The sequence below is a fragment of the Nuphar pumila genome, chromosome 5 (assembly GCF_984573655.1).
Source record: "Nuphar pumila chromosome 5, dmNupPumi1.hap1.1, whole genome shotgun sequence".
Lineage (NCBI taxonomy): Eukaryota > Viridiplantae > Streptophyta > Magnoliopsida > Nymphaeales > Nymphaeaceae > Nuphar > Nuphar pumila.
This window is the reverse complement of record NC_143253.1, coordinates 129850851-129911798: the sequence shown is the minus strand read 5'-3', so window position 1 is coordinate 129911798 and position 60948 is coordinate 129850851. Positions and strand designations below refer to the sequence as shown.

Here is a 60948-nt window from a genome sequence, read left to right as displayed (position 1 = left end):
GAGATTCCACGGAGACGGATTCCGGTGACGGAACTGGGGGTGGTTTTCCGACGCGGTTTCGTAGGCGGAGATTCCGGGGATATAGTGGGGGAATTATGCGACGCCACGACCCTGACAAGCGCCTCTCCTTTTAAGCCCTTTTTTTTTTTTTTTAAAGAGAGGTATCTTATCGTTATTAATCTTTTTTTCCTCCTTGTTATGTGTTTGCTTTTGTTTGTGGTTTTTTACCGAATCTTTGATTCCTTCCTCCTTTCCCCTTTCGTTAAAATCCCACTCCTGGGCCGGTGCAATCTGGGTGTTTGAGAGAGAGAGAGAGAGAGAGAGAGAGAGAGAGAGAGAGAGAGAGAGAGAGAATGGGGTCTCCTTTGGAGTTGAATTTGGATTACAAGCCTCCGGCGAGGAAGGAGAACGCGGGGTTATTGAGGGAGGAGTTTGTGGGGAGAGACGAAGGGTTGGAGGAGCGTCTGAGGTGCTTGGAAGAAGAAAGGAAGAAGATTTATGCGTTCAAACGGGAGCTTCCCTTGTGTATGCAACTCGTTAACGAAGGTGGTGTCTCTTTTTCCTTTTCGGTTTTTTTCGTTTAAGGGGTGTGATGTTTTTTTTTTTTTTCTGATTTGTTTTTATCCATAGCTATCGAGAATGTGAAGCAGCAGATGAGGCAACAATGCAGGATGAGCCGTCCGGCTCTGGAGGAATTCATACCCATGAAGAAATTGCCGACGGAGGAAGAGGGGAAGGGAGATGGGTTCTTGAAGGAGGAGAAGGATTACATGGATAAGATGAATTGGATGAGTTCGGTTCAATTGTGGAGCGACAACCACGTTGATTCCGATGCGAGAAATGAGGTAGCCTTCTTTAAAAATGTTTTTTTTTTCTCATTTTTCCTTCAGTTTTATTCGAGAGGATCGATTAATCTTCTAATTTTTTCTTTTATGATGGGTGTTGCAGAGGATGGAAGAAGAGTCGGTCCCATCTGAAAATTCTCAGTTGTTCTCCGTTAATCAGAGCAGAGGCGCCTTCCTTCACTTCAAAGGAACCTCTGGTTTTCCCGGGGCGCCCAAAGAGGAGAAGGAGGTCTCCGCCGATCTGTCCTTATCTACCGAATCCAAACCAAATTGCAGAGCTCAGTCATCCTCTCCTGTTGAATCCGGTACACAATCACAGCCCCAAAGAAAGTCCAGACGATGCTGGTCCCCGGAGTTGCACAGGCGCTTCGTCAATTCGCTCCAGCAATTAGGCGGTGCTCAAGGTAAATCCTAATTCCCAAGATTCAGCCTGAAGTCGCATCGGCTCTCATGTTCTCTTTTTACTGCAAAAAACCGATAGCTTAAAACTTTAAGGGTCACATCGATTAAAAGTTATAACCGCAAAATTATTTGTTTCAGTAGCGACGCCAAAACAAATAAGAGAATTGATGAAGGTGGACGGGCTGACAAACGATGAAGTGAAAAGTCATTTGCAGGTGAGTTCTTCAATTTGTTTCTTTGCTTTCACTCGAGTTTTTATTTTTAAGAAGAAGATTTTTAAAGATTTACATCAATTGGTATCAGAAATATAGATTGCACACCAAAAGAACAAACGTCCGTGCGCAGTTGTCGTCTGGAGGCCAAAAACCAACTCAACTGGTCCTGTTGGGCGGAATCTGGGTGCCCCATGAATACTCTACCCAAGGAAGCCAGGCCCTGAAGCAGAGCCCTGCTCAATCCGCATCCCCTCAAGGCCCACTCCAGTTCGCCGGCAACCAGAGGGTGAGCAACGATAGCAGGAACGACGATGATGATAATGACGATGACGACGACGATGAGGAGACTAAATCCGAGAGCTATAGTTGGAAGGGACACCTTCAGAGATCGGTTTCGGAGGAAGCAACGGAGTGATCGTGATCGTGATCGTTCTCGTTCTCGTTCTCTTCTTTTTCCTTTTTTTTTTTTTTTCCTACGGGAGAGATTGTGAAGAGAGATACAGTACATGAGAGAGAGAGAGAGATGAAACGAAGGAGATAGAATCGGATGATCGATCGGTCCAGGTTTGCAGATACATATAGATCTTCGATCTGTCGGTTCGCTTCTTTTTTTGGTTTTACCCTCTTCAATTTTCGAGTTGTTGGTGAGGTTTTCTGTATCATCTGTTGAGCATATGAAACGAAGAAAAGATAAATAAGCTTTCTTCTTGCTCTTTATTCTCAAGAGATCGATCGAAATTGGGGTTTTGGCGAGAAGAAACGTATACTCATCCTGATAGTCGAGAAGCATTGCTGGATTTTCTTTTTCGGAGTTGTAATTCCCGGATTTTCCTTTTTTTTTATGAAAGATTTCTTGGTTTGCAAACTCAGATCTGACGATCTGCGAGAATTCCGATCGTTTTATTTTTTTCGTTCGTCTTCGTTTTTGACCGTCGATCTTTCTGGAATCTAAGGTCGGAAGCGCGGGGTCTTGGCCGCTTGTGTTGTGAAAGAGAAGAAGAGGACGCAGCTTTTCGTGGGCGTTCGAGGGAATGGTTGTCCTTTGCTTGCGGTCGTGGCCACGAGAGAATGGTTCGAACCGTTGATTTTTCGGAAGGGACGGCTGAGATTTAGGGGGGGCGGTTGGCCGCCTCGTCGCGTACAGTTCTCCGCATCTCCAGTTTGGTTTAAGGAATATTCGGGTCTTGGTTGTTCTTTTTTTAAAATTTACCGCACTCGTTTTTTTTTTAAGTTCTGAGTCATATTCAAATGATTGTTAAAGTTTAATCCTAATTAATAACGTGAAACGACTAGGTTAACCTTATAAAAACAACTAAAGCATATTTTAATATCGACGTCTTGACTTCGTTGGAGTAAACTGCTGCCCTCACTCGCGAGCTCATCGGTGTAAAGAAAACCCCAGTTCCTCTTTGTCTACCAACGGGCACTCCACTTGTCTGGCCGGAGCAGTTAGTGCATGTCACCTTGTGTTGGGACGTTGCAAGTAGGGATGGCAGTGGACTGGGGGAAAGCGGGGCCCCGCCTCGCCCCGTTTGGACCGGGGATGGAGGGCATGAAACGGGGATGGAGGCAAATTACGTCCAACTTTCTGGATTTTCTAAATTTGTAAAATGCTAGAAGCTCTAATAAATTCAGGATTTTGGGGACTCTGGTTGGTTCCGGCTGCAGGTGTCACGGGCTAAAACCCTAAACCCCTCTTCCCGCATCATGCACCAAGCCAAATCCCATATCGTGGCACACTACAAGGCTCTCTCGTGACTTCGTGTTCCACAAGACTAGTCAAGTTTGTGTAAGGTGGGTTTGAGATCAGATTTAGATTAGAAGATTTAATAGGACTGACGTGCACGCTTATTTTGAAAAATTCAAGATAAGAAAATTCCTTGATTGGAATTGGATACTTGTGTCATTCAACTGGACTAGTGGTTCTTGTAACGAATCCATGGCTAACTTTTCCCCCTTTCCATTTAAAGTGTGGAGAGTACGTACCTTTGTTGCCTTTGCCTCAAAGTTAAGGAATGAATGAACTCATGTTCATGTCACAAAGACACGGGTATGGTCTGACACGCAACGCTAGTATGATGTGCGAATTCAAAAAATTTGCAATAAAGGACACATGGACATGAATTTTTTTATTTTTAGTAAAAAATTTATTTTTGATATTTTAATGAATAAAAATGCATTTTTTAGTAAACTGTTACTTAAGAAATAATACAAAATTATTAAAGTTTAAAATCCTTACGTGTTTGTACATGTGCTGTTGTGTCCGAGCATGCGACTAAGATGGCAAGTCACTGTGACATAAGAACGAGCAAGTCTCTCGGATGTGACCAACTGGGCCCCTGCTTGTCTGGTAGGAGCAGTTTGTGGGACGTTGCAAGTTCAAACCCCGGTTGTATAACTAGGAAGATCTGCCTAACCCCAGCTTTCTCTATGGAAAAAAAGTCTCTCGGATGTAAGAATGAACACAAAATGGCATGTCCTCCACTTTGGGGTGTTGAGGAAGAATGGGTACCTACCTTCGTTTTTTTTTTTTTTTGATATGCAAGCTGGCGATAACCAGAGCCCCAAGGGGTTTGGCATAGTGGGATGGGGCCTAGGCCACTAGCTGGATGGTTTAGGTTCAAATCCCACTGCCATCAACCCCCTGCGGCGACTCCTGGGGGTGAGGGGTAAGCTACGGTTGAAGTGACCGTAGGTTGACAAGCTTAGTCCAGCGCAGCCAGGTCTCTTACTCCAGGGGTGGTTTCTCCGTACTTTTGAAAAAGAAGAAGCTGGTAATAACCCCAGTGGAATTCATTATGATAATGTGACCTAACCATCTAGCCTCATTGTTTCCTGCCTCTTGGCCTTTTGCCTTTTGCATGAAGCGGCTGCTCCTACTACTCAAACTTGCATTTTGATACTTTAGCATTGCGTAAATAGTAGCCATCATCATATTCACAAGAATATGGCTCATAATGCAACGCATTCTAAGTCCCCCGTTCCACAGTACACAGACTTAGTTTAATTATTCATCTAACACTTTGTCCTTTGGGGACTTGATCGAGTTATGGCTTAAAGATAAGCCGAGTTAGGCAATGTGTACATATTTTGAGGACTAAGGGCATTATTGAAAGTGAAAAAGATGTAGTAAAAGTGATACAAAATTAAAAATCCTTACAGTTTTTCCGACCTTTCCAAACAAGAGAAATTTTTTCTCTGAAAGAGTTTTTCTAAAAAGCACACTTTTTCATAGGAAACATTCCTTCCATTGAGGGAGGTGGAATAGTGTATACTACCAAGAGAAAAGGGTGCACTACAAGAAAATAAGGTTTTACTGGTGCAATAGCTGCGCCAATAGATGCACTGGTAAAAGCCTCACCGGTAAAGGTTTTAGTGACGCAATTTACATTCGTCAGTGAATATTTTTCACTGGCACAAAAGTAGCGCCAGTAAAAGTGACAAATATAGCCTAAAGGCAAATACCTTTACTGACGCTAATTTAGTGCCAGTAAAATAAAAAATAGAAAAAAAAATAGCGCTCACCTTGCCCTGAGGCGTACACCTTAGGGTTCATGAACTCCATACTAGAAGCTTTTAACAGACATTAATGCAGAGTTCAAGAATACAGGAAGAGCAGACTTGCAGACAACAGATTTATATAATAAATCCTTCATAAAACCAGTTCTAGTATTGTCATGGATAGTTGAAATTTTGTGCCTAAATCTATATCATTCAGGAAAAAATGTGCCACGAACTTGCATAGACTATGCCATAAGGAAGGATCTAATGCATACACAAAGGAGAGAAAGTCGGTGTATAACATAATATCATAGTTCCAAAAGTAGGTTTCATAACACAGAAGCCAATCAGAGTATATCTGAAGAGAGAGGTAATAGCCCACCTTATTCTCCTCCAAGTGAACTTGCCTCAACCTTTTGTAGTAGCATAATTCATATGACCATCAACCTTCTGGTTGAACACAGGGAAATTATGAGAACCAAAACTCTGCTGACCAATGACCATGCGAGCATGTGTAGCTTCAAAACAAAATAGCCACGTAAAACACGTATATGAACAACAATTAATGCATTTCTTCTATTTATTCCATCTTGGAAGGAAACAAAAACAGATGCCCAATGACTAGTTTCTTCATTGAAAAACACCTATAATCCAAGATCTTGAGCAAAAAGATAAAAGCATCCATGTGAGAGACAAGGATAATAAAAGCACATAATGATCAACACATATTTGAGCCTTGTTTTAGTGATTCTGTTCCATCACCAAGCAGCCATACATATTAGATCAAACAACAAACAATTATAAGCCTAAACAACAAGCTTAAGTAATCAAAAGGAATGCACTCTAGACCAACAACAGATCTCATAGAAGAAAGGTAGAAAATAGGACTTGACAATCTGTTGAAATGCTCTTTGAGAAACGTTGAATCAACAACTAAAAATCCAAAAACTGAACTTGGTGTGAAATTTGATATCACAAAACTATTGTGCCAATCCACATTTCCAAAATAATTTGCTCCAGTTAAAAAATCTTACAGATTACTTAACCATGATGGTGGTTAAAATATTGGTACTTTTCATGTGCATCTCGATGCATAGGCTAATGTCGTTATTATTGCCTTGTGTACAACAGGTTTCAAAATTGTCACAACCTTGTAACAAAACTCAAAATTAGAAAAGCTATCTGAAAAGGCTTCCTACAGTACCATGCTAAATTGCTAATGCAATCCCTGCAGAATGCATCACAAGCCATTGCTTGCATTTCATGGTTGCACCTAATAACAGAGACAAGCACAAACAATTCCAAATACTCAAAATAGCTTCACTCAGAAAACAAGTTAAAACAAACTTATCTTTTTTGAAGGATTATAGACTTGGAAGAAGGCAGTTAGAGGCGATATGAAGGATTATAAAATGACTGAAGTAATTGATAAAAAATCAATAGCACATGATGAGATAAAAAATTGCTGACAGAGATCCACTTGAGTTTAGAAAGCCCAGATAGAGGGGTATGTAGTTTCCTAATAAGAATAATTGTGGTCTCTCAATGAGGATAATAAAAAACCAATTAATGCTGCATGAAAGAATTTGACAATAAATGAAACTCAGGGAAAAGGTTTCTGATTTTTTGTTGGAGTACAATCAGGAATCCCTCATGCCATTGAAAGGAGGCAGTATGTCTAATGGCATGTTCTGTCAAATTTAAAGCTGCTTTATCCCTTTAAACATTAAGAACCTATACCATTCAATATTAAACCATTTGAAATTCTGCAAAACATATGCCAAGTAAAAATAAAAAATAAAAAATAGAACTAAAAATCAAATTTGTACCTTTTGCATCAAAGAGGGGTTTCAACTCACTTTTGGGAACTCCATATGCCAAGTAAGCCTACAACAAGCCCAAAAAATAAAAAATAGAACAAGAACTAAAATCGAGTTGCCAAATCATAGACAGTTCACATCAAACTCTAACACAGTTATCAGAACAGAAAAGTTTTATTCATGTGTCTTGGATATGCAACTTACACTTCTCCTCACATTAATCTTCACCCAATCTACACTAGGCCCAATATCAACAACTGTTGTGTCCATCCTGTAGCATTTACGACCAGATATCTGGGTCAGTCTAGATGAGACATCGCTAGCAAACATAAAATTAGCAATTTTCCAAAAAAAGAATTCCTTGCAAGAATTTTGGCTGTCATGACCAGAAAAGAAAATAAGTCAACATAAATAACTATAAAGCTCGAAATCATCTGCTATACAATCTATGGTAACTTTCATTAAGATCAAACTATCAATTTCCTGTGAAACAGAAAAAAATAAGGAAGGTACCCTCTGCTAAAAATAGAAATCACGGGATAGGGACAAGGAGAGCGACAGGCTTTCGACATCAATCGGCTTCTCAGCAGAAGGAGAAATGAGCGCGATGGTGGCTCGCAGGCCATAGGGACAAGGGGTTTCTAGCTTTCTCGAAAGAAGGGTGGAGCGAGAGGAATTTCGCATCAATCGGCTCTACGGAGACAGCAAGAGAGCTTCCGGAGCGTCGATCATCTCCACTTCCACAGCAGCGAACACACACACACACACACACCGAGAGAGAGAGAGAGAGAGAGAGAGAGAGAGAGAGAGAGAGAGAGAGAGAGAGAGAGAGAGAGAGAGAGAGAGAGAGAGAGAGATGTTGGATCGTTTTTCAGATCACGCAGTTTCACAATCATCATCATGATATAAAACATGATATAAATCATAATATGCAGCAAAATACAAATCATGATTAACAGTAGATCGAAACAGAAACAAAACAGGGAGCAGGCATGTCGGGTTCCGCAGTACACAAAAATCCAGACAACAACACATGAACAACCAGATGCATAGAACACAATAAGAACAACGAAAGCATGTTAATACTGTGTAAAAGGCTAAGGCGTACGAAAGTACTTCCCTTAGAGAAGATTTGGCCCCAAATACAGTGCAAATAGGGTTCGGCGTCCTTTCCCTAGGATACAATAGCCTCGACGATTAGAACGGTGCACTCCGATGGATCGTCCTTCGAAGACAGCCTCTACGAACCGAAGTTGCAAAAAAATCCCTTTTCGGAATAACTCAGGAGAGAGAGAGCAACAGGAAAAGAGAAAACCGCAGAGCCTTTCTTCAGAAATCTGAGCTTCTCGCCTCTGTTTGGTCTTGATTGGATATGGCCCTAAAGGGCCAATTACCAGAGCCTGAAACCATCTCGGCACGGCGGGCGGGCGCGCACGCGTGTGGTAGTCATCCCAACCTCTTGTTCTTAGGAAGTGTAAGAGTTTACATGTAGGTTATAAAGCCTACAACGAACTCAAACACCGTCAATATGAGACTATTCCACGTCATCAAAACCAAACTTTTTCCAAAAAGAAAAAACAGCCTACGTTTCTTCTTATGATTTCTCTCTCCCCTCCCTTCTTACACCTAACAAGAGAGAGAGGCTCTTCCCTGCTCCTGGACCCAGTGGACAGGGTGCCTTCGATAACACAAATGAGATAGACAGGCAGGTTAGAAACAAACTTAGTTGCATGAGAACCAACAATAAGGAAACCACTTGCAAACCAACTCTAAAGGGGCATCATGTCATGATACATAGACCCTGAGTAAATAAGAATTTCTGTCCTTTTTTTTTTTCTTTTATCTTCATCAGATTGGAAATTGAAAAATACATACAAAAGTACACACAAAAATACGTGAACAAAAATATATAAAAAACACAAAAGCCCACACAAACAAAACATAGCATGCCAAAATTCCACACAAAAAATGCTAGCATGAAAATGTATTTGCTGGTTTTGGATTATCCAAACTGCCTATCCCAGGGGACATACAAGTGTCCACAGTAGCCATAAGGACAGCAGGACACCTAGACACAGAATGTGCCAAAATCGTCATTTTCTGTTCCTTTTTCTTCTTTCATCTTTATCATATTGCATTTAATTATTTGCTCAGGTCATCCAGTACCCTCGTTTTCATTTTCTTCCTAAGTACCATTCAAAGAAAAAAAAAGCATTCAAAGAAGAAGCTAGAAGAAGAAGAACGTCACCAATACCCTCGTTTTCATTTTTTCCCTAAATATCATACAAAAGAAAAAAAAAATCAAAGAAGAAGAAGAATTCATTTTTTCCTTAAATACCACACAAAATTAGAAAAACATTCAAAGAAGAAGAAGAACGTCACCAGTACCCTTGTTTTAATTTTTTCCCTAAATACCACTCAGAAAAAAAAGCATTCAAAGATGATGAAGAAGAAGGTCATCCAGTACCCTCGTTTTTTTCATTTTTTCGTAAAGGCCATTCAAACATTCAAAGAAAAAAACGCATCCAAAGAAGAAGAAGACGCCAAACACACACACACACACACACACACACACACACACATATATATATATATATATATATATATATATATATATATATATATATATATATATATAGAGAGAGAGAGAGAGAGAGAGAGAGAGAGAGAGAGAGTCCATCTGATATCTAAGGCTGGAATCCCCTTTGCCTCCAGGGCTCCACCCGAAAGCCCTTTTTCTGCTGCAATCTCCCCCAAAAATCTCCGCCAGAGTTGATGTATTCCACGGCCACACACCACACACAGAGAGAGAGAGAGAGGCACTTTCTCCCGTTACCTACGGATGCACTGGAGAAGGGGTTGATGACGATCAGGGCCTCTGGCACGCGTCTCACAAGTCGACGACGATCAGGGACTTCGACATCTCTCAGGTCGAAACAGATTTGAGGAAGGTTTCGAAAAACAAAAAGGAAGCATTTATTTCCCTCGGAATGCCTTTTTGTTACCGTAAAATATTTCATTTTCTGGCGCAGGAAACCAGTCAAAACGAATGTATTTCTGATGCAGTGTTGAGTTGCGCCAGAAAAGATTGTTTTCACTGAGGCTGGGCTTCCCTGCACCAGTGAAAATCCTTTTCTTTGACGTTAGGCTACGCGCCAGCAAAACAAACTCACCACCCATCTCACCCCACCCCTACGATGATTTTTTCACTATCCATCACCACCATCTATCTCACCACTACCACTCCCACTCCACCTCCCGAAAAATGGCACCTGAGAAGCACTACTCACGATAATTTTTCACCACCACCTCCTCTCTTTCATTTTTTTTTTAAGAAAAACGCAAGAAAGTCTTTGGGAAAAAATATTGCATAGTGACTAGGGCTGAGAAACAAGCCAAGCACTCATGTTCGCCTTGCGAGCTCGTTCAAACTCATAAAAAATGCTTAGCAAGCCTAACATCAAGCCCAGCTCATATAAGCTTGTTAAATAACAATACTTTAGATAAATTTTTACATTATATAATGATACACAAGAACAAATGATTGAAGTATTTGGTTTGCAAGCAATAGGTTTAGAGTCCCAAAGGGGGGTTGGCGTAGTGGGGTGGGGCCTTGGTCGCAGTCAAGGTTCGATTCTCATAGGTGTCGCCCTTCTGCGCAAGCTAATTTGTAGCATAGGCCTCGGAGGCAGGGGTCCTAACCTCAGAGTTTTACGCTGCCTGAACAACAATAGTAAATATGGCAGGCTGAGCTAGCAGGATCAGGTGTTCATGCAGAGTGCAGTTTATTCGGGTTATAAATTCCAAAAAAAAAGGCAATAGGTTTAAAGATAAAATCTTACTGCTTCCAACTCTGAAATAATGTATTTTGTTTTTAACCCTATTACCCGTAGCCCTGGAACAATGTATTTTTTCTGTAAATAAGCCAGCCCAAACTCGGCTCTTGACAAGAATGAGACAGGCTTAAACACTTCAATATCAACTCTTTTGGCTATTTTACCTGGCCTAGTAGCAACACTAATTTACAGATGGATCATGCAGGTTAGGTTCGTTTTAAGTAGGGATTGATCTTTGCAAATGTCGACATTGGGATTGGAACCCTCAGTACGAATAGCTCGTAGAACAGATCAGCAATCTGTAGTTTTATTCCACAGCTCTCTCCAAATTGCAAAAAATAAACCTGACATGGCTAGGTAGCGATTAAGCTATGTAAGCTTATAATCTTCTTAGGGTTGCGTCAATGGCTGACCTTTTGAGGCCTTGGATCAACCAAAAATGACCAAGCCACCAAGCTTCTTCTTTTAGTCCATACAGAAGCGTAGCCACAATGGAGGCCATTTCCTTTCTGCGTGCAAAATTCAAGGTATGCATGGAAGTGCTAAATTTTTTTCTTAGAAACTTTGAATATTCATATCATATGAAAAGCATGGGATGTACCCACATGAAAATTTTCAACAATATCTCTGCATATTCTTCGAGAAATTTTTCACATGTAGAGATAATAAAGTTGTACAAAAATTGGAATTTTTGCAAATGAAAAATTTTCTCTTGTTTGGAAGCACATGAAAAGATTTTGATTTTTTCATTTTAGTGAAGAATTATCATATTTTTTCCTGCAGAATCCAAGTCAGGGTTGAAGACTGTAGGCCCGAACCCGGGTCCCAACCCCTCTTGCCAAAAAAGAAATGCTTGTTAGTGTCAAGTTTAGCCCAAATGGGCCACATTTTGCACTATGAAGGCATACCACATGCAAGTAAAGTTAGGGATAGGCAATAATATGGGTAGGGACTTTTGACCCCATATATATATATATATATATATATATATATATATATATAGGGAAATGAAAACCCTCACAAACCTCTTCAATGGAAATGTGGTGGTGTTTTTATTTTCAAAATTCTGACCATACAGATGTGTTCAACATGATTGATTTACTATAAATCGATACTTGGATCCTGAATTTTGGATAGAAAAAATGGTATTTGGAGCCTCAAAAATTTATAAAAATTGTACGCCATTGATTTTGAAACTTATAAAAACCTATCCATGCATCGGAATAAAATGCTCTAAGAACTGATTCCTATAAAAACAAGCATATAGATCACATATGTACAGTCAAAATTTTGAAAAAATACCACAAATCCAATAAAAAGTCCATTGGTGAGGTTTTAATTCCTATATATAAATGAGAGAGAGAGAGATGGGGGGAGGGGGACCATCTAACAAAAGAATGATCCAAGTCCAAAATATATAACTGATGATGATTGGCAGTGTTCCTTCTCTAATGATTGGGTTTTTTTAATCGATCAGACTTTACATATTGAATTTTTGTCATTTATTTAGTAAATGACATGTTTTAGATTATTAAATTTCTATATTTAGTTGTCTTCGAAAGTGATAAAAAATCAACTCCCATAGTACTTTGCATCGTAAAGTTTAAACATATTGTGAGCTGCTGAATTTTCACGTTACTAAAAATGTTTCTAGATTTTTTTGTGTAAAGCATATTATACTAAATAAATTATAAAGAACAAATACAAAATGTCGGATCAATGCAAATACAAAATGTCGGATCAATGAAACAATCAAATATTGGAGAAGGAAAGATGTTCGAACATTATTAGTTGTAGATTTTAGATTTTTCTTTGGTTGTACAGTTCCCTTTCCATATATATGTGTGTGTGAGTAGTTTAAAGTATTTTTGCTTAATTGAAACTTATAGTGTGTTCATGATTTCTTTAGTAAAAATCATGCTAGACACCTTAATTTTGATCAAGTTGTTTTATGTCAGTGTTTTCATCATATTTCAAAGTTGATCTAATTCAATTTCATTTTTAACCTTTAAAACAACATCATCAAAGTTTTTGCCTAAAAGATGAATTAAATTAAAAGGTTTTAGTTTTAAAAGAGGCTAAAGAGTAGATCAATATGATACTCCAATCAAAAGTTTTGAAAAAAACAAGGCCACTTATTCACTAAAAATCTTGTTTTTTAAGTAAGATCCACTTTAAGTGAGGTTTTGACAACAAAAATGATCAAATTTAGTTTTCTGCTCAAAAGATGAAGAAAAGTTTAAGATGTTAACTTTCTAACACATCAAAATGTGCCTTGATATATGTAAAACCTATAAATTTTGAGAGTTTTAAATAAATAAAATAAACACCTTTATGATTGAGTTAAAAGTTTGTTTTTATCTTTTAAATTTTGTTTATTGATTAATTACATGTTCATTACTCATTTCTGACCAATAAGGATATAATTGGTATTTATAAAATAAATTTGGGCAACTAAGTATTAAAAATATTTAATTTATACTTAGATATATGTATTTGACTTGATAAAACAATAATTTATTAGAGTTAGAATAATTCATTTTGTTTTATCAAGTTTAGGATTTTGTTTAGTAAAAAAATGGATTCCTAGTATGGATTTGAAATCCATATGGGTTTGGACTAAATGGGTCCACCAAAGCAAATTGAGATATTTAAAGGATTTTTAAATATTAAATTTTTTATATGAACTATTTATATTTTTTATTATTTTAATAAGGAGGTGAAAAATACATCTTTGTATATGGGTTTTTGTTTTGTATATTAAACCCGATTTAGGGTTTGGGACCAAATCGGACCCAAACCATACCCAAATTGGATCCGGTTTGGGAGAGGCGCACACCAAGCTTAAAGAGAGGATGGGTGGAGCCCACTAGGGCACCCAACCCCCTCTATTTTCTTTCTTTCTCAATCCCAATAGTCGACACCCCTTTCACTCTCTTCTTCTTTTGGATTTTGTAGAGAGAGACTTATCTCTCTTCTTCCTTCACCCTAGCCAACCACTCCATTGGGATTCACACCATTTTTTTGGGGGGATTTGCACCACTCACAAGTTATTGGATCTTCTAGGGATTGATGCCCTAAGTAAGCTATTGATACTCCCCGAAAATTTTAACCTCCAAAAAACCCTCGGAGCTTGATGTGGGGAAGTGGCGGAAGACGGGGCGGTCAGCGGGCGGTGGGTGACCCACACACGGGTCAAGTGCTGAGGGCGCAGGCGGACCTGCGGATGACAATGCGCCGCGTCAGGCCCGTGGATGAAGAGAGGTTGTGCGGGCCTGAAGGCGTGCAAGGAAGGTGAGATGCGGCAGAGGAGGCCGCGCGCGAAGGGCACGGCGGGTGGCGCGCGCGCAGCCCGCAGGGCGTGACAGCAGCGGTCGCGCGTGAAGCGCACGGCGTGTGGCGCGAGGGCGTGACAGGGGCGACCGCGCGGCACTGTGGCTCGCGGGGCGACAGGGGCGGCCACGCGCGGCGTTGGATCACGCAGGGCGACAGGGACGGCCGCGCGTGGAGCGCGCGGCGTTGAGGCACGCTTGGTGCGGTAGGGGCGGCCGCGCAGGGAGCGCGCGGCGTTGAGACACACTTGATGCGCGAGGCATGTCAGAAGCGGCCGCGCGTTGGGCGCGAGGCACGGCAGGAGCGGCCGCGCGTTGGGCGCGCGGCGTGGTGCGTGCAAGTGCGACCAGGGCGTCCGCGCGTGAGGCGCGCGGGGATGCGATAGGGGCTACCGCGCGTGGAGCGCGGGGCCTTGGGTGCGTGCGAAGCCCGCAGGTAAGACATCAGCGGCCGCGCGTGAAGCGCGCGACGTTGTGGCGCGCGAGGGCGACCGCGCGGGGAGCCGCGCGGTGCTGTGGTGCGCGAGGCGACAGGGGCGGCTGCGCGCGTAGCGCGCGGCGCTGTGGTGCGCGGGCGAGAGGGGCGGCCGCGCGTGGGGCGAGCGGCGTTGGGCGTGTGCGCAGCCCGCAGGTGAGACAGCAGTGGCCGCGCGTGAAGCGCGCGGCATTGTGGCGCGCGGGGGCGACCGCGCGGGGAGCCGCGCGGCGTTGTGGCGCGCGAGGGAGATCGGGCGGGGAGTCGCGCGGTGCTGTGGCGCGCGGGGCGACTGGGGAGGCCGCGCGTGGAGCGTGCGGCGTTGAGGCATGCGGTGCGGTGTTGATGGTGGGGTGGAGCGCCACGCAGCTAAGGCATGCGCGGCAACTTGCGGTGTGGAGAAGGGGCTGCGGGAAGGAGCAGGTGCACGATGCCGTGGCCTGCGGCTGCCGAAGCTGATGGAGAAGATCCGGAGTCGAGAGTCACGCGACGTCCGGCCGGCCAAGGGAAGAACCACGTCCCTTGGCTACTCGCCAAGCGAGTCCATACAATCCGGGGTTGAGAACCACGCAACCACCGGCCTGCCAAGGGGAGAACCACGCCCCTTGGCTACTCGCTGTGCGAGTCCATGACCTTCGAGGTGGGGGTGTGCTGCCGTGTCAGCACCAAGTGCACGTCTTCACGTCGTGCATCCAGCCTGGTTGGGAAGCGACAGCCAACGAACACTCCCTTCGTGAAGGAGAGGCGCTGGTGGCCTTGCTGCCCTAACCGACGAACTTCGGGGTCAAGAACCACGTGACCACCGACCGACCTGAGAAGAACCACGTCTCAGGTAGCCCACCGTGAAGTTGGCCTCTTCCCAGGGCCTGCGCCTCATGGGGCTGAAGAGATAGAGGGGGAAACCCGTTAGGGCCTTTCAATTCCAAAAATTCATATATGCATACTTCTTACAAGGGCACTCTTATAGCCCTTTCAAAATGAAACCTCCCTCACGAGGCTGCGATACAAAAAAGGGGAGCAACCCTAAGGGTTGCTCAGTCAACACTCAACCCTCTGCCATCACTGTAGAGGGCTGAGCACCTGGGCGCCTGTTGCCAATGCAGGCCTACTGCGCTCTGCAACAGGCGCCTGCTGCCTTGCCGCAAAAGGCCCCTGCGGCGCACCTGCCGCAGGGCTGCTGAGCCTGACCATGCCATAGTCTGCGCTGGCCTCCTGCCAGCGCCCAGTCTTCTGCACAGCCACCTGCATGGCCTCCTGCACATGGCAGTGCTGCCCTGCACACGGCAGTCCACCTGCGTGGCCTCCTGCACATGGCAGTGGCGCCCTGCACACGACAGTCCATCCGCCAGGCCTCCTGCACACGCCAGTCCACCTGCCTCCCATGCTTGGAGACTGTGCTTTGCTGCTGAGCGTGTCCATTGCTTGGTCTGGAGGCCCTGCACATGCCAGTGCCACTGGTGTGGCCCGCTGCACACGCCAGTGCGACCTGCACATGGCAATCTTGTCCGCATGGCCTGCTGCCGGCCGCGCGTGAGGCGCGCGGCATCGAGGCACGCAGGTGCGCGAGGCACGCTGGTGCGACGGGGGCGACCGAGCGTGAGACGCGCGGCGTTGAGGCGCGCGGAGTTGGGCGCGTGCGCAGCCCGCACGGTGAGACAGCAGAGGCCGCGCGTGAAGCGCGCGGTGTTGTGGCGCGTGGGGGCGACCGCGCGGGGAGCCGCGCAGTGCTGTGGCGCGTGGGGCGACAGGGGCGCCTGAGCGCGGAGCGCGCAGTGCTGTGGTGTGCGGGTGACAGGGGCGGCCGCGCGTGAAGCGCGCAGCGTTGGGCGCGCGGGTGCGACAGGGGCGGCCGCGCGTGGAGCGCGCGGCGTTGGGCGCGTGCGACACTGGCGGCCGCGCGTGGAGCGCGCGGCGTTGAGCCTCCTCTGTGCGCCAGTGTCACCTGTGCATGCCAATCCTGTCTGCATGGCCTGCTGCACATCTCGTGCCACCTGCGTGGCCTGGTGCACATGCCAGTGCCCACTGCGTGGCCTGGTGCGCATGCCCCCCATGCGGTTTGCCCAGCACAGCCCTGTTGGGCGAGGTCCCACAGGCGTATGGCTTGCAGTACTGGTGGTGTGTGCCCGCCTACGCAGCAAGCCGAGCGGGTCGCCAGATGCGGGTCGTATCATTCCACCATGCTTCCGCTCTACCTTGTCCTCAAGGTGTCGCCTTGATGTGCTTAACATCGTGTTGTGCGGCGATCGCGGCATGCTGGTGACGATGTGTGAAGGCGCATCAAATTTGGAATGCAGAGGCATGCGCCATCAGGAGCTGATGGTAGTGCTCATTCTGTAGTGCCTGCACGCCGCGAAGCGAGCAGGGCAAAAGCAGGAGTGCACACGCGGTAGAGGGTACGCCGATGTCCACGAAGGCAAGCATTGCACTCCCAAAAAGCTACAACAGAGCGTAAGTTCGCTCTGATACCATGTTGATACTCCCCGAAAATTTTAACCTCCAAAAAACCCTCGGAGCTTGATGTGGGGAAGTGGCGGAAGACGGGGCGGTCAGCGGGCGGTGGGTGACCCACACACGGGTCGAGTGCTGAGGGCGCAGGCGGACCTGCGGATGACAATGCGCCGCGTCAGGCCCGTGGATGAAGAGGGGTTGTGCGGGCCTGAAGGCGTGCAAGGAAGGTGAGATGCGGCAGAGGAGGCGCGCGCGAAGGGCACGGCGGGTGGCGCGCGCGCAGCCCGCAGGGCGTGACAGCAGCGGCCGCGCGTGAAGCGCGCGGCGTGTGGCGCGAGGGCGTGACAGGGGCGACCGCGCGGAGAACCACGCGGCACTGTGGCTCGCGGGGCGACAGGGGCGGCCATGCGCGGCGTTGGATCACGCAGGGCGACAGGGACGGCCGCGTGTGGAGCGCGTGATACGTACCATCGTAATGCCTGCAGGCGGCAGCCAGCGTGTTGGGGGGCAGACCCGCGTACCCGCAATCTGCAATCAATGCACTGGTCCCCGGGCGGAAGCAACAGGCCATGCGCAGGGTGCAACCCAAGCTGCTGTGATATGGCCCGCCGCACAGCATGCTGAAAAGGGTCAGTGCGTCAGGCAGCTGGCCTGCAGGACTGGGCTCACAGCAGGACCCTGCGCAGGCTCCAGGAGGAAACAATAGAACGCAGCCATGCGTCTTGCAAGAGGTCATGCACAGTCTTCCATGGCAGCCACTTTCTGCTGCGCTGGCCACTGACATGCAGCAGTTGCAGGTAGACGTATGCAGGCTTCTCAACCTTAAAGTGAAAAAGCACACCGCCCAATGTAGGCGACCTACAGTGGGCCGGGTTTGGCAACAGGGTCCAGATGCTCAGCCTTCTGCAGGGATGGCAGAAGGTTGAGTGTTGACTGAGCAATCTGCTCCCTTTTTGTAAACGCAGCCTCGTGAGGGAGGTTTCATTTTGAAAGGGCTATAAGAGTGCCCTTGTCGGAAGTTTGATATATATGAATTTTTGGAATTGAAAGGCCCTAACGGGTTTCCCCCTCTATCTCTTCAGCCCCATGAGGCGCAGGCCCTGGGAAGAGCCCAACTTCACGGTGGGCTACCTGAGACGTGGTTCTTCTCAGGTCGGTCGGTGGTCACGTGGTTCTTGACCCCGAAGTTCGTCGGTTGGGGCAGCAAGGCCACCAACGCCTCTCCTTCACGAAGGGAGTTTTCGTTGGCTGTCGCTTCCCAACCAGGCCGGATGCACGACGTGAAGACGTGCACTTGGTGCTGACACGGCAGCACACCCCCACCTCGAAGGTCATGGACTCGCACAGCGAGTAGCCAAGGGGCGTGGTTCTCCCCTTGGCAGGCCGGTGGTTGCGTGGTTCTCAACCCCGGATTGTATGGACTCGCTTGGCGAGTAGCCAAGGGACGTGGTTCTTCCCTTGGACGGCCGGACGTCGCGTGGTTCTCGACTCCGGATCTTCTCCATCAGCTTCGGCAGCAGCAGGCCACGACGTCGTGCACCTGCTCCTTCCCGCAGCCCCTTCTCCACACCGCAAGCTGTCGCGCATGCCTTAGCTACGCGGCGCTCCACCCCACCATCAGCACCGCACCGCAGGCCTCAACGCCGCGCGCTCCACGCGCAGCCCACCCAGTCGCCCCGCGCGCCACAGCACCGCGCGACTCCCCGCACGGTCGCCCCCGCGCGCCACAACGCCGCGCGCTTCACGCGCGGCCGCCCCAGTCGCCCCGCGCGCCACAGCACCGCGCGGCTCCCCGCGCGGTCGCCCCCGCGCGCCACAACGCCGCGCGCTTCACGCACGGCCACTACTGTCTCACCTGCGGGCTGCGCACACGCCCAACGCCGCGCGCCCCACGCGCGGCCGCCCCTGTCGCCCGCGCACCACAACACCGCGCGCTACGCGCGCGGCCGCCCCTGTCGCCCCGCGCACCACAGCACGGCGCGGCTCCCCGCGCGGTCGCCCTCGCGCGCCACAACGTCGCGCGCTTCACGCGCGGCCGCTGCTGTCTTACCTGCAGGCTTCGCACGCGCCCAACGCCCCGCGCTCCACGCGCGGTAGCCCCTATCGCATCCCCGCGCGCCTCACGCGCGGACGCCCTGGTCGCGCTTGCACGCACCACGCCGCGCGCCCAACGCACGGCCGCTCCTGCCGTGCCTCGCGCCCAACGCGGCCGCTCCTGACGTGCCTCGCGCATCAAGCGTGTCTCAACGCCGCGGGCTCCCTGCGCGGCCGCCCCTACCGCACCAAGCGTGCCTCAACGCCGCACGCTCCACGCGCGGCCGTCCCTGTCGCCCCGCGTGATCCAACGCCGCGCGTGGCCGCTCCTGTCGCCCCGCGAGCCACAGTGCCGCGTGGTTCTCCGCGCGGTCGCCCCTGTCACGCCCTCGCGCCACACGCCGCGCGCTTCACGCGCGGCCGCTGCTGTCACGCCTTGCGGGCTGCGCGCGCGCCACCCGCCGTGCCCTTCGCGCGCGGCCTCCTCTGCCGCATCTCACCTTCCTTGCACGCCTTCAGGCCCGCACAACCTCTCTTCATCCACGGGCCTGACGCGGCGCATTGTCATCCGTAGGTCCGCCTGCGCCCTCAGCACGCGACCCGTATGTGGCTCACCCACAGCTCGCTGACCGCCCCATCTTCCGCCACTTCCCCACATCAAGCTCCGAGTTTTTTTTTTGGAGGTTAAAATTTTTGGGGAGTATCAACTTGGTATCAGAGCGAACTTATGCTCTGTGGAGCCCTTTTTGGAGTGCAACGTGCGCCTACAAGTGCATCTAAGCACCTCTCCTCGCGCGCACTCCTGTTGTGCCCAGGCACCGCAAGGTCGCGCGCCTATGCAATTTTCAGCTGTCGCCCATTCTGCACGCACCTGCGCTACTGTGTTACACAACCCTGCGGTTGCTCCTGTGCAGCTCCGCCCGCGCGCCTGCTTCTTCATGCGCCCATGCAAGCGTATCTTCAAGGCGTGCTAGCGTCGCACACCCTGGCAGGCACTTGCGTGCATCCTCGTGCTTGTGCGCCTACTCCCCCCCCCCCCCGACAGGCATCCTCCTTGGGACAACCTGCTTCCCAAAATGAAGGAGATTTACGATCAACTGGAGAGAGCTCTCCGAAGACTCGAACAAAGCATCCAAGTCCAAGCATGCTCGGCGCAACTTGATTTGCCTAACTTCGATGGGAGCTATGCCATGAACTGGCTGATGGCGGTCGAGCAGCATTTCACCTTGCATGGGTTTCCCACGGAGAAGAGAGTGGCAGCAGCCAGTCGCAAGTTCAAAGGAAGAGCGGCGGCATGGTTCCAATGGCTTGAATTGGTGAGAGGTGTACCAGACTGGCCAACCTTCAAGGAGATAATCGTGGAAAGGTTTGGGGCCGCAACAACTTGGCGAGATGAGGATGAGCACCCCTCTCCTCCGCAACCGGCCACCATGCAGGCTACTATCTGCAAAGCTGCCCCGCCAAAAGGCCCAGTGTGCATCTCTGTGCACAAAGCTCCATCAGGCCCTGCAAGGCTCGCACTGCCCGCTGCATATCCTCCTCTACAGAGACTTAACCCCGCGTGCCCTGTTTCACTCCCACACCACTGCGACGATGCATCCCCGAGCACTCAATTCTGTTTGCCCCCGCGCAACCAGGCAACACACATCGCCAGGGTGCCCACGCCGCATGCAACGGTGCCAGGCGCATCATCGTGCCCTCCATCGCACGCCCGGGCTTGCTCCAACACACCGTCCCCATCGCGCCATGCAACACGCACGCCACCAACTATGCGTGCTCGAGTGCGTGCTCGAGTGCCTGCACCGCAAGCAACCACGCAGCATCCCCGCTGCAAGAGGTACCCCAGGGCAGCAGCCTCCCAGAGCATAGAAGCTCCCCATAAATCATACTTGGAAGCATTAGTGCGCCCGGGGAAGGCAGGCCAGAACGTGCACGGTGATCAGCGCGCACCTCCTCAAGGCATGCCGGCATCGCAGGCCCTCACCAGCTCCAGCTCGCCATCTCTGTGCGCCGCCACGTGGGCTGTTGTCCGCACATGTTCCTCTCTGAGGTCGCCCGCGCACGTGGCCGCACCTGAGCCTCCCGCAATGCTGGTGGTTTCGCCGCATGCACTTCACCTCCCCACCCTGCGTGCTGCGGGCACGGAGGCATGTGCGCCCCTGTGCACCAAGGCGGCGCACCTCATCGCACGCACTGGGGAGCACGACTGCACCCGCCAACGCCTGCGCCCTCTTGTGCATCGTCGACTGCACTCCACCGCGTACCTACCCATGCGCTTCCACGGTGGCCCCGCGCACCAGTTTTGTCACTCGCCCGGGCGTGCGCTTCCACTTGGTGTGGCTTTGTCGCACACCCTTGCTTGCTGCAGCGGGTTGCCGCATCGCATGACCCCGCGCACTGCTTTCTGCACTCGAGCTTCCATGAGCGGCCCAGCGTGTGTCCTCGTGAGCAGCCCAGAGCACATCCCCGCGTGTAAGTCTCCATCGAGGCACGCACCGCCATCCGCACTGTGTCCTCTGAGCCCTCTCAGCCTCTCGCGCCCCCTCCATCGCCACGCACTTGCAAAGCGATGCCCCCATGCGCCGAAGCGAGTTCGCCTCTCCACACCAAGGTGGTGCACCGCTCAGCCAGGCCTTCCGCTGTCGACAGGCGTACAACAGCGTGCAGCCCAGCGCAAGCGAGCCCCTAGCCGCACAGTCCCCCCTGCCCATGGTCAAGTCTGCAATGAGCGACTGCGTGCCAACGGCGTCCCACAACAGTGCAATGTGCCTGGCGATACATGGCCTCGCACGCACCAAGGTGCTCCTGCACCAAAACAACATGAAGGCACCATCGAGCTCGAACAAGGAAAGACCATTAGGCTGCGGAGCGAAAGGAATAACTTCCCATTCGATCCGGGCGGTTAGCCGGGTCATTGGGGGTGGTGAGGGTCGAAGGGAACAGAATCAACCCATCCCTTCATCCCTGCACGCACCAAGTCCCGCAGCACGAGTTGCCCAAGCTGCGGTAGACCAAGGCGACCGCTGTCGCCACACTCACCCGATCCACGTGCCTAGATCTATGCACCAGCATACCAAATAGCGGCCTTGCGGTATTTGGTGCCAGTAAAGTAGGTAGCGCGGTCACCCGCGACCCTCCCTCGTGCAGTCGCATGCATGCGCCCACACGCACCTCTCAGCAGCACAAATTCAACGCCTTGCGAAGCATTGCAGCACCTTGAGGACAAGGTGTAGTGGAAGCGTAGTGGAGTTGATACGTACCATCGTAATGCCTGCAGGCGGCAGCCAGCGTGTTGGGGGGCAGACCCGCGTACCCGCAATCTGCAATCAATGCACTGGTCCCCGGGCGGAAGCAGCAGGCCATGCGCAGGGTGCAACCCAAGCTGCTGTGATATGGCCCGCCGCACAGCATGCTGAAAAGGGTCAGTGCGTCAGGCAGCTGGCCTGCAGGACTGGGCTCACAGCAGGACCCTGCGCAGGCTCCAGGAGGAAACAATAGAACGCAGCCATGCGTCTTGCAAGAGGTCATGCACAGTCTTCCATGGCAGCCACTTTCTGCTGCGCTGGCCACTGACATGCAGCAGTTGCAGGTAGACGTATGCAGGCTTCTCAACCTAAAAGTGAAAAAGCACACCGCCCAATGTAGGCGACCTACAGTGGGCCGGGTTTGGCAACAGGGTCCAGATGCTCAGCCTTCTGCAGGGATGGCAGAAGGTTGAGTGTTGACTGAGCAACCTGCTCCCTTTTTGTAAACGCAGCCTCGTGAGGGAGGTTTCATTTTGAAAGGGCTATAAGAGTGCCCTTGTAGGAAGTTTGATATATATGAATTTTTGGAATTGAAAGGCCCTAACGGGTTTCCCCCTCTATCTCTTCAGCCCCATGAGGCGCAGGCCCTGGGAAGAGCCCAACTTCACGGTGGGCTATCTGAGACGTGGTTCTTCTCAGGTCGGTCGGTGGTCACGTGGTTCTTGACCCCGAAGTTCGTCGGTTGGGGCAGCAAGGCCACCAGCGCCTCTCCTTCACGAAGGGAGTTTTCGTTGGCTGTCGCTTCCCAACCAGGCCGGATGCACGACGTGAAGACGTGCACTTGGTGCTGACACGGCAGCACACCCCCACCTCGAAGGTCATGGACTCGCACAGTGAGTAGCCAAGGGGCGTGGATCTCCCCTTGGCAGGCCGGTGGTTGCGTGGTTCTCAACCCCGGATTGTATGGACTCGCTTGGCGAGTAGCCAAGGGACGTGGTTCTTCCCTTGGCCGGCCGGACGTCGCGTGGTTCTCGACTCCGGATCTTCTCCATCAGCTTCGGCAGCAGCAGGCCACGGCGTCGTGCACCTGCTCCTTCCCGCAGCCCCTTCTCCACACCGCAAGCTGCCGCGCATGCCTTAGCTACACGGCGCTCCACCCCACCATCAACACCGCACCGCAGGCCTCAACGCCGCGCGCTCCACGCGCAGCCCCCCCAGTCGCCCCGCGCGCCACAGCACCGCGCGACTCCCCGCACGGTCGCCCCCGCGCGCCACAACGCCGCGCGCTTCACGCGCGGCCGCCCCAGTCGCCCCGCGCGGCTCCCCGCGCGGTCGCCCCCGCGCGCCACAACGCCGCGCGCTTCACGCGCGGCCACTACTGTCTCACCTGCGGGCTGCGCACATGCCCAACGCCGCGCGCCCCACGCGCGGCCGCCCCTGTCGCCCCGCGCACCACAGCACGGCGCGGCTCCCCGCGCGGTCGCCCTCGCGCGCCACAACGCCGCGCGCTTCACGCGCGGCCGCTGCTGTCTTACCTGCGGGCTTCACACGCGCCTAACGCCCCGCGCTCCACGCGCGGTAGCCCATATCGCATCCCCGCGAGCCTCACGCGCGGACGCCCTAGTCGCGCTTGCACGCACCACGCCGCGCGCCCAACGCACGGCCGCTCATGCCGTGCCTCACGCATCAAGCGTGTCTCAACGCCGCGCGCTCCTTGCGCGGCCGCCCCTACCGCACCAAGCATGCCTCAACGCCGCGCGCTCCACGCGCGGCCGTCCCTGTCGCCCCGCGTGATCCAACGCCGCGCGTGGCCGCCCCTGTCGGCCCGCGAGCCACAGTGCCGCGTGGTTCTCCGCGCGGTCGCCCCTGTCACGCCCTCGCGCCACACGCCGCGCGCTTCACGCGCGGCCGCTGCTGTCACGCCCTGCGGGCTGCGCGCGCGCCACCCGCCGTGCCCTTCGCGCGCGGCCTCCTCTGCCGCATCTCACCTTCCTTGCACACCTTCAGGCCCGCACTACCTCTCTTCATCCACGGGCCTGACGCGGCGCATTGTCATCCGCAGGTCCGCCTGCGCCCTCAGCACGCGACCCGTATGTGGGTCACCCACAGCTCGCTGACCGCCCCGTCTTCCGCCACTTCCCCACATCAAGCTCCGAGGGTTTTTTTTTGGAGGTTAAAATTTTCGGGGAGTATCACGCACGGCGTTGAGGCACGCTTGGTGCGGTAGGGGCGGCCGCGCAGGGAGCGCGCGGCGTTGAGACACGCTTGATGCGCGAGGCACGTCAGGAGCGGCCGCGCGTTGGGCGCGAGGCACGGCAGGAGCGGCCGTGCGTTGGGCGCGCGGCGTGGTGCGTGCAAGCGCGACCAGGGCGTCCGCGCGTGAGGCGCGCGGGGATGCGATAGGGGCTACCGCGCGTGAGGCGCGCGGGGATGCGATAGGGGCTACCGCGCGTGGAGCACGGGGCGTTGGGCGCGTGCGAAGCCCGCAGGTAAGACAGCAGCGGCCGCGCGTGAAGCGCGCGGCGTTGTGGCGCGCGAGGGCGACCGCGCGGTGCTGTGGTGCGCGAGGCGACAGGGGCGGCGGGGCGCGTAGCGCGCGGCGCTGTGGTGCGCGAGCGACAGGCGCGGCCGCGCATGGGGCGCGCGGCGTTGGGCGTGTGCGCAGCCCGCAGGTGAGACAGCAGTGGCCGCGCGTGAAGCGCGCGGCGTTGTGGCGCGCGGGGGCGACCGCGCGGGGAGCCGCCCGGCGCTGTGGCGCGCGGGGCGACTGGGGCGGCCGCGCGTGAAGCGCGCGGCGTTGCGGCGCGCGAGGGCGACTGTGCGGGGAGTCGCGCGGTGTTGTGGCGCGCGGGGAGACTGGGGAGGCCGCGCGTGGAGCGCGCGACGTTGAGGCCTGCGGTGCGGTGCTGATGGTGGGGTGGAGCGCCGCGCAGCTAAGGCATGTGCGGCAGCTTGCGGTGTGGAGAAGGGGCTGCGGGAAGGAGCAGGTGCACGACGCCGTGGCCTGCGGCTGCCGAAGCTGATGGAGAAGATCCGGAGTCGAGAGCCACGCGACGTCCGGCCGGCCAGGGGAAGAACCACGTCCCTTGGCTACTCGCCAAGCGAGTCCATACAATCCGGGGTTGAGAACCACGCAACCACCGGCCTGCCAAGGGGAGAACCACGCCCCTTGGCTACTCGCTGTGCGAGTCCATGACCTTCGAGGTGGGGGTGTGCTGCCGTGTCAGCACCAAGTGCACGTCTTCACGTCGTGCATCCGCCCTGGTTGGGAAGCGACAACCAACGAACACTCCCTTCGTGAAGGAGAGGCGCTGGTGGCCTTGCTGCCCCAACCGACGAACTTCGGGGTCAAGAACCACATGACCACCGACCGACCTGAGAAGAACCACGTCTCAGGTAGCCCACCGTGAAGTTGGGCTCTTCCCTGGGCCTGCGCCTCATGGGGCTGAAGAGATAGAGGGGGAAACCCGTTAGGGCCTTTCAATTTCAAAAATTCATATATGCATACTTCTTACAAGGGCACTCTTATAGCCCTTTCAAAATGAAACCTCCCTCACGAGGCTGCGATACAAAAAAGGGGAGCAACCCTAAGGGTTGCTCAGTCAACACTCAACCCTCTGCCATCACTGTAGAGGGCTGAGCACCTGGGCGCCTGTTGCCAATGCAGGCCTACTGCGCTCTGCAACAGGCGCCTGCTGCCTTGCCGCAAAAGGCCCCTGCGGCGCACCTGCCGCAGGGCTGCTGAAACTTGCCACAAAAGGCCCCTGCGGCGCACCTGCCGCAGGGGCTGCTGAGCCTGACCATGCCATAGTCTGCGCTGGCCTCCTGCCAGCACCCAGTCTTCTGCACAACCACCTGCATGGCCTCCTGCACATGGCAGTGCTGCCCTGCACACGGTAGTCCACCTGCGTGGCCTCCTGCACATGGCAGTGGCGCCCTGCACACGGCAGTCCATCCGCCAGGCCTCCTGCACATGGCAGTGCCGTCCTGCACACGCCAGTCCACCTGCCTCCCATGCTTGGAGGCTGTGCTTTGCTGCTGAGCGTGTCCATTGCTTGGTCTAGAGGCCCTGCACATGCCAATGCCACTGGTGTGGCCCGCTGCACACGCCAGTGCCACCTGCACATGGCAATCTTGTCCGCATGGCCTGCTGTCGGCCGCGCGTGAGGCGCGCGGTGTCGAGGCACGCAGGTGCGCGAGGCACGCTGGTGCGATGGGGGCGGCCGAGCGTGAGACGCGCGACGTTGAGGCGCGTGTGCAGCCCGCAGGGTGAGACAGCAGAGGCCGCGCGTGAAGCGCGCGGTGTTGTGGCGCGCGGGGGCGACCGCGCGGGGAGCCCCGCGGTGCTGTGGCGCGTGGGGCGACAGGGGCGGCCGCGCGCGGAGCGCGCGACGCTGTGGTGTGCGGGCGACAGGGGCAGCCGCGCGTGAAGCACGCAGCGTTGGGCGCGCGGGTGCGACAGGGGCGGCCGCGCGTGGAGCGCGCGACGTTGGGCGCGTGCAACACTGGCGGCCGCGCGTGGAGCGCGCGGCGTTGAGCCTCCTCTGTGCGCCAGTGTCACCTGCGCATGCCAATCCTATCTGCATGGCCTGCTGCACATCCCGTGCCACCTGCGTGGCCTGGTGCATATGCCAGTGCCCACTGCGTGGCCTGGTGCGCATGCCCCCCATACGGTTTGCCCAGCACAGCCCTGTTGGGCGAGGTCCCACAGGCGTATGGCTTGCAATACTGGTGGTGTGTGCCCGCCTACGCAGCAAGCCGAGCGGGTCGTCAGATGCGGGTCGTATCACTATCCTCTTCTTCACCTTATCTATTTTCTTCATCGCCTTCTCTTCTTTTTGAGGCTTTTCTCATAGTCCATTTTCCTCTTTGTAGATTTTTTGGATTTTGTGCACCATGCCCAACATTGGAAACCATGCCCATCTCCTTTATCAGCACCAACATCAACTCCATCATTTTCCTCTCCTTTTTTCATTTCTTTTTTTTTTATCAATTTTTCTAAGAAAATTGATTCCTTCTTGAAAATCATGCACATTGAGAAATTTGCAGTAATGTGGATGTCCTTGGAGTGTGTGTAGGCCATGAAAGATGCCCAACCAAAGTTGACCAGCCTAGTTATTGTCAATTTGGAATTCTTTTGAGTCAATTTTTGAAAAATTGCCCTATATACCTGATCTCCAATTTGTATTGATTTTCATGTGGAGAAGCCTTTTGACATCTCCTCATGATTCGTGCAACCCTGTAGTGTCTCCATCAGCATGACAACGCTTCAGGTGAACCCTAATATATTGTATTCTTGGTGTTGCCATGCATGTCAAGTGTTCAATCATTCACCAAAGTAGCAGTTTGTTGCAGTTTTTTTGAAACTCCTTGGTCTTTTGGATTTTACAATGTTAATTACCAGATCTATGAGGGTAGGAACCCTTAACTGACTTTCTAAAATACTTATCTAGGTTGTTTTGTTGCAATTGTGTGTGATTTATTGCTAAATTAGTTATGCATGTAGCGTAGTCTAATCTTAGCGTAAATAAGTTTTGGTTATGCCTAATAGTTAGATTATGCCAATTTTGATTAATTAGTGATTGAAGCATGCAATCAAGATTGTTTAGTTAACAAAATAAATTTTGTTTTAAATATCGTAAATTCTAGAATTTTAGTTTTTGCCTTAGGAATTGTGATACATGCTAAGTGTTCAGTAAAATGCCTAAAAGGAAAAAAGTTTAGATTTAGATGCAATTTTAAATGAGTTTCAAAACTAGTTTTTAAATATTTTAGTGGATTTAAAACTCAATTTTGAAGTATTTTTTATACACATTTACACCATAGTTTGGATTATGCCTTATGTGCGTCATAAATGCATACGAGCAAGTGTGTAGGTGCATGGTTAACTAGGTTAACATGCACACCATATTTTCAGTTTTGTGAAAGTGCTAATGCATTGTTGATATTCACATTTGAATGTGCATAAATGCACATGTTAATTCAATTTTAGATTTATATCAAATGTTTAAATGCTTGCACCAGGCATATATATGAATTGCCATGCAGATACCGCAAAAATACGATACTTAATGCTAAGTATTGCAAAGAGGCTATAAGCCAAGCATATTCAAAAAATGCAAATGCCTATGAAATCAGGTAAACTACTCATGATAAGTATCTATGATGCAATGCATCATGCAAATATTAAAAAAAGTTTGAAGATCATGCTGAGAATGATTTGAATGTATAAGAATTTAAGTATTTTTTATGTTGTGGTATGGAGATCATGCTTGACATAATTTTAGAATAACAGAATATCAAGTATTTTGTCTTTAACACTTATTATATGAATTCTAATGGTGTAATAAACTAAATCGAGTTGTGTTTATGGATGATTCTGTATTGCACCTAATACTGGGAGGTGAATATACACTCACACTTGCACTCATGCAGGCCATTTAGTATTTAGAATGATTGGAACGTGACTCCAGATGAGCTCGTTAACATATTATCTTTTAGAATTCATGATAGGTTTTATATGAATGAAAGTTTTTAAATTTTCTCAAATTTTTGGGTTTTGAAAAAAGTTTTAAAATCTTGGATTTTTTAAGGACATTACAATTGGTATCAATCCAATATTTAGAACATTTGGAACATAGCTTTAAATGAGCTTGTTGATGTATTATCCTTTGAAATTCATAATAAACTTTACACGAATTTAAAATTTAAAATTTTCTTGAAATTTCAGGTTTAAAAAAAGTTTTAAAAGGTTGAATTTTTTAGGGATGTTACGATATGACAATTAAACATAAAGTTATAACCAAAACAAGTTAACCTATAAAAATTGTCTTAGCTCAGTTCCAAACAACCCATCATGAATATCATTAGGAAGTACTGATTATTGTTAGTACGTCATAGAATGTTGGCATCAACATTGACCTAGTGTCATTAACACCATTGTCATTAATACTTAGTATCATTAGCACCTAATGTCATTAGCATGATATTTAACCCATTTGGTTTAGCTTCACGTGCGGAGAAGGGCTGAACCTCGAGAATCTTACCAGTCTTATCCTTAAAATTCAAAAAATTTGAGCAATAAACCTGGACCTCATTCTGAAACTCCCAAGAACTTATCCATCTATCTTGTCATCTTGATTTCTTAGCTCTTAAGCTAAAAAATCTCTAACCAATCAGAAAGAAACCTAGAAACCTTAAATCAATCAGATCTCGTCACATTATTTGTGGGCAAATATGGATCTCATATATATAGGATTAAGTTCATATCTGTTTAAAGGTTTATAAATAGGGCCCTGATCTTTTAGGCCCAACATTTGACACTTGAGATATATGAGCATCAATACCCTATCACACTCACCACTCAACCTAGCTTCCTAGAGCCCAGTACCCTACCTCTGCTTAGGAAAGTTCAACCCAACTTAACCTAGTTTAGGTTTCAGATCCCTTGTCTCACTAAGCTTCTCAAAGCTTGTGCCTAGCTGGAGTGCCGTCGGAGTTCCCATGCTCGTCTATATTATAGGAAAGTACTACTAAGCCTTAGGTAATATTCATTTTTTTGTGTTTTTATTTTCTCAAATTCTATTATAAATGTGGATTTATTCTAGCAGTAGCATATTTGTTCATGTTTTCGTGTTTTTTTCAAACTTTAGTGGTCGTTAATGCTATGAAGTTTGTTTTTCATAGGACTCTCGTACGAGGTATGATCCACTACAATCTAAAGTCTAAACCTTAAATATTTCAAGCTTTTGGTGCAACTGATCCATTCTCAGCCGAGAAGGAAAGACACACAACTTGAAGAACATACCCCCATAAGTCTCTCATCTTATATTCGGATCCAGATTTTCGAATCTATATTTTTTTTTAATAAAAACATTTTTTGGATTTTCAAAAATTGAAGATCCATATGATTGAATAGAGAAACCTTGATTTATATTTCACTAAGCTTTGGTGTAATATGAGCCAGCCCATTGCCCAAACTTAAGTAAAGAAGCTTCAGGCCATGCTATCAGGAGAAACTCGAGATTGGCTTGCTAAGCACTTTATCAAATTCGTCTATTTAATGAACAAGCTCACACCAAGCTGTCCGGGGCTGAAAATAACAATCCTAACCTTTTTTTCTTAAATTATTGATATGTAACTTTTGTAATTACAGGGTAAATAAGCAGTTTCCAAGAAAAAAGGCAAACTCAATAAAGAGCAGTTTCTTAAAGTTAAAAGATCCATCTTAAATATTCAAAATCTGAAGCAGATAAACATAAAATTACCATAAACTTGGCGACTATGTGTAATTACCCAAAATTTAAAATGTTGCACCACTCTCCATGCAAAACTTTAACTCTTGGCTCAATCAAATTGTCTTTTGGAGATAAACACAGTCGATATTTTTATGCCTTAAAAAAACAAATAAAATTGAAAAACCTCCCTTTAGATATTTCTATGGGTGGAAATGGTCAATCAGGTGGCCATGGCCGGGTTTGGGCCAAGGTTTTAAGCTTGAGCCCGCTAGATACCGGGCCAGTTCAATGTGCTTGAGTTATTTACTAATTTTTTAATAATATAAAAAATAAAAAAGTTAACTATTGCATAGTAACTTGATAACTATTACTATTTACCTAATTAGTTATATTAATTTTATAAAAACTTAAAAATAATTAATTGAGTGTATAAAAAGTTAGAAACTTGTTAATTATTACTATTTATAAATAGATTTGGGTCGGGTCGGGTCGGGTCGTATCAAACCCGACTCAGGCCATGAGCTGCTCTTCAAACCCGAGGCCGTTAAGAATCAGGCCAAAACCCGACCTGTTAGTAAATGAGTCAGGCCATCTCGAGGCCGGGTTGCACTTAAAGCTCGGTGGACCAAGCTCTAAACGGGCCGGGCCGTCCCAATGCCTACCCCTAATCAGAACAGCACATATAATATCTATTTAGTTTTCCATGTTATGTTCATTATCGCTTCTAAAAGTGCATTTGAAAATTTTGAAATAGGTCAGCTGTTCCATTCAACCACCTACTTTTTCTTTGTGTCTTAAACGCCTTGTTAATCTATAAAATTACTTTTTGTCTCTTGCTGATAAAATAAATAACTAATCCTGTGCTTTTTGTTACTGAAATAACCATTGAGGACATTATTTTAAGGCTTGGACTGGATTAGCTGGTGCAAATGGATTAAGCCAGATCCCCAATTCGAATCCAACACATTATTTTAAGGTCGGGATCTTAAAATAAAATCCGAAAACAAGTTCAGATACGATTAGGACTTGCACTATGTGACATTGTTGGATTAAACTCCAGATCAGCATTTCTGATGGGTCTATCTTTGGATCCAGATTAAATCCAATCTATTTGTAACTTTTACCCGTTTCTTGTCAGATCCAGTATGATCATATCAAATTCAGATCACTGATATTCAACTATTCTATATGGGATCTAATTTGGATTCATAACCAGACCCATATCAGTTTGCATAATATTTGGATTCAGATTTGGGTATACTGCCTGCACCTCTAGTTATTTACTTATTTTGTTTCAATAAAGAAATGACAACAAAGTGATTTTAAGACGAGTACTATGTTTTCGGCTTCTGTAAATAGCTAATAACTTGAGTGGCTTTCTGTAATTTTCTGATTAAATTTTCAGCGGAAAAAGTGAGGGGACGTGTTTGGATGCACATTTTCCGCCAAAAAAACTAGGAAAAAAAATTCAATACTGCATTCTAATTTGTAATGCCACTGCCCAGATTTTCTAACAGTTCTTAATAAAAAGTTTCAGCCAAACACCCACATAGTGTGCATTTGGATGTTATTGATAATCCTAAAGGATGTTTAAATATCTTAAAAAGTTTCAGCCAAACACCCACATAGTGTGCATTTGCATTTGGAATTTTATCATGTGTTTCAAGCCAGATCTAGATCCAAAGCTGGAAAGTGGGATGTAGTATTGGGTCAACCCTAAGCCAAACCGTATCTTTGTAATTCTACCTGCAGCCACAACTTTTTACTAGAGAGTATGGTACTATTCTTTCATTATCTGATTGTCTACACAAAATGGTGAAAAGATCAGGTACAATGTGATTGCATAAATATTTATGCATTAAACACCAAATCACCCTCCATCTTGAGGACAGGGCTGTCAGTTGTGGGGCCCAAGGACAGATGGAGGGCAATCAGGTGGTTAATGCACAAATTTTGTGCGATGTGATTGCACCCGATCCAAACCCACAAAATGCTATTAAGGTTTAGGGCTTTAAGAGATAACATTTGCTACCCTAGTAGGTAAGGAACCCCTAGTTGGAACTCATATGAGCTTTAGTGTTTTAAAAATTGATATTTGAATCGTCCAAATATCCTTTACACAAGTAGAATTCCAGCAATTCAAATGAGGGTCTTCACCACATAGATCACATCTATGGGGTTTCATTTGTCTAAAACCAAATGTAGCATTGAGATCCCATAATGACTTAGTGGATGATTGAATCCTATTCTCCCTATTAAAGTATTTATGTTTATAGGCGTCAATGGGTCGGGTTTAACATGGATCCGACCTGTACCAAATCCTATAGAGTCAGGATTTGGTGATACCAAATCCTATAGGGTATTCACACTCTATGCATGCATGCATGAGCATGTTCAGGGGTGTGTAGGACGGGCTATGGATTCGGATGCAAACAACGTCCCCGACATTTCTTTCTCAAAACCTGTGATCCAGTAACCCTATTGGATCCATTGCTCCTGTCAGATATGGATCCATACCAAAATCATTGGAACTCGAATAAGAACGGGTCTGGTTTTGCCCCTCCAGACTCCTACGTAGACTTGATCCAACACGTTCAATTTCTCACCCCCCACCCACGAAGCATATAAACCGTTGGATGGTCTCTCTTCGGGAGCCCTAGACCATCGTGCATCTGAGAGAGAGAGAGAGTGCTGTGCCTTCTCCCACTCCTTCCTTTCTGTAAGTTTTCGTTCTCTCTCCTTCTTGATTTGCTCGTTATCTCGCTGCTAATCTCTCCTTCTTCCCATCTCTTATTCTGCGGGAGTAGCAATCTTGGTTGTTTATCGTCGGGAATGAGGGAGAACAATTAAGGAATGTTTGAATGTTGCTTCCGAGATGGTTTTGTAATGTTTTGGTTGGTGAGAGGCTAATTAGATCTGAATCTATCATGAGAATTGGCTGAGAGGGGTGCGCTTATTTTGCTTTGATTGTGGTTATTCATGTTCGTTTATGGCTGTTGTTTATGGTCTGACCGTTTATCCTTTTGTTTTATGTGGTCTTCATGAGATTTGAGGAACTTGGTACTCGTTAATTTTTCTGTACCTTGCTTTGTGTTCGATCTTGTGCATGTGGGCAAGCTTGCAGATGTGATTCGATCATGTCACCAAACCTCTGTGTTGAATTTGATGAATTATTGTGCTTGTTGTGAACATACAGTGTTGGGAGGCAGTTGGGGAATACAAACAGAGAAGAAAGGGTATGCTTATTATGAAAGAGATACCGGGATGCCCCATGAGTAATTTAATTGAGCACGAGAGCCATGTTTCTATTATGCATTCTATTTTTGCTGGAGAAGCTCTCCAAGGTGCCAGTAAACGTACATAGGAGTAGTGGGATACCCGCAAGGCGATTTGGTGTCCTTGTAGTTCATGTTAAGGTTCCCATTGACTCAAATTGGATCGTATGTTAATTGGAGGTAACTAGATTTGGTTGTACAAGTTATACAAAGATGACTGGTGGATTTGTGCATTGGAACTGTTGCTTTTCACATTGGCAGAGAATTTCCACACATAGAGAGATCAGGGGTACCCAATAAAAAAATTGAGGGATCTCGTTCTTTTTATTGTTGCCTCCAACATCCTTGAGTAAAAATGACCGACTAGCTCAGGTTGGATTTTTCATACACATACACGGCAGACAGCAAAGTATTTAGAGCGAAACTAACATTGTTTTGGTTATTTTATGATGGCTATTTTTTTTGGCTAAACTCGAGGTTTTATTACACTATCATGAATAGTATGGGCTTATCTTTGGTACCTCGAGGGTACCATACCTCTAGCAGGAAGTCATATTTTTTTGGTATTATTTCCTTCATACATATCATTAGTATAATTAAAGATATGTATGAAGGAGTAGTAACCAATGTCCGCACTTGTGGAGGGGTAACAACCAATTTTCCTATAACGGTTGGGTTACATCAAGGATCTGCTTTAAGCCCTTTCCTATTTGCTATAGTGATGGATGAGCTTACGAGATTAATTCAAGAAAATGTGCCGTGGTGTATGTTGTTTGCTGATGATATTGTTTTGATTGATGAGTCTAGAGCTGGGGTTAATGCTAAATTAGAATTATGGAGACAGACATTGGAAGCAAGAAGTTTTAAGTTGAGTAAGAGTAAGACAAAATACATGGAATGTCGGTTTAGTAAGCAACGAAGTAGTGATGAGAGTGTAGTGAAGCTTGGTGAGCAAGAAATATCGGTGGATGATTGTTTCAAATATTTGGGATCTATTATTCAAAAGTATGGAGAAATTGATGGAGATGTAAATCATAGGATAAAGGTTGGGTGGATGAAATGAAAAAGTGCAACTGGAGTGTTGTGCGATCGTAGAATGCCATTGCGGTTGAAAGGAAAGTTTTATAGGACGACTATTAGGCCCGCTTTACTATATGGTACGGAATGCTGGGCTGCCAAGAGACATCATATTCAAAAAATGAGTGTAGTTGAGATGCGTATGCTGAGATGGATGTGTGGAAATACAATAAAAGATCAGATTCAGAACGAGGAGATACGTAAGAAGGTAGGCGTTGCACCCATTGAAAATAAGATGAGAGAGAATCATTTACGGTAGTTTGGACATATTCGGCGAAGGCCTAATGATGCTCCAGTTAGAAGGATGGAGAAATGGGAAAATATATTAGTTAAAAGAGGTCAGGGTAGGCCTAGGAAGACATTGATGGAGGTGATAGGAAAGGATATGAATGCTTTGAACCTCACCGAGGACATGGCATTGGATAGAAATGATTGGAGGAGAAGGATTCATGTGGAAGACCCAAAATGATTTTCTTTTTTGGTTCATATCGCCGACCCCAATTGTTTTGGGATGAAGGCGTAGTTGTTGTTGTTTGTTGTATTTAGTCAGTATTGCCTGTAGATTCATTTGACATGGTTTCTTTAGTCAAAAACGTGCTTTGGATACAATCGTTTTAATGTAATAAGTTTTTTTTTTGTTCTAAAAACTTTTGAATTTTAGATGTCTTAAAAACTGTCTACAATCAAAATCTCTTAATTTGATGCATTTTCTCCACTAAAAAGACTATGAAGATGACGTTTCTACACTAGATTCACAATAGATTGATGCAAACATTAGGAAATTAATGGGGCTTCTAGGGAGTATAGTACCCTTTAGGAGTCCTTTTTATATATATATATATATATATATATATATATATATATATATATATATATATATATATATATAGTCACTAGAATATGAGAACTAATGTGTGAACCGTGATTTTCATGATTTTTTTGTTCCTTTCTCTGGAATCTAACCGTACGGATGCAATCTACATGTTTGGTTTTATAAGAACCTGCTCTTGAATCATCCGATTTTGATGCATAAACGAGATTTTTTAAGGCTTTAAAATGAATGGCTCATAATTTTCATAAATATTCAAATATTCAAAAATCATATTTTTTCATCGAAAATACACGATCCAATGGTTGATTCCTAGCAAATTTACCATGCCAAGCACATCCACATGGTTGGATTTGCAAAAAAAGTGTTGGAAATGCCCATATTTCTAATTCTCATATTATAGTGACTCATATATGAATATAAATAAATATGTAAGTAAATAAAATAATATATATATATATATATATATATATATATATATATATATAGTACACACTTGATTTACGTAGATCTAAACTCCAAAAGCAAAATCTAACCATTGGATCATGTAATTATTATTGTCATGTGTTAAAGTTTACTCAAATATGATCCTTTATACCATTTTTAAACTACCTTTATTTTCATGAATTGTGAACCGTTTCATTTGGCAGTTAGATCTATGCAAACAAGAGTATATTCCACAATATGGTATCATGATACAAAACTACTACACAGAGAGAGAGAGAGAGAGAGAGAGAGAGAGAGAGAGAGAGAGAGAGAGAGAGAGAGAGAGAGAGAGAGAGGTCCAAAATCTACAACCAATGATGATCTGGCAACATTCCTTCTCTGAGGATCATATTGGACTTTTATCAGTTATTTAATAAGCAACAAGTTTTAGATTATGAATTTTCAATATTTAGATGTAATTTTTAAAGCGCTAAAAATCGACAGCCCATAATACTTTGTATTGTAATTTTGATCACATTGTGAGCCATTGATTTTTCTCATTTCAAAAAACATTTGTAGATGTAAAATCTTTGTGTAAAGCGTGTAATACTTGCTAAATAAATTATAAAGAACAAATACATAATGTCCGATCAATTAAACACTCAAACATTGGAGAAGGAGAGCTGTCCGATCATCATGGTACTATTGAGCTGGAAATCATAGGTTGAAGCTGCATCGACTCAAGCTGTCCACATACCATGGTTTGTTTGTTAAGGATTAATCCTTAGTTTGTGTTTTTTGATATAAAAATATAATTTTTTGGGACATGAAATTTTGATACATTGTAGGCTGTTGAAGTTTTAAGCCCTTTAAAAATCTGCTTACATGTCACAATTGAATGATTCAAAACTCATTTTCTACTAAACAAACCTTGTGGATTACATCCAAAAAAATCTAAAATTTAAAAAAAGGTAATTTCTATTGAATAATTCTGTACCTTCATTAGCACCAAATATGAACCCTATACAAGCACACACACGTCATATGCATGGTCAAATATGTGTCTAAGATGGATAAGACTGTCTTGGCTTCACTCATGTTTGCACATTTTGATTTTTGACTTTATTCACTTTTTATAATTGTCATATGTGGTTAATTTCAGAATGTTTATTATTTATCATGAGTGTTAAGGTCTTAGATATTTTTATATATTAATAAAATGAAAAGTTTATATTTTGTGAGCAATTAATAATAACAGTGCTCAAATTATTGAAGAGAACACATTACAGAAACTCACAACACCAGTGATGTTTGTGAAACTGGTCCAACGAACCTATAAGAGTAGTTATATTTCCCATTCCTAACTTTGGATTAATCTTCCATGAGATTTTGAGAATTGGATCACAGTCTTATACTTGACATAAAATGTTTTTGTGCATAGAGCATTAGCAGAAGAGTATGATTTTTCTTCTTTTTTCAGTATGTCTTGTAAAATTGCTATCCTGGAAGTTATTAACAAATTTCCAGATTTTTTATCAATGTTTGTGCTATTGAGGTTTATGTTTCTTTCAACTCAGTTAGTGTTTATTTTATCCTAGTTTATGAGTTCTTATTGTTTGTTGATGCTTGGCAGTGAATTTTCTTCAAGCCAATGGCTTTGGGCATGATGAAACCTATGAAACCTGGTTTTGAAGAACCACAAGAGCAAGTTCACAGGATAAGAATTACTCTTTCATCCAAAAGCGTAAAGAACCTTGAAAAAGGTATCAAATGTTTTCATTTTATTTTTTATTTTTTTGGGATGAACTTCCATCTTATGATGTTTCCCAAAATTTAAATTCCACGGGTTGAAGCTTTTATATTTCCTGGCTTGCCTATATACACAGTTTGTGCTGATCTTGTCCGGGGTGCAAAGGACAAACAGCTCAAAGTCAAGGGGCCAGTAAGGATGCCCACAAAGGTGTTGCATATAACTACTAGAAAGTCACCGTGTGGTGAAGGTATGCTTTGTGATGGGATTTTTTTTTCATTTATCTTGCATATGTTACTGGGTAGTTGCTATTTGATTGTTATGACGTTGCTTGAATGAATTAGGGAGTTTTATATATGCAAGATATTTATTCATCTGTTGTTTAATATAATGCATTGTGTGTGGGCTAGTTTAGGATAGTGTGCATCATAGGTACTTTTAACTCCATGGAATTTAAGTGCAATGAATATGTTTCTCCCCCCCTTGTTTTGTAAGGATTTAAGTGGTAAGGGACTTTGTAGAACACTGATCCATAGTTATTTTGTGGATGCATGTTGCTTATCCGATTATTTTTGTGGGTATTTCTGCTACATTCATGTGCAATGTTGGATATTGGAGTAGTGTTGTCCAATTCATGATCAACACCAGTGAAGGGTCTTGTGTTTACAAAGTCATTGTGCTACATCTTGGAATAAGGACAAAATTCATTATGTCTTGCTTTCAAGAGGATGTGGAATAAACATGCAAGTGAAAATTTGCTGAAAACTTGATGTATAGAATAATGAATCATTAGTGTAGATCTTGATTTTGTGTTTTTGGGTATGTTGTAAATTATACTGTACTTTCTTTTGTTTTTTCCATGTTTTATGTTTCTTTTTTAGATTGTGCTTCCATGTTGATCACTTTGGCTGGAGTCTGCGAAGCTTGTTATTGAGCTTGAGTCAGTTGGCACCAAGTAACAATTTTATACAACATATTTATTTTTTCAGATGAAATTAACCAAGGTTTGATGACGTTTTCGCTGCATCTGATATCAGGTACCAACACTTGGGACCGTTTTGAGTTGCGGGTTCACAAAAGGGTGATCGATCTCGTAAGCTCATCTGAAGTTGTAAAGCAGATAACATCAATCACCATTGAACCTGGTGTAGAGGTTGAAGTAACGATTGCAGATCCATGAGAGATTAGCATCTCAATTTTTATGTTTTCCTTAGGCTACTCTATGAATTTAATTAGTACTATATTCAATGAATTTTGAGATCAGTTTGGGCTTTTTCCCTTTTTCGTTTTCTTTGTGATTGGGAGCAAGAAGTAGGTAATTGGAGTCTTCAAATTGTCTATTTTGGTAATTCGAGTGTGGGCACATTGTTATTTTATTTGGCTTTAGCATATGTAGTGACGTTTTGAGCTATTGAATAAATCGAATTTCTATTCCAAGATTACTCCAAAAGCTTTAAAAGCAGTCGTGCCTTCTCTGTACAGTTCAATATTTTCTCTCCAGCATCATGTTGGGTTGCCTTTAAACAATGCTTGAATTTAAACGTGGCTTGTTCTCCAGGTTTGTTTTTTGGTCCATCTTACTGTACCCTGTGTAGCATTTACTTCCCAGTTATCGCCATTATTGTCGTGCAATCGTGCAGGTGATGTGGTCAAGTATAAAAACTTTGTGAGAAACAGGGCAAAGCATTCTATAAATCCGACCTCTCTCTCTCTCTCTATCTATATCTATATATATATATACACACACTACATGTTAACTGAAATATGTGAATTGGAGTATGAACCGACATTTTCATGGGGTTTTTATTTTATTTTATTAAATTTCAATATGCAGATGTGATCTTTATAGATGCTTGGTTTTATAGAAACAATGCATTAGAAAGATCTTTTAAGGCTTGAAATCCATGACACAAAATTTTTGTAAATATCTGCGCATCTAAAAATCATATTTTTTATAAAAAATACATGATCCAACACATCTGCAGGGCTGGATGTGCACAAAGTGTTGGAAATGCCTAGTTCACACTTAGGTTCACGTATTTCCAGTAAACATATTCTACTGACCATAAGCCCAAAGGGGTTTGGTGTAGTGGGATGGGACCTAGGCTGCTAGGCAGGTGGACTAGGTTCAAATCCCATGAGCAGCACCACTTGCACAAGCGAAAGCGTCCCCCATCCCTTGGGGCAAGGGGTAAGCTCAGAGAGTTTTACACTGCCAATATCGTAATTTCATCAGTCCAAGCCATCTCAAGTAGGTCTCTGATCCTGGGGATGGTTTCTGTGTAAATATAATAAAAAATATTCTAGTGACCATAATGATAAGTCTCGTGAGATTTATGAAAATCTCCTGAAAATATAGTGAGAAATTATTCGAAAGTTACAATCGGTAATTTCTCAAGAGTTTTTAGTCAAAAACATAAATGTCACATTTTAATGCGATATTTATGTTTTTATCGGCTATTTATCAAGAAAAAATGATGTGGTTTTTTATTTTTAAATTTTTTTATTTTATTGTGAAAAATTATTTTATTTTTTATTCGCAAGGTTTTGCCAAAAAAAAAAAGCGTGAGATTTAAAAAAAAAAAATTAATTTCTTGCGAATTTTTGGCTGCCGATATTTTGCCATTTTAAACTTTTGTCACTATGCTAGCGACCATATATATTTTAGAGCGCTGTAGTATCATTTCTATGCCACCATCAATGTGACATTGTCATCACTGCCTAGTGGCTAGTGGGCGGAGCAAAGGAAATGACACAATTTACCAATTTGACGGTCCCTAGTAACAGGCCTCCTAAGCATAACCGTGGAAGGTTAAGATCACTTTCATGTTTGGTCCCTGGTTGACGGGAATATTGATGAAGTTATGATAATATTGATGATGGTAACTCTCAGAGATGTCTATTTAGCATGCAAAGAAATCAATCGAGCAGGGGGTTGATGTTTGCTACCTCGTGGGTAACACCCTTAGTGGAAAATTATAATATTTTTATAAATTTTTTAATGTTTTTTGCACATATGACCCTTCACATGTGATTTACATGTTTGGGTCATTAAGAATTGGTGCCTAACCATGTTCTTCCAGTTTGTAAGGTTTTGCAGGGGTTGGTCAGTGACCTATAATGTAGCACATTTTCATCCCTCCAAAAAATAGCATCTTTACTTGGAAATGTAACCCAGGAGTTTATTCATACTATTTTGACCATGCTGATCACAACCATGAGGATAAATTTGGTCAAAACAACCTCCTACTATGAGTTTCAATGAGGGGTTCCTTACCCACGAGTAGGGCTGTCAACAGGTCGGGTTTTATCGGGTCACAAAAATAGAATCCATACTGGTACCCACATATTTAAAAATTTCATTTTCATTGAAAATACATATAAAATACTCAGTGGGGTTGGGTACCTGGCAAAAAAGCCGGGTCAGGTTGGGTACCCGGCAAAAATCACCACCCAGAATCAGCCTGCATATTTCTTGGGTTGGGTTCGGATTGACCCGAATAATATTCGGGTCAGCACTTTCCTTGCCCATCCAAGTGCTTCAAGTTGGGGGGCTTTAGAAGGATGAACCAGTGGATACCCTTGCAAAGATGGTGCAGGTACTGAATGATATATATATATATATATATATATATATATATATATATATATATATATATATATATATATATATATATATATATATATATATATGGATCGAGTGGTGCCACATTGACCATGGACTTGGTCGGTGTCTGCAGTACAAAACTCCAAGAGTACTTCCCCCTGCTCATTAGGGATGGTTTCTCATTGGGTTTAGCCTTGCAGCAAAGGATGTGCACCCCAGGTATTGAACTCTCAATCTCTTTCAACATGAAAGTCTTAAGCTGTCCCACCTAGTCAGGTGCTTGGAGCCCTTGTGAGCAATACCAATATCTTTATGTTGAATACAAACATTGAGTTGAGCTAATGCCATAACGCTGATTCCTGTTCTCCATTTTGTATGGCTTGTGTTAAGGCCTTACTGATGCTTTTATTCGTCTTGATGCCTAATATTCTGACTCTCTGACCGTCAGTAATGTCTAATATTCTGTAGTGAAATAACTGGATTGAAGGATCCCCATTCTTATTTGCAACGGGGCATTCATGGAGATAATCTAGAGCTATAAACTAGTTTTGATCAATCTTGTTCCTTATTTTGTATAGGACAGACAGAATTTGATTTAATCAAGATGGTTATCCTTATCAGTTTATGTCAGTTTTGAATCTTATGTAGGATGCATGGAATAAAAGATGCTAAAGGGCTTTCTCGTAAAATGGAATTCTGGTATAAGTTTTCCTTTCCCTGTTTCTTGGAATTGAGAATCATGTTGCCTCCTGAAGAAGAGAAGTCACATAAAGGCATTGAGCACAAAAATAATAGACTGAATTAATTAATGAAATTATGGTTTCTAAACGTTATTTTGGACAAATATGAAAATAATATACTGATTATGTGCACCATCAATTGATGACAATTTTTTTTTATGATCAAGCGGGGGGGGGGGGGGGGGGCTTTCCAGTAGACAAGTCCCTACTGGTGGCTATACAACCTGGCAGTTATTCAACCACCCATACCAGTAGGCTTCGAACCTGCAACGTCCCATCACATGGTGACTTTCACAAACTGCTCCTACCAAACAGATGGGAGTCCCCATTGGTCATGAATATCAGACAATTATCCTGCTAATCGTAAACTGCTTCCACTGACAGAAACTAGCGCCTACTAGAATGATCTTCAAGGTCGCATTACACCCACCTCAATCCGAGGACCTGCGGCTTAGATATACTGCTGTGAAGTGGCTATAGAATGTCAAGCTTCCACTCGGCAACCTGTGGCTTCTTTCCAAATTCATTAGGCCATGCTCCATCCTCCTTGAGTCAAGGAGTTTGAGTTGAGACCTGCGGTTTAGATATACTGCTGTGAAGTGGTTATAGAAAGTCAAGCTTCCACTCGGCAACTTTATGGCTTCTTTCCAGATTCATTAGGCCATGCTCCATCCTCCTTGAGTCGAGGAGTTCTAGTTGAGACCTAACCCATGGTGGATCTGTCGGACGAATCCATAACCTTTCACGAGTGTCCTTGTGAACGAAATCTGGGGCCCTTGGATACCTCTGCCAGATAATAGGAGTTTGAATTCGTATTTGATTCAATTTGTTTTAAGGACGCATTAGAAAGAAATAATACCTTATCTAGCCTATTGTCCCACCATTCATGTGGATTAGCAAAGTACTCCTGCCATAAATGCAAAGGATCATCTTGCTCCATTTCATGGTCTTGCTCACCTAAAACCATGTTAACAATAAAATATATTTATAAAAAAACCAACTAATTATAATGAATATATCATAACAGTCACAGTTCATACACCTTGAATCTGCTCTACTGTATGTTATAGTCAGTTACCTCTTCATGAACAAGTAGGTACAGCAAAATCAAGAAGCATGAATAAAGTTATATAATATAAACTGGACAATCACACACACACACACACACACACACACACACACACACACAGAGAGAGAGAGAGAGAGAGAGAGAGAGAGAGAGAGAGGGAAATAAAAATAAATATCTTCTCATAAATGCACAAATAGAGTGATCTCTGAATCTGCACATACTCCCTTGCCTTTAATCATGAGCTGTCTTATGGTGCATTTAGATGGTAGAAACAATTCATGCACCATGGTTAGGTAATGTCGAAATTACAACTAGTAAGCAATGGCGGTTCAATACGAAAATATGACCATGGTAATTGATGAACATCTCATCAACATTTCTTCAGTTCCTATTACATCCCAAGTTCGTCACATGGGTGTTGCAGAATTACATATTTCTTTTCTTTCACTTCTTTTTTAGAAGATGGCTATTTATGTGCTTCACTTTGCAGGTTGCCTCAAAGAGTAACTGGAACACTTTTTGAGAAAATTTAACTTTGTGCATACAGACGCAAGATGTATGCTGAGGATGGAGGCAACTGGCATCCAGTTTCATCTCTTTCTACTCTGTTCGCTTCCATTATATAGCTCTTAAGAGTGTTCACTTCAGGCTAGCACTTACTAAGTTTCCCCGGGTCCAGTTTCCTCATATACTGGTGAAGAAGCCTTAATACCACCTCGCTACAATGTCACAAAGTGAGGCAGAAAAGCAGGTGAATGTGTCTGTTAGAGTCCATGAACTCTCTAGAAATTTCAAACTCAACAGCAATTCATAATTTGCAACTATAAACGGCCAACATGTTCTCCAATTTATCATGGGCTGTTTCTACCATGATCACCACACTTTCTCTGAAGATGGCGATGTTATCACTTGCTCAGCATCAGACACCTGTTTTCCTCAATTTATCCATGGCACACTGTGTTTCCCCATAACCGCCCACATGAAAATATCTGTGATAATTGTTTGTCATCACAGTGTCACACAACAAATCCATATGCAAACTTTAAAAATGTTCCTATGCTTCCTAAAGAACAGTTCCAGTAAGTGCTCCACTGTACAGGAACAACATGCAAAAAGTAGCTCACCAAGATGGGACATTTCTGTTTCTTGCAACTTGAATTTTGCAAGATTTTCTGGGCTTCCACATTGTTGGACAAAGTTCAAATCCCTTACAATGACCTGCATAGAGAATGAATTATTTGACGCAAATTAGCTTGGAAGCATAAAAGTACACACAGCAGGAAAAAAAATTTGCACCAAGATTCATCACAAGTTTCAATCCATATAAAATCAGTTAAAGTTATTCACACTATTACGTTAAGCAGACAAAATCTCAACTAATCAAATGGAAATTTTAAAAGTTCTAAGCCACAAATCTATATAGATCAACAAGTATCAACAGCACAACACAAGTGAGCATGTGTGTGTGTTGTGCCTTTGATGTTAGTTCCCAGCTTCCTGTGACCACTTATCTGCATATGCTGCATGAAGAAAGAGAGACCCCTCCAAGTTCAACCCAACTCCATTCAAGGTCAGTCAAATCCAAGACAGCTTTTATAATTTTTAAACTGCTATCTACAAGGCTATGCAGAGCATTCTGAAATATCTGATGCTGTCATCGGAATTGGAAAATGTGATACTACTCATCAATAGGAGTGCTGACTAGATTCAGCAAAATGTGCTCATGCAAGAAAACTTTATAACTCAATTTCCAAGAAAAAGTATCTGATTCCATCCAAGAGTAAAACCTGTCATTGTTGATAAAATTGAAATCTGCAATTATTGATAACCTATCAACTTCTAAAAAGCAGGCCAAGCAAGCTATACCCATCCACTTCAAACAAGAGGTTCAACTGCATGCCATGAGCTTTAAATAGAAAAGAATGGTGAAGACTTATGAGGTTCATGGTGCGCAGTTGAACCAAACAAAAGCTTGGTGTTAATAGAATGTAATTGTATGTTGCACAGGAATTAAATTAGTTTGAAGAAAAAGGTGGCCTCAATGTCCAGAAAGTATTCTTCATGATGCAACCTTTCACATTGTAAATGGCCATAACATGATCTCCCATTAAGGTCATACACAATAGAAGAATGCCAAGAAAAAGAGGTATAGTTTATTGGAATAAGGGCCCATCCTTTCAAAAACAAATTCCCATCTAGTAGGGAGTATGATCTGATTGTGAATTGGCTCCCCATTCACAGGATAGTGAGAAGAATGATCCAAATAGAAGAATCCAGCTACTACAGGTAAAACCTTGTATAGAAACATGTTTGTATTTTTTTTTTTATGACTTTAGGCTGCTGCAACTCTAAAAGATATGGTGAGGGTCCATGATGCCATGAGGTTGTCTCAAGTAAGTTGCTTGTGTATAAGCTTCCAATATGCATAAGCTTTCCACTCGTACTAGTAAGATGCCATGTAATCACAAGAACAACATATCTAAATTCATGAGTCATGACACAACTTCAGGCAAGTCTTGTCCATGCACGATTGGACTTCACTTCTTGCAAATTTAGACACTTATCACGTACCTATCATTCTTAACAAAGCAATATGTTGACATTATGCTAAGGAAAAGAAGAAGCAAGAGATCACTAAAGTTTTGACAGAAGGAGCACAAGACCCTTACCACTGAAGAAGCAACAAATCACTAAGGCTTTGACAGGAGCATAAGTTAGCTCTTGTGTATAGCACTAGGGTTTAAGGTGACAACCAAGCCTAAACAGGATTTCCCCTTACAAAACTTCAAAGGCTATTAAGGAAGTGGGTCACAACTAGTGCAACATGCTTTTATTAGAAGGGTTACACACAATTAAAAGAAATGCCACATTACCTATGAAGATCTCAATTTGAACTTTGAAGTAAAAAGGACCACAACTATGACAAGTACGTGGATGTTAAGTACAATTTGGAGAGTTGGCAGCTCAACTCAGAAAAAAGACAATCTGAATCAACCGAAAGCTGAACCAAGAACAGAATGGATCTCATATAAAAGTTCCATATTTCTATTATCGGATTTTCACATAATTTACGACTTCCAGATATGAAATTTTAGGTCTTCCAATGTCTTCCCCAACAGACAATCCATCTAACCCAACTTCAAACTTCTACTGCAGGCATTGATACCACAATTGTGACAATAGGCACATATATTTGTCTCAGCTATATCTCAGCAAGGTAAAATCTTGGGATATAACAGGCTTTTAATAAATCTCAAGTAACTTGGGAAAATTTGGCACTCAAAAGACCTAAAAATGTTTAAGAATAACACTTGAAATAAGAAAATAATAAGTGTAGATAATTCACTTTTTGCAAAAAATGCAAATAAACGATGCAGAAGCTTTTAGCACATAAAAATTGAAAGAAGAAAAATCATGTTTGGAATACAGAAAAGGAATAAAAAAAAAGTAAATAGAACTGTAGATTAACAATATTATCACAGCCATATCACCATATTAATGCATTATTTTCAAATTTCCTGTAAATCATAAATTTTACCTATATGATACATTTTCATCATATTGTGGCAATACCACGGTATTTTCAAAAGATTGCATGTATCGGTGACAACATTATGTGGACTAAATTCAATAGAAGCAAATATTCTCAAAGAATCCTGCCAATTATAAGAAACCTAGATGGCATCCCAATGTTTGTCAATACCGAACAAATCCAAATATCCAATTCACAAACAACCAAAAAGGCTGTTCAAAAGTCTCATACTCATGCTGTCACAAATTCAGAATTAAACAATTAGATAATCCATAACCCAACAGCAACAACTTTTTTTTTTATATTTATCGAGGGAAAACCCCGCTTCAGGTGGTGGAGCCTGGGAGAGACTCAGTCATATGCCCCTCGGCCGCCCCCTTGCTCACCAGGGAGACTGCTGGTTTAGCCATAAGGCAGAGGATGCATACTCCAAGTATCGAACTCATGACATCCTCCAACACGAATGCCTTAAGCCGACGACCCACCTAGCCATATGTGCGGAGCCCTTATGGACGCAACAGCAACATATGCAAGAACCCCAAAGTTAAATATTGCGAGATTAAAAAGTACACAGCTAGCACTACTTGGAAGCATCCTGTAGACGGATGAACAGTGAATATTTGAAGCACCAACTTGATCAATAAAGAAAACAACAAAAAAAACCAGTGGAATGTATTAGGGAACCTTGTAGAACACACGAGCTCTCTCACTCCCTTCATCGTCAACCATAGTAAAGCTACACAAACGACCTGAGACGTAGACGAAATCACCAACCTGCAGATGGCGCGATGCTATCTGAGCCAGATCACCATAAAAGTTCATCCAAACCCTGTCCAGACAATCCCAATATAAGGCATCTCACACGAACAATGCGCCCCTAAAACACCATCACAATCTACAAACCGCCAACTGATAAAATAATGATGGAAAAGCGGTTATATATAGATAATTAAACTACAAACCACAATTTCACACAAACTGGTCGACTGGAAAACGATCACGGTCTTCAATGGAATTCAGGCATTTCAAAATCGTTAATCCACAAACCACAATCCGATTCAAAATCAATGGTTTGAAAAAAAGAAAAAGAAAAAAAGATGGGCTTCAGATGGAATCGAAGAATTTAGAACTAGTCGATGAAAAAACGATGATGGGTGTCGAAGGAAATAAAAAATTTCGAACTTCCTGTCGCACCAGAAGGGTTGGCTCCGATTCTTGGAGGTCGGCGACACCCAGAGTTTCGAGTAGACGCCCTGGGTGGTAAATTTGAGGACGGGGGAGGCGATGGTGCCGATGAAGCTGGCGGTGTTCAGCAGGTGAGGATGCGGCTTGATGGCGTTGGGGCGTTGGAATTGCAGCGCCTGGCGATAGACGAGGCTGCCATCGTCGTCGGAATCGGGAGAGCCCGAGCTCTTCCACACGGAGAAAGCGCCGGTTTCTCCACCCGAACAAGACGAGAGGAGCGCTCTCAGGGAAGAAAGATCGGCGAGGAGGAGCCTGGGCTTCAGAAGGGAGATGATGGATCTCATATCCGTACGAGTGGGCTGGGGTTTATGGCTAGGGTTTTAGGGAACCGGCCATTGGCCGATCGAGGAAGAAAGGAGGCGAGGAGGAGAAGGGAACGGCGGGCAACCGGGCAGGTTTTGGGGACTTTGCTGGCGGGGCGTTTTAGTCTAAGGAAAGTATTTGGTATCCTCATGTGTAGAAGTGGGCACTGGGCTGGGCCCGGGCCATGGGCCGGGCCTGGGCCAGTATATTTGGCCCTGGCTCGGCCCGGCCCAAAGTGGGCCGACACGGTCCAGTCAATTATTATATAATATATATTATATTATATAATAGGCCAACTCATGAGCTTAATGGTTGGGCCATAGGCCAGGGTTTTTCCAACAAACCTGCCAGAACCGGGCCGGCCCAGTCAATAGCCCGGTCAACCCGGCCCATTAGCGGGATGGCCAGATGCCCACCCCTACTCGTGTAAATCCTAGTGGAGAGTTGTTTTGGTGATTCAGCACGGTGAAAATAGGCATATGTTTTGTACATGAACATAAATAAAGGCCAAGCCAAAAATCAATTCGAGAGCAAATTTTTTCCTCAATGGCCACCAACAAATCCTGCAAAGGACGTTTTTGCAGGATTTTTAAACCCACAAATCCTGATAAAGATTTTTTAAAAATAAAAAGTAAAAATATTGATTAAAAAGTTTAAACAACTAGAAAATCATGGTTTATATTGTCACTTTTCTGATACAAAATTTTTTGACTAAGAGTTTCCACTGGGTATGGTCCCGAGTTTTGACTAAGATCCATAATTTTTCAAACTCTAGTTTTGACACCCACAAATCCTGCAGAGGACATTTTTATTAGAAAACATTGATTAAAAAGTAAAAATATCCTGACTCTAATTTCAATTAAGATCCATAATTTTTAAATATAAAAAAGATAAAAAATATTATTTTATTGGGTATGGTCCAGGTCTGGTTCATGTAATCCTTTTAGGATTCAAGTATGGTTTCTCTTATGGTGGATCCGATTGGACCTGAGATTGAGCCTAGTACCAGTATCTCAAATCAGGTTTGGGTATGGTTCTACTTGGGTTCAAACCAAACTAACTTGACACCCCTATTTAATTAAGATGCCTCTCTTTAAGTTTGGGTTGTTCACGTTGTGCTGGTGATGACCTTTCAAAATTCTAAGGCTTTGTTTGGGATCTACAATTATATGATGTGACACTGAATATAGGGAGGAGTTAGAGGGAGGTAAGATTTTTGGCTGGAAATGAGCTGACTCCAACTCTTTCAAAACACCCATTTGAACTCATCTTAAAAAGGAGAGGTATTTGCAACTCCTTGAATGATAAGGATTTAGGTGGGTTCTTAAATTTTTGACCGTTCAAATTTTTTATCCCATTTACCTTAGTAAATCTTATATTTACTTATTTTACCTCAATAAACAATAGGATTTTACCTCACTAAATCTTTTATTTATATATATATATATATATATATATATATATATATATATATATATATATATATATATATATATCGAGCTGGGTCACAACTCAACCCACTTCACGCTGAGCTTAGGCCTAATTTATAAGCCCTAGCCCAGCCCAAATAGCATGTTTCCAAACACGATGATAAATTAGGAGCAGTTGCAAGGCTCAAGAAGCAGAATTCATCCCAAATCCATTTTCCTTGAATTCGAGTAGTTCTACTTTCCTCAACTCCTTGCAACTCACTTCAACATAGGTTTCGAAACACAACCTAAAGGTATTTAACGATGGATGAGTTGGCAGGTGAATCTAATTTACACGTATGCCCTTGCCCTCAATAGACAATTTGCTTTAGTTTGTTTGTCATGTCTTAAAAGCCACAATAAAATCATGATAAACAACAACAACAACAACAACAACAACAACAACAACGCCTTCATCCCAAAATAATTGGGGTCGGCGATATGAACCAAAAAGAAAATCATTATGGGTCTTCCATATGAATCCTTTTCCTCCAATCATTTCTATCCAATGCCATGTCCTCAGTAAGGTTCAAAGCATTCATATCCTTTCCTATCACCTCCATCCATGTCTTCCTAGGCCTACCCCGACCTCTTTTAACTAATATATTTTCCCATTTCTCCATCCTTCTATCTGGAGCATCATTAGGCCTTTGCCGAATATGTCCAAACCATCGTAAACGATTCTCTCTCATCTTATTTTCAATGGGTGCAACGCCTACCTTCTAATGTATCTCCTCATTCCGAATCTTATCTTTTATTGTATTTCCACACATCCATCTCAGCATACGCATCTCAGCTACACTCATTTTTTGAATATGATGTCTTTTGGCAACCCAACATTCCGTATCATATAGTAAAGCAGGCCTAATTGTCATCTTATAAAACTTTCCCTTCAACCGCAATGACATTCTACAATCGCACAACACTCCAGTTGCACTTTTCCATTTCATCCACCCAACCTTTATCCTATGATTTACATCTCCATCAATTTCTCTATACTTTTGAATGATAGATCCCAAATATTTGAAACAATTATCCACCGGTATTTCTTGCTCACCAAGCTTCACTACACTCCCATCACTACTTCGTTGCTTACTATACTGACATTCCATGTATTCTGTCTTACTCTTACTCAACTTAAAACCTCTTGCTTCCAATGTCTGTCTCCATAATTCTAACTTAGCATTAACCCCAGCTCTAGACTCATCAATCAAAACAATATCATAAGCAAACAACATACACCACGACACATTTTCTTGAATTGATCTCATAAGCTCATCCATCACTGTAACAAATAGGAAAAGGCTTAAAGCAGATCCTTGATGTAACCCAACCGTTATATAAAAATTGGTTGTCACCTCTCCACAAGTGCAGACATTGGTTACTACTCCTTCATACATATCTTTAATCATTCTAATGTACTTGAGAGAAACACCTTTCTTCATCATTGTTCACCAGAGAACGTCCCTAGGTACTCTATCGTATGCCTTCTCTAAATCAATAAAAAACATGTGCAAATCTTTGTTCCTCTCTCTAAATCTTTCAATAAGTTGTCTAAGAAGATGTATAGCTTCCATAGTTGATCTTCTAGGCATAAAACCAAATTGATTCTCCGATATCATGACAACCTTCATCAACCTAAACTCAATCACCCTCTCTCAAAGTTTCATAGTATGACTCATGAGTTTTATACCAAAATAGTTTGTGCAATCTTGTATATCACCCTTATTCTTATATAGAGGCACCAAAGCACTCTTCCTCCACTCATTAGGCATCTTATTTGTCCGCCAAATCTTGTTAAAAAGATTTGTCAACCATTCTAAACCTTTCTCTCCCAAGCATTTCCAAGCCTCGATAGGTATACCATTTGGGCCAACTGCCCTTCTTGATTTCATTTTCTTCAAAGCCTCTGCAATTTCTTTCTTTTGAATCTTGCGCATAAAGTCACGATTCATCTCATGAAAAAGAATAGAGAAGTCTCCAAGATCCTGAGCATGACTTTCATTAAATAGCTTATCAAAATAATCTTTTCATCTCTCTTTAATCTCCTCATCTTTGACTAAAACCCTTTGTGTTTTATCTTTGATACATCTAACCATACCCAGATCCCTCGATTTCCCATCTCTCATCTTTGCAAGCATATAAATATCCTTCTCGCCTTCTTTGTTATCCAACTTGTCATAAACCTCCTTATATACCTTATCCCTCACGTTCCGAACTATTTTTTTAGCTTCCTTCTTTACTATCATATACTTTTCCAAATTCTCATTATCATGACTCTTACTTAGATTTCTATAACACTCTCTTTTAACCTTAATAGCTAATTTGACATCCTCGTTCCACCACAATGTATCCTTACTTAGCGGTGCACCGCCTTTAGACTCACCCAATACCTCCTTAGTCACCTTTCTCATATCACCCGCTATCTTATTCCACATTGATTCTGAATCCTCCTTGAGACACTAATCAACTTCCTTAACTACCTGCTCTACAAACATTCTTTGTTTAGCTCTTTCAGTGCCCACGACTTAATTCTAGGATCTATCCTATGTCTATCCCTTTTGCGGCATTGTCTAATTCTAAAATTAAGACTCTATGTTGTGTAGCTACACTTTCTTCTGGTATAACCTTATAATCGATGCTTCTGGTATAACCTTATAATCGATGCAACAACCTCTATCTCTCTTTCTAAGTAGGAAAAAATCATGATAATGTTGTAATTTTTTTTAAAAGATGCAAGATTTTGAAAATCACATGATAATAACGGGATTATTGTGGCCTGTTAATAAAATGCAAAAATATTGTGAGATTTAAAAAAAAGCCTCGGCGATATTTGTTACTATGCTTTTAACCAAACAACACTTTTTTTTTTTGATATTTACATGGAGAAATTATCCCTAGGATCATAGACCTAGCCGCACTGGCTTTGCCTGCCATAGTAAAACTCCCTAGGGATTTATCCCTTGCATCTAGGGAGTTGCCATGCTTTTCAGCTTATGCAAGGGGTGACGTAATGGTTTTGCATCACTCGTTATATTTTCAACTGTAGGAGTTTCATTACAGAACTCTTATCATCTGTAAGGTGCGGGCTATTGGTTGTAGGGGTGGGCCTGGGCCCATTTAGCGCTTAGCCTGCCGGGCTTTAATTGCGGCCCGACCGAAGATGGCCTGGCCCGTTCTCGTTTACTAACGGGCTAGATTTTGATCGGGTTATTAACTGGCTTGGGTTTGAAGAGCAGCCCATGGCCTGACCCATTGGACTAACAGGCCAATGTGAAGCGGGTCTGGTTGGGCACGATCCGGTCTAAGTTCATTTATAAATAGTAATAATTAACAAGTTCTCAACTTCCCATGCACCAAATTAATTTATCTTTCTAGTTTCCATAAAATTAACCTAAACTAATTAGGTAAATAGTAATAGTTACCAAATTACTATGCAATAGTTAATTTTTTTAATTTTTAAAAAAATTAATAAATAACTCAGCTATAGGGCCCATGCCCAGCCCACTTATATAACAGGCCGAGTTTCGGCCCGGTACCTAACGGGTTGGGCCTAAAACATTGGCCCAAACCCGACCCATGGCGGGCCAGCTCGGCCCATCAAGCTGCCCGACCCATTGCCCACCCCTAATTGTGTGTAATCCTCTGTTACTCCAGTAGAAAGGAGTAGACGGTGGTTAAGCATCTGGCTTCTAATGCATTCACTAAGTGGCATTTGCCCTTGACCGGCTGCGCTTTGTCTTACATTGCCTAAACAAGGTTGTGTTGATGTTTATAGGCTTGATAAGTTGTGGACATTCGTCTTAAAGTGTTAAGGAGAAGCTGGATCTGGTTCAGCTTTCATCAGGAGATCCAAATCCAGCATCAAATGCCAATGTCATGAGGGGTCAAAGAGGTCACCCTGATCATGAGGACTCTATTAGCTCAAGAACCCAATGTGGGAAGGGCGAAGATGTCAACTCAAAGCGGACTCCTCTGAGCCAAAGAGTCAAACGTGTAGATGAGGTTGGCTCTATAGAGTTGCCTAATGTAGGTGGGATTGTAACAACTTTGGATTATGTAAAAGAGGAATGAAAGATCCAAACTCATGTAACCGATTCTTATATAAAGGAACCTCTCCTCTGTCCAACGTGTAGAGAGAGAGAGAGAGAGAGAGAGAGAGAGAGAGAGAGAGAGAGAGAGAGAGAGAGAGAGAGAAATTAGTTGGGCCGTGGACGTAGACTCATCCAGAATCGAACCACATAAAATTGTGTGCCTTGCATGCTTTCTTGAACTCGTTTATGTATCAGAGCTCTACCCATCCTGTGACCCACTTCATCTGGTTCATGTTGGCACCTTCGTCATATCCTGATCTTGCCTTTGCCCCATCAACGTGTGCTGCTATGGCTGTAAAAATCAACTCATATGTTCCCTGCTCCTACTAGCCTACAACACTCATCTATTGTTGCAATTGAGGATTCAACCAATGAAACGTGTGGAAGCAGGGATGTTTTTTGGGTATCTAAAAAAAGGATTTGCAGGAGTTGACATTGAGCATCGATGCACCTCTCTCTCTCTCTCTCTCTCTCTCTCTCTCTCTCTCTCTAAATTAGAACCATGCCGGAGAAAATCCAGATCTGACCTCTATCCCTCTAAAACACCCAATATTTGGAAGACCAACCAGTCATAAGAGGAGATAGATTGAGAAAGGTCACTCCTCTAATGTGGAGCTTTAGAGATGGTGAGCCAAAAGGCAGTTTTCTAGAGTTTACTATAATGAAATTGTGACTGAAAAACATTTTTTTCCAAAAAGTGAAAATCAGATAAAATAGTAAAATATTTTTACTTCAAGTAACTAGTAAATTAACCACTGTCAAAGCAGAAAGAGATGTGGCTCCTACTTCTCTAACTGATTGGGATATGGTGAGGCCAACATAACCAACCGGTCCTAAAGGATTAGGATCAACAATCTCTCACTTAGCCAAGAGGGTCGAATCACCATGCAATGTATAGCTCCCACTATTTTGGAGTTTACAATTGTATCATACATATCTAAGTCTCATGTATATAAGAAACATGTTTAGTAAAAAGCTCTTATAATATACCTTTGGTTAAGGGGTCCACAATTATATTCGTCCTTACAACAAATTTTTTTATCATATAATATATATAATGACATTTTTACCAATTAATGTTTTCTTTTCTAGTTGTCTGCCCCGCTATTCATCAACCTGATAGCGTCTTGATTATCACAATATATCTAAACAAGTTCATTTGTTAACCCAAGCTTTAAATCTTGTATGAAGCAGTTAAAGTTACAACAACATTACAAGCTATATATGTATAATGAGTTACACAACATTGTTATTGCAAGACCAAGAAACAACTGTTCCCCCAAACATAAGACATAATTGTAGTTAGACTTGATCATATTTGCTTCTAGCAAAATCAACACTAGAATATCTAGTAATTTTTAAAATATCTGCATAAAAATAAATTTTTAAATTTTTAGTCCCTTTAAAGTATTTGAATATTTGTTTTACTGCCTACTAATGAGACCATATAGATTGCTTTGATATCGACTTACAAGACAAACAACAAAACTAATAACAGGTCTTATACAAAGTATAACATAAATTAGAGAGATTGAGTTTCTCTTGTTCTTCACTCATACAATCATTTTTACTCAACTTGACCCTTTTCATCACGGGAGTACTCATAAACTTGAAATCATACATTATCAAATTTCCAATATATGATCAATATATTTTTCTGACTCATGCATAGGAGTTTAGAAGAACTTTCTCATGTAATTTTTATTTTCAGAACATAGAATGCATCTCCCTAGTCTTTCATTTCAAACAAAGAACTTAACCATGACTTGTCTTTACAATCATTTTCAATTAAGAGCATATATAAGGATCAAATAGTAAATTTGTTCACTTTTCCGGATATAAACACAATGATCTAAGTTATTAACCATATATTCAAGTTTTGTAATAGCTTTATGGAATGTCAAATACCATTGATGTGGTGATTGCTTTAAATAGTATAGAGATTTTTCAACTTATATAATTTGTCATTTAGACATTCCATTATATCGTAGACTTCTTGTCATTTGACATGACTTCAACAATAATCATACGAATCATTTGAGGTATATTCCCTAATCTTAACTTTTTAATATTTTCTCCAACTTGATTTTCAACTTCTAATTTATATTCTTTCTCAAACGTGACCGATCAAGTATAAATAAGCATATCTTGAATTAATAAATGTGATGCAATAGTGCATGCTTTTATGAGTAGTCATGACCCATGAATTATTTCAAGTAATTCATTGGCGGCTCTAGCCACTTTCTTTGGAAAAGGATTTTCTGATCATTTTGCCCATTACGCATGGTTCACATATTTTAAAAGTTTTTTCCATCAATTTTTGAGCAATAACACCTAACTAACCATTTTTTTTTTCATTTTATTAAGGCTAACCTGTCTTAGCCTTTGATGCCAAACATTTACCTCCACAAAAATGATCTATCAATATAAGCATAAACATAAATCTTACTGGACAAACTCTTTCCCGGTTAAAGCAGAGCACTAAGACCAAATTCCATCTCATGGACAATACAATCACTACATCAATAAGCTGTGGCCAATCCCATGCACAAATTTATAGAAAAAAAACTTTTAATATTTTAAAGGCAATTTCAAACCTGATAAATTGCTAGTTAGTCTTATTATTAATTTTCAGCTGCATTTGGCTTACAATATCACCAGCTGGTTAGCTTGACCTTTCCAGTACCGAAGCTACCCAATGCAAATCATGATGGCGATGACAATGATAGTGGATTAAAAAAAGCAGCGTTGTGGAGCTAAACGCCCCCCACCCCAACTTCCAAGACTTTTTGTCCCTTTTCTTTCCAAATGATCACCGACTTGGGAGTCATGAGGAACAAACTTGGAAGCTTCATCTGGAACTCGATCAGTCTCTTCTCTAAACCAAGCTGCTTCAGTTAACATCTGTTAATCGGTAGGGTTTGTTTTGGGTACGCGACTTGACTCAAACCCGGATATCCAGATGCAGCATAAAAATTGTGAACCGAGAGTAACATGGAGTTTGGGATATGATTTTTGCTTACTATATACTTTACCTGACTTGACTGATCCGAGCGCGTGTGTGTGTGTGTTTTCCCTTGGAACCCGGTTTGGTATAAAATTTCATAAACCATACTTGATCCATTCAATAATATAACCTCTTGGGACCGACCCAGATAGTTAATCACACTCCCTTCTTTGTGACCAAACCCTAACCCTATAGGATCTGGTATGGGTTAGGATCAGGTCAAACCTGATCTGTTGTCACTCCTACTCCACATTATGTACGTCATATTTGGTTCTTTTCATTTTCTCCACCCAATGTGACCGAAGTTGAACCTAAACTTGTGGCTATGATTTTTTTTTGGGTTATTACACGAGGAATGCGGTGTTGGGTCAAGAGACTTGTCGTTCAGATATGTGGTTGTCACTTCTGATGGGGTAAAACTAGGGGTGTCAATGGGTCGGGTTTATCTGGATCTCACCTGGACCAAACCTTATAGGGTCCGGGTATAGTGACAAATAAGAAGACCTGATTAATACTTGGGTCTAAACACAAAGGTCCGATTAATACAAGGACCCGAGTATAGTTTGTAAAATTTTATACCAGACCCGGGCCCGACCCAAGTTCCAATTAACACTACAAAAAACCTGTGGATTAGCGACGACGTAAATCCGTCGTTAATCCATCGCTAAGCCATCGCTAAACAGTTTAGCGACGGCTTAGCGATGGATAGAGGCCATCGCGAATTTTTGCTCGCTAATTGGCGAAAAACTTATCTGTCGTTAATTTCGTCGCAAATTTGCGACAGATTAGCGACGGACATTATCCGTCGTTAAATTAAAAAAAATAAAAAATAATTAATCCTTGTTGGGCGGTATTCCGGCAGCAATAAGCCTGACTTATACCACACCCGACAGGCAGTGCACAGACTTGTATCGTCCTCCGTGAACCGGTGCTCTCCGGCATCGCCGTCCCCCGTGAACCGGTGCTCTCCGGCATCGCCGTCCCCCGTGAACCGGCGTCGCCGTCCTCCAACAATCGCTCAGACTCGTCGCCATCTACCGTGAAACGACGTCCTCCAAAGTCGTCGCCGTCCTCTGGTGTCGCCGTCCTCCGTGAAACCTGCTTCCTCCGAAGTCATCGCTGTCCTCCGGCGTCGCCGTCCTCCATGAAACTGCGTCCTTCAAAGTCGTCGCCGTCCTCCATCGTCGTCGCCGTCCTCCGTCGTCACCATCCTCCATCGTCGCCGTCCTCCGGCGTCGTCGTCCGCCGGTGTCGCCATCCTCCGTAAAACTGCCTCATCGTCGTCATGCTCTCCAGCGCGCTCTTCGACGGGGAGAGAGCGGTTTAAATCGTGCGCGGTCGATTCAAATTTCGAATGAGGAAAAAGAAAAAATTTCGCGCTCGGTTTAAATCGAAAATTAGCGAGGGATTTAGCAAGTGAATTTTTCGTCGCTAATTAGCGACAGAAAAATTCTCTCGCTAAATCCCTCGCTAAAATGGTTTTCTTGTATTGAGAATTAGCGACGAAAAATTGTTGTCGTTATTCTATCGCTAATTAGCGATAAAACAACTTTCATCGCTAATCCGTCGCTAATTAGCGACTGATTCATGAAGAAAGTTTTCTCTAGCTAATTTGTCGTTAATTTGCGACGGAAAAAATCTGTCGCAAATTTCCGTCGCTAATTGACAATTTTCTTGTAGTGTAAGACCCATAAATTTTCAATGTAAAAATGATAACAAATATTATTTTACCAGGTATGGTCCGGGTCTAGTTCATGTAGTTATTGTCGGGTCTGAGAATGGTTTCTCTTATAGAAGACCTGGGTCTAGACCCAATACCATACTCAAAAATCCGGTCCAAGTCTGGTTCCACTTGAATCCGAACCAAACGCCACCCATCGACACCCCTAGGTAAAACCCTGAGTCCAACCTTCTTGGCTCCCTCATCAGCAAGCATGTTGCTTTGACATTGTGATAATGGACACACACTCCAAGTGTCGAAATCTTTCAACTTGAAAGTTTTAAGAAGAAACACCTAGCCAAGCATGTGGAGTCCTTGTGGGCTACACCTCAGTACATGTGTAGTTGGGTTTTGGGGCATCCTAATGGGCCAGATATCAGATCCATAGACAACACTGTGACCACTCGGAGTAAGTATTGGGCCATAAGATTCACATCCAAACTAGTTCTAGCTGGTTGGGGCTCTTGAGTCAATAACTGCTTTTGCTGAAAACTAATGATTACAAAAAGCCACCAACAAAAGGGGTCATATACTAAAATTTCTCACCTTTCCATACAACAATATTCTCTAATACATTTTTGGATGTGTGCAATTCCTGCATTAGAGAGGGTGAATTGGGCCGGTTGCGAGCTGAGCCTGGGCAGCCCAACATGACCTAGGCACGTTAGGTTGTGTGCCCATTTTTCATGAATTAAACTAAAAAGCTGAGGGCCAAGGAGACTTTGGGCAACATGGAGAGGTTGATCATAAAAATGGGAACAAAGTAGAATACGTAAACCAAATAAAAGACATATTTTGACTTAAAAAGTTATAGCACTGTAGGAATCCCAAAAGATCCAAAAAAGAGAGTGATAAAAAAGCAACACTGTAATGGTAGAAGTTTTCAGTCAGATTCATCAGTAGTCTCCTTGTTCTCAACAACCGATATTTTTTGCATCTTTGGCAGCAACATTTGTTATTTGACATACCGATCCTTGCTGCTTAATTGCTTCATCATCCGTTTAGTTACTTTCACATCCTTTTAACTTTATGTGATTAGCTTCTCGCTCTCTCCATATATTTATATAAATATATATTGAGACTCATGTTTGGTATACAAAGAGATCGTTAGTGAAGGAAAAGCATAAGGTGGATTTGAAATTAAAAGGAAAAAAAAGTTAATTCAATTTCAATGCGCCCATGCATAAAAGGATGTAAGCATTATAGGACAAAAATGCAGCATAAAAATAAAAAAAAGGAAAACTTGAGCCTTTTCGCTTCCTCTTCCTCTTCTTTGGTTTCATTGTTAATTGTTGCTCTTGATGCCAGGAGATATCCACAAAATGTGAGCCTGACCCACGGAAAAAAATATCAAAGACACTGTGTGTGAGAGAGGGAGATGCACAAAAAATAAAGCAGATATGCAACCACCAAAAACAATAAAGAAGGCCTTGTTTTCTACACCAAACAACCCCCAAAGCCCCTAGCTTTCATCAACATAAACAATTCCCCCAAACCAAACAATAGACATCTCAAATTTTGTATTGTCATCTGCCCCCCCTTAAATAAAAGAACCCCTTGAACTCAGATATACCACATTGTGAGAAGACCAAAACCCACACATTTATGTGTTGTTTAATCAACATACAGATCCAGGGGCGTAGCTAGGATTCATGTGAGGGGGGGGGGGGCAAACAGTGGTGTAGCAAAAAAAAATTTATTTGTGCGATAGTCGGGGGTTCGGGGCAGCGCCCCCGAAAATTTTTTTTTTTAGATAAAATAAAAAATGGCTACAATTATTAATAAAAATCTATTTCATGTGGACAAATCAAACTATTTGCTGCAGTCAGGGCTGGGCTAGGACCGGGATGGGCTACAAAAATGGATAAAAATCTATTTCATATGGAATCAGGGCTGGGCTAGGACTGGGCTTTTAAAAAGAAAAAAGAAAAATTTGAACTGTTTTGGGAGGCAGGACTGGGCTACAGCCCAGTCCTGCCCCCCCCTAGCTACGCCCCTGTACAGATCATTAGGTGCAAGCAAAACAGTACAACCCGACCCTTTTAGTTATCTAAAGCAAGATGGTGACCAAGATAAAAGGAATCAATAATCTTCTCTTCAAATTTTAAAATAAATTTTAAATAAAAAATGAAGACATATCTCCATTTTTCAGTCGTTAGCTATCACAGGTCAAGAGTATTCCAAAGCATAAGAAAAAATAAAAACACAAAATAATTGTTGAGAAAAGAAAAAAGGTAAATCAATTTATCATTTTAAGTAGAACAGCATATACAACCGCTCACCTGGTAAGGGCGACTATACAATGTCATATGACATATCAATCCTTGTTGCTTAATTGCTTTATCATCCGTTTAGTTACTTTTCCACATTTATGTGATTAGCTTTATGCATCTTAGAGACCTATCCTTCCGTCTG

General features: G+C 44.0%; 3 protein-coding genes across 3 annotated transcripts; 2 read left to right on the top strand and 1 right to left on the bottom strand.

Moving 5' to 3' along the window:
• Positions 1 to 255: 255 nt before the first annotated feature.
• LOC149838702 (myb family transcription factor EFM-like) lies at positions 256 to 2172 on the top strand. Its single transcript, XM_090006750.1, has 5 exons — positions 256 to 546; positions 631 to 845; positions 949 to 1249; positions 1386 to 1462; positions 1551 to 2172. The coding sequence occupies exons 1-5, from the start codon at positions 354 to 356 to the stop codon at positions 1875 to 1877; spliced, it is 1113 nt and encodes a 370-aa protein (XP_089862876.1). The 5' UTR covers positions 256 to 353; the 3' UTR covers positions 1878 to 2172.
• Positions 2173 to 33011: 30839 nt separating this feature from the next.
• LOC149838701 (small ribosomal subunit protein uS10y-like) lies at positions 33012 to 39197 on the top strand. Its single transcript, XM_090007769.1, has 4 exons — positions 33012 to 33109; positions 37631 to 37760; positions 37884 to 37997; positions 38785 to 39197. The coding sequence occupies exons 2-4, from the start codon at positions 37649 to 37651 to the stop codon at positions 38925 to 38927; spliced, it is 369 nt and encodes a 122-aa protein (XP_089863895.1). The 5' UTR covers positions 33012 to 33109; positions 37631 to 37648; the 3' UTR covers positions 38928 to 39197.
• A 3036-nt stretch (positions 39198 to 42233) lies between these two features.
• On the bottom strand, positions 42234 to 48224 carry LOC149838700 (protein OSB1, mitochondrial-like). The gene is made up of 5 exons (XM_090008299.1): positions 47890 to 48224; positions 47380 to 47524; positions 44288 to 44381; positions 42954 to 43051; positions 42234 to 42880 (listed from the first exon to the last, which is right to left on the bottom strand). The coding sequence occupies exons 1-5, from the start codon at positions 48222 to 48224 to the stop codon at positions 42698 to 42700; spliced, it is 855 nt and encodes a 284-aa protein (XP_089864425.1). The 3' UTR covers positions 42234 to 42697.
• Positions 48225 to 60948: the final 12724 nt, after the last annotated feature.

What these genes read in the sequence shown, in the direction of transcription:
- LOC149838702 (XM_090006750.1), top strand. Translation starts at nt 354, where the DNA reads ATGGGGTCTCCTTTGGAGTTGAATTTGGATTACAAGCCTCCGGCGAGG. An exon ending in TATGCAACTCGTTAACGAAG is followed by an intron (nt 547 to 630) that starts GTGGTGTCTCTT and finishes TTTTATCCATAG; the next exon opens with CTATCGAGAATGTGAAGCAG. An exon ending in GCAATTAGGCGGTGCTCAAG is followed by an intron (nt 1,250 to 1,385) that starts GTAAATCCTAAT and finishes TATTTGTTTCAG; the next exon opens with TAGCGACGCCAAAACAAATA.
- LOC149838701 (XM_090007769.1), top strand. Translation starts at nt 37,649, where the DNA reads ATGGCTTTGGGCATGATGAAACCTATGAAACCTGGTTTTGAAGAACCA. An exon ending in CGTAAAGAACCTTGAAAAAG is followed by an intron (nt 37,761 to 37,883) that starts GTATCAAATGTT and finishes CTATATACACAG; the next exon opens with TTTGTGCTGATCTTGTCCGG. An exon ending in AAAGTCACCGTGTGGTGAAG is followed by an intron (nt 37,998 to 38,784) that starts GTATGCTTTGTG and finishes ATCTGATATCAG; the next exon opens with GTACCAACACTTGGGACCGT.
- LOC149838700 (XM_090008299.1), bottom strand. Translation starts at nt 48,224, where the DNA reads ATGAGATCCATCATCTCCCTTCTGAAGCCCAGGCTCCTCCTCGCCGAT. An exon ending in AATCGGAGCCAACCCTTCTG is followed by an intron (nt 47,525 to 47,889) that starts GTGCGACAGGAA and finishes TTGTCTGGACAG; the next exon opens with GGTTTGGATGAACTTTTATG. An exon ending in GGGACAATAGGCTAGATAAG is followed by an intron (nt 42,881 to 42,953) that starts GTATTATTTCTT and finishes ATTATCTGGCAG; the next exon opens with AGGTATCCAAGGGCCCCAGA.